The following is a 72,089-nucleotide window of genomic DNA, read 5'->3' as shown; positions in this document are numbered from 1 at the left end:
CTGCTGACCCCCAAAGCAGACCAGGAGCTGCTCAGAGCTTCTGAAGCTCTGGGTGCAGTCCACGTATATGCGAAGTGTCAGTGGGGAAGTGGGTAACGTCGACGCACCCACTAGCTGCCCCACCATCTAGGGTAGTGAGGACGGAGGAAGGAGACAAGTGGCTTCTGGCCGTAAAAGGGGACATCCACGACTATGTCACTTCCCCATGCACATCAAGGAAGAAAGGAACCAGAGCAAAACGCAGTTGTGAGCCGCGCTCTACATCGAAAACCAATCGACTAGCCACGAGCACTCAGGGCTGGGAGGTGTATTCACCTCCAACCTGATGCTCACAGCTGCCTAGGCAAGCACGGCTGTCAACTCTGGGTCTGATTCGGCATTGGCGACAACACCCGAGGAGGGCAGCCCCACCAAATCTTCATCCACAGAGAACAACAACCCATCCCCGATGCTGCAATCGACATCTGATCCTCTGGCGGCACACCGAATGACATGCTGGTACTGCCATATGACCGCCCAGCAGAATCACCCAGCAGCCGCACAGGACAAGTGCTGCGGAAGGGGTGAGAGGTCTGTGGGGCATGGCCCGGCGGAGAAGCTCTCACATTTTTACCCCTCAAATCTCCCAGAGCACTAGCCGGCAGTCCTCTGCTCGTGGCAGAGAAACCGGAATGGGTAGTGACAGAGGGGTCTGCTCCTTTCCCTTTAAGAAAGAAGAGACGCGATCGCAGCATTGCCATGATCACGCACGCAGTGAGGGCATGAACGGTCCACGAACGCATCTTGAGCATGCTGAGTGCCCAGACACGGAAGACAACACTCGTGGCCATTGTCAGATGACAGGAAATGACCACATCCAGAAGGACACGGACGAAACGGCATGACGCGAATTGTCCGTGATTTCCTCTTTTAGAAAATCTGCTCTTTTAGTTGAAGCGCCCAGGGGAATCGCTGAAAGGGACACCACTGTTCGCTCCGTACCGCCAACCAGAACAGCTTCCCGACAAACACAGGAGATGAATGGCTTTGTGGAGTATAACAGCTTTTCATACAACCACTCGGCTCCGAAGCAAAAATCTGAATGAGTGGATTCACGCTGTCGCCTTATATACCCGTAGACACGGGGAGTGGCTCAGCATGCAAAATCCACTAGCCAATTTTCATTGGCGTTTTTTCTTAAACTCAGAGAAGATTGGCCTCCCAATTGAGACTCTCATCATTCGACATAACTTGTAGTGACCGACAGATAGGGAACCAAGATTCATGCACTCATGCCTGACATTTCAATGTGAAACTAAAGACCTTTTCACACGGGATTAGTATTACATGGTGACCTCCAGTCATTATTGCGGAGGTTGTCTGTGATCTTAATCCCATGTGAATCGGTCTCCCGTGTGAAACTATGTTATTGAAACTATTTTTTTTTTTTTTTATTATTATTTTAATTAGTATGGACAATATAAAAGGATTGTCATAGGGGTTTACGTGAGGTTATTCAGTAGATTAGAGTAAAATCACAGGCTTCGCTTATCCCGTGCGAATGCACCACACGAAATTCAGATGTGGGAGGGTAATTTCAAAATCACACAAGGTCCCTAGATAATACTAATCCCGTGCAAATAGGGCTTAAGAGAACTATACAATCTGAATTAACAGCAGGGCTCCAAGTGTTTGAGTGCTTTTAGTATGTCTTGCCATGTGCCAGTTTGAGGAAACTACATTTTTTTTCATGTTCAGTCCAAGTTCCATGTTGAGATTTGAAAAAAGCTCAAATTGTTCATGGATTGTTGAAGTTGTTCATACATGAGTCTTGGAAGCGTAGCCATTTGGTTCCCTTCATCTGAAACTTTGACCCTCGTTCAGGATTTCTCCACAGGAAGACTGGAAATGACAAGAAATTAGATGAATAAAACTGAAGTACAGAGTAACACGCAGAACAGGTTGAAATTGAATCATCAACTGCTATTCCAAATACTTTCCAGTTCAAACATTGTTTATGAAATGCTAGACTAACATTTCCAGTGGTCTCCAATTGCATCCGTCATGTGATCTTGTCAACAATGTTTTATGATATACTTAAAGAGATAGTTCACCCAAAAATGAAATTATAAAATGAAAACAAAAATATCTTAATTCGTCTTCTGAAGATGAACAGAGGTCTTACGGGTTTGGAACAACATGAGGGTGAGTAATTCATGACAGAATTTTCATTTTTGGGTGAACTAACCCTTCGATTATTTTCAACTAAACAGCAACACAACAAAATGCTTTATACACAGTTTCATTACATATGTTCCTTACTTGTGTATGAATTCCAGCATAGGTGCCATCTCCTCTAGATGTTTTATGTTTAAAATAAAACGAAGAGAATGTATAGCTCAGCCACAATGGGGGAGGAAATTATAACTTATTGAATGACAGCAATCTGGAATCACCAATAACTTTTTACAAATAAGAAATTATATATATAAAAAAACACACTGTAAATTCAGAAAACCACTCCAAACATGGATTGAAATCTTTCCTACATAAAAACTTCAATAACAAAGTCAACTGAATAAACGACTTCATGACTAATTTTTTTGTCAAAATGAGAACATCCCCAATGGTAAATGAATATGGAAGCATATGGGTAGAAACATTCTATTTGAAATGTTCAATCTGAAATATGCAAAATGGCAATGCAATACATAAAATGGCAATGTAGTTCTGTATTTTAATTTACATTTTACCACATTTAGTGCTTAATGAAAATTCAGTTACATACTTTATATTTTCCATTTTCTACACTGGTTTTAATATGCAAATTAAAAAAATATTTTAACATTTTATAAGTTGCAAAATTAAAATTACAATGTGTTAGCCAATTTGATTAGATATGTTTAACATGTCCAAGCAAAAACTGTAGCAAAATTATCATTTAAATGCTGTTTTTTACTAAATGCATTTAGACTTAGGGGTAGGACACTTGCAGTTCCATTTTTATCGTTATACCGCATGATAATTGTAGCAAAATACAGTAAGAATTTCAGAATGCATTCTGGGCCAAAGGTGCAGCGAAAGGGTAGCAAAACTATGATTTAAATGTCTTTAATTTTTCTTAAATTGGTTTGCACGTTTATCTAATCCATTTTTTTAGTATTTTCATTTAATACCCTACGATGAATATAGTTTAAGTCAGTGTGGTAAGCGTTTGGTTGATGGTGAATATTGACTTATTGCGCATCCTGTTGCCAAGCCCCAACTTGATGTAGCCTAACGGTCAGTGGCGGGTTGCATTTTCAAATGCATTTCAAATCCACATTGAATTTATATCCATCATAGGGTATTAAATGAAAATGCAATTGAAACAGCTTATATGTAAGTGTCAATGCATTTAAGAAAAATAAAAGACATTTAAATAATAGATTTGCTACCCTTTTGCTGCACCTTTGGCTCAGAATGCATTCTGAAATTCTCACTGCATTTTGCTACAATTATTACACGGTATCACTATGAAAATGCAGTCCCAAGTGTCCTACACCTAAGTCTAAATGCATTTAGGAAAAACAGCAATTAAATTGTTAATTTTGCTACAGTTTTTGCTTGGACATGTTAAACATATCTTATCAATTTGGGTAATACATTTTCATTTTAATTTTGCATAATTATTTTGCATATTAAAACTAATGTAGGAAATGGCAAATGTAAATTATATAATTGAATTTTCATTTTGCACTAAATATTGTATATATGTATGGGAAAATGTAAATTTAAATACAGGAATACATTGCCATTTTGCATATTTCATTTCAAATTGAAATTTACTACCCATATGATTCCATAAATACAAACTGTTAATAAAAAAACAGAATACAAACCCATGATAAGAATTCAGGGGGTGCTTGGGATGTACAGCACAACTATTGTCCCTTTAAAACATGACGCACATCAACTCTTTAAATCAGTCAAGACTTTTTAACTTAAGACCGTCACTTGCAAAAAATTGTCATTTTGACATAATTTTGTGTGATTTTGTCTGTGTACGTGCGAGAGAGCCCGATCTGCTCCTGGCGCACTGTCTGAAGCAGCATTCTCTGTGCGTGCATGTAATGTGTGCGTTCACAGATAGCTTGCCAGTAAAGTTACCGAATTAACTTCATGTGTGTGTGTGTGTTTAACACAAACAAGACAATAAAAAGTTTAAACCTACCTCGTTTGGCAGAAAAGTTGTATTATCCTTGAAGAATTCTGTGATGTGAGATCTTCACCTAGTCGTACCTTAATCTCTTTTAAATAAAAAATCTCTTTTCTTGACAGCTCCCGTTGAAGGCATACAATGCTCTGAATGTGTTTTGCTCTAAATGAATTTTGACCGAGACTATCTCCAAGAACAATGCTGCCTGCTCTAGTACTGTTTTCGTGCCGATAATCGACTGAGCTTCTTGTTCATATACATTCATAAATGATTAATAAGTAATAAGTTAACATTTTAGTAGTGTTTTATTAATTCAGTTATAAGTAACTTATAAGTTATTAATTAATGACAAACGAATCATTTACAAAACATGACTATACATTCATAAATGATTAATAAGTAATAAGTTAACATTTTAGTAATGTTTTATTAATTCAGTTATAAGTCACTTATAAGTTATTAGTTAATGATGAATGAATAATTTACAAAACATGACTATATGTTCATAAATGATTAATGAGTGGTATGCTAATGATTTACAAATATGTTTTGTAAGTTATCTAAAAAAAATGTTAATCATGAAATAAATCAAACTGATCATTAGTAGATGGTTTATAAGTTATTAGTTGATACAGTATTTATCACTTATAAATCATTGAAGTATTTCTGTCAAAATTGTTTTGTATAATTATCTCAATAAACAATTGTTAATCATGAACAAATGATGAATAAACCATTAGTAAATGATCAGTATATGATTTATTGGCAAATTTGTTAGCTTGTCTGTGTTCATAAGCACAAACATGCAGGTATGCTAAAGCACTATTTTTAAGAAGAGTAATTCATTTGTTTTGAAGTGGATAAACATTTATAAATGCCTTAGTCAGGTGATTCCAGTGGCTTGTGTTAAATCCTTTCACTCATCAGCACAGACTTGTGTTCTGTGTGGAGTGTGTGGATCTAGTGATGAAGTGAACCTCTCAACTGCTTTTACCTTCCACTGAAGCTCACATCAGGTGCACGTGAGGTGTGTCAGAGAAGACAGCTGTCTATACCCTCACCAGTCAGTACTTAGTACACACTACAAAGTGTTCAACACCTGTTATAGATGATGTGTAAACGCATGAATAAATCATTTACAACGCTTTCTGCATCCCCTAATCTAAAGTGTAAACTATTCATCACTTGTAAATGTGTTATATATCACTTGTAGACCTTTCTTACCTGTTACAAATTATTTGTATATGTATACAAGTCATTTATAACACTTTCTGCATCCCCTAATCTAAAGTGTAAACTATTCATCACTTGTAAATGTGTTACATATCACTTGCAGGCCTTTCTTACCTGTTACAAATTATTTGTATATGTATACAAGTCATTTATAACACTTTCTGCATCCCCTAATCTAAAGTGTAAACTATTCATCACTTGTAAATGTGTTACATATCACTTGCAGATCTTTATAAATTATGTACAAACTGCAGTTGGTAAATTTACCATGTATTTGCCATATGCAAAGGTTCTGGTATACCTTTTAGTTACAGGATATACAAATCTATACAAATCCCTTATATGATATTTAAATTATATTTATTTATGCAAATATATTTTACAATTATATAAATATCTTTGAGCCTCTAACTCACTCCTTATACACGACGTTTTAGCCACTTCCCAAAAATAAAAACGCAATATAGATATATTGACAGTATATTAGTTAATATACTATTGTATACAAAATATAATTTTAAGCTCCATACTCCACCCTATAATCTTAAACATAACGATTTTGACAATATACAAAGTGTAACAGCCAGATAAATGTATGTTAGTCACAATAATTTATTTAAAACATTACAAAAAGCAGTATAAAGAACAGATAAAATGACGCGTGTGCTACATTACCAGTGTTCTGACAGCAAAACAATTTTGTGTGAGTTACAGTATGAAATTAAAATGTTTAATCGTTGCCAACATTCTCCTGATCTGCAATTCCATCCTTCAAAGCGTCGCGCAGCATCTCACGAACACAATTTGGCATGTCGCAAACAATCTATGGTGGTCGCAAATCACAAGTGACAGCCAATAAGGAGCGAGGTTTGACGTCACTGCCGCAAACCAGTGTCGTTGTGTTGAAGCGCCAATTTGGTTTTAACGGATGAGACGGCCGCTAGATACTGTTATTAATGTATAATGATTATATTACGGAAAACAAATCTTTTTCTCACACGGTGGTATCGTACGACTTCTGAAGACTTGGAATAAAATGCACAAAATAATGGACTACGTTTATGGTGCGTTTTCATGTTATGGTGAGCAGCTGTCCCCTGGGAAACAAAATAAAAAATACACAATTAAGTGCTGATTAAATGGTGGCAGAGTGTTAATTTATTTATTAAAAAAAAAATAAGTTCAAGCTTGGGTAAAGTGATGGAATGAGATGGATCATGTAACAGGAAGATCTGCAAGTGATATCTAACACATTTACAAGTGATGAATAGTTTACACTTTAGATTAGGGGATGCAGAAAGTGTTATAAATGACTTGTATACATATACAAATAATTTGTAACAGGTAAGAAAGGTCTACAGTGGAAGGTAAAAGAAGTTGAAAGGTTCACTTCATCACTAGATCCACACACTCCACACAGAACACAAGTCTGTGCTGATGAGTGAAAGGATTTAACACAAGCCACTGGAATCACCTGACTAAGGCATTTATAAATGTTTATTAACTTCAAAACAAATGAATTACTCTTCTTAAAAATAGTGCTTTAGCATACCTGCATGTTTGTGCTTATGAACACAGACAAGCTAACAAATTTGCCAATAAATCATATACTAATCAATTACTAATGGTTAATCATTTGTTCATGATTAACAATTGTTTATTGAGATAATTATACAAAACAATTTTGACAGAAATACTTCAATGATTTATAAGTGATAAATAATGTATCAACTAATAACTTATAAACCATCTACTAATGATCAGTTTGATTTATTTCATGATTTGAACTTTTTTTAAGATAACTTAAAACACATTTGTAAATCATTAGCATACCACTCATTAATCATTTATGAACATATAGTCATGTTTTGTAAAATGATTTGTTCATCATTAACCAATAACTTATAAGTGACTTATAACTGAATTAATAAAACATTACTAAAATGTTAACTTATTACTTATTATTCATTTATGAATGTATAGTCATGTTTTGTAAATGATTAGTTCATCATTAACTAATAATTTATAAATGACTTATAACAGAACATTATTATAAAGTGTTACCGTTTTTTTAGTTATTTGTTGGTGGGAACGGAGACATTATTTAGTGTGTTATATGGGGTCTTTATTATGAGGCTAATCATCTCTGAGTTTAAGAGAAAACGGCAAAGAAAATTGGCTAGTGGATCTTAGATATTATGTCGAATCGCCAATGGTATTTGTCTTAGTAGGTTACAGGTGCATCCACTCATTCAGGTTTTATGCTGAGGAGCCGAGAACGTGTCCCGGCAACAGCGAATGGTTCAAGGTTGTGGCATGGGGACATAACGTGTCTGTTCCCTCCATCAGGGAACGAGGGTTACGTACGTAACCGAGACGTTCCCTATCTGTCGGTCACTACGAGTTATGTTGAACGACATATGGGGTCCTATGGAAAATGCCACAACCTGAACACCATCACAACCCTGCGGCGCTGCAATTGTCGACAAGCTGCGGCGTGTCACAAAGCTACACTAAAGGGGACCAAAAGGGTGAGTACATCGCTGCTGAAGAAGGCCATGCTGCTGTTTCGTCCACAAAAAGTTTTTGGAAGGGATTTCAAACCGTCTGGGGATGGAGTCACCATTCCCCAAGGAAAGTGAGCTGTCGTGAGAGCGCGTCGGCTGCACGATTGAGCTCCCCCGGGATGTGGATAGCGCACAGTGACTTGATCCGCGTCTGACTCCAGAGGAGGAGATGGCAGGCGAGTTGAGACATGCGACGTGATCGTAGACTGCCCTGTCGGTTGTTGTACGAAACAGCCTCAGTGTTGTCCATGCGGACCAACATGTGCTTGTCTAGCCCAGTCGAGGTCCTGTCCAGGACCCTGAAGCTGCCTGCCCATTGCACGTCACGCCCCAGCCCGTGTTGAAGGCATCTGTCGTGACAACAACATGCCGGGACACTTGTTCTAAGGGCACGCCGGCCCGTAGAAAGGCAAGGTCCGACCAGGGGCTGAAGGGGAGGACTTTGTACTGCCATGCCCGACCCTCGAACGCAAACCGTAGAAACGGTCTGTGGCGAGGGAGGATCGAGACATGAAAGAACTTGTCTTTCAGGTCGATCGCTGCAAACCAATCCTGGGCTTGGACGCATTTGATAATACATTTCTGTGTCAACATCTTGAACGGGAGCTTGTGCAGGGCCCGATTCAAGACTCGCAGATCCAGGATAGGTCGAAGGCCACCGCTTTTCTTGGGTACGATGAAGTAAGGGCTGTAAAACCCACTCCTCATCTCGGCTGGAGGGACCGGCTCGATTTCATCCTTCGCCAGCAGGACAGCAATCTCCTTGCGCAAGACAGAGGCGTCCCGGACTGCCACCAAAGTCTTGAGAACGCCATTGAACTTGGGAGGTCGCCGGGCGAACTGAATCACATAAACGAGTCGAACTGTCCGAATGAGACAGCGAGATGGGTTGGGCAGCACAAGCCACGCCCCCAAACTCCATACAAGTGGCACTAAAGGGACAGCTAACATACCTGCAGCGATATAGGGAGTGGTGTCGGATGGCCCAAAGGGCATCGCGTTCTGAGTCATCACAGCAAAACTCCCCGTGTTCCCGGAGAAACTGGCCAGAGACGCGTGGAGAGGCGTTGCGTCTCCGAACCGCAACCTCTTGACCACTGGCGAAAGGGGGCGTCGTGGGTGAGAATGAGGAGGCAGTGCGTCGCTCATTGTCGATCCACGAGCCTTGCAACTTGGAGGAAAGGGAAATTGGTCTTTTATTGAAAATGTGGGTACCGCTGGCCATTGGACCAAAAGGAACAAAAAGAAAACTGAAGATTCTCCACCCGGCCCTCCTCCGGGGGAAGGAGTGGCACTGTCCGCCAGCTCCTGAAGAGCAGTCTCCCACATCTCCGAGTTGCCCGTGTCAGAGCCGCTTTGTCGTCTTCCTAGAGGATTTGGCAGCCGGATGTGACACGGGGGGCACCGCTCTCCTTGGCTGAGGCGCTGCCCGTGACGGAATGGTGACAACCGGAGGATCACGTCAGGGTAAGATGTGTTGAATGGCCTCAGTCTGCTTTTGCACCACCAAGAACTGCTGGGCAAAGTCCTCGACAGTGTCGCCGAACAGGCCTGTCTGGGAGATGGGACCATCGAGAAAGCGAGCTTTGTCGATGTCTCTCATCTCAGTCAGGTTTAGCCAGAGATGGGGCTCCTGGACCACTAACGTGGACATCGCCTTCCCGAGGGACCGCGCCGTGACTTTCGTCGCCCGTAAGGCGAAGTCAGTCGCCGTGCCCAGCTCCTGCATCAACCTCGGGTTGGTACCACCCTTGTGCATTGCTTTTAGCGTCTTGGCTTGATGTACCTGCAGGATATGGCATGCAGGGCAGAGGCAGCTTGGCCTGCAGCACTGTAAGCCTTGGCAGCAAGAGCTGCAGACAGCTTACAGGACTTGGACGGGAGACACAGACGATTCCTCCAAGTGGCGGCGTTTTGCGGGCACAGGTGCACCGCAACCACTCTCTTCACCTGGGGAATGTCCATATACCCCCTGGCTGCCCCACCATCGATGGTGGTGAGGATGGAAGAGGGAGACGAACGGCTTCTGGCTGTAAAAGGGGCCGTCTACGACTTCGTCACCTCTTCATGGAGCTCCGGGAAGAAAGGAACCGGAGCAGAATGTGGTTGTGAGCTGATCTCCGCACCGAGAAACCAATCATCCAGCCATGAGCGCTCAGGGCTGGGCAGTGTAGTCACCAGGGCAGCTGAATCCTCATCCTCAGAGGTCAATAGCCCATCCCCCGATGCTGCAATCGACATCTGATCCGAAAGACACGCTGGGGCCACCGTAAGATGGCCCAGCAGAATCAATCGGCAGCCGCACGGGACATGTGCTGCGGGAGGAGTGAGATGTCCGTGGGGTGTGGCCCGGCAGAGAAGCTCTCACTGTCACCCTCAGATCTCCCAGAGCGCCAGCCGGCGATCCCCTGCTCGAGCCAGAGAAACCGGGACGGGTGGCGACAGAGGGGTCTGCTGCACTCCCCTTGAGGATTTAGAGACGCGATCGCAGCGATGCCATGCTCATACACCCACAATAGACGCATGAGTCATCCACGAGCGCTGCCTCAGCGTTTTGGATGCCCAGACACTGCAGACATTGCTCGTGACCGCCAACCGAAGACAGGAAACGACCGCATCCAAAAGGACATGGATGAAACGGCATCTTGAAAAAGACGCAAATCGTCCGTGATTTGCTCTTTTAGGAAAGAAACTGCTCTTTTAGCCGAAACGCCCAGGGGACTCACCGCTGCCGGGATACTGCTGTACTGCGCCGTCACACTGACCAGGAACAGTTCCACGAGATGAAATGGCTTTGTAGCGAATAATGACATGGACTACTCGGCTCCGAAGCAAAAATCTGAATGAGTGGATGCACCTGTCACCTATTTATACCCGTAGGCACGGGGAGTGGCTCAGGTATGTAAAATCCACTAGCCAATTTTCATTGGCGTTTTCTCTTAAACTCAGAGATGATTGGCCTCCCAAGTGAGACCCCATATGTCGTTTGACATAACTCGTAGTGACCGACAGATAGGGAAACAGGTTTACTGAAACAGCCCAAAAGAAGAACTAATTACAATGTCTTTCTTTGTGACTGAACATAACTCAGCTCCACTTTCTGTCTAACTCACGAGTGTGAGCATGAGTGTGTAAATTACTCTACTAGAACTTGCTTAACGGCATTTATTTTTAATGGACATTCAACTCCAGTGTATCTGTTTAAATAAATAAACACTGTCATGTCTGAATGTTTGTGTATCTATGTCTGAATTCTCAATCAGAGTCACAATGGTGACAAATGAATTTTGTTAATCTTGGAGTACAAGATTGGTGGGCCCAGAGACTGCATAGAGCACTGAATTTTTTAACATGTAAAGAAAAAAACGAATGTCTGTATATGTACCATTATTCACTTCATTGTCATTGCAAACAACTAATTGCGCTTCGTGAACTGGGTAAATAAAATGATAACGAATGTTATTATTATTATTAGACAGTAAGCAGTTAATAGAAAAAGAGAAAAGACTTCCATATCTCTTCAAGGATCTGTTCCAAACCTTTGTCAAATTCAAGATTCTTAAAAGTACCTAGAGATAATAAACACATCGTGTTAAACAAACATTCACATTAAAATATATTTAAATATCATCGATGGGGATTTTAACCACCAAAAAATCAAAGCTCAGACATCTGTTTATCGATCTCACATGATGTAAACCATTCTCTCAGATGCGTGTTTGAAGTAGGTCTGATATAAGTCTTAGGTTGGTGTGACAAGTGGGGCAGGGCCGAGAGCCGTGGGAACGGAGCGAGGCCGGTGGAGTGATTGGGAAATGAGCGACACCTGCTCCACTCACCGTCTCAAGTCCCATGAAGGAGATTGGGAGGATACAAAAGAGGAGCGACGACAGTGAAGGACGAGAGACCGGTGAGTGGAGCACATGTAGCTCATTTCCCAATCACTCCACCGGCCTCGCTCTGTTCCCATGGCTTTCGGCCCCGCCCCACTCGTCACAGTTGGAAAATCAAAGAGATTTATTCTCTTGTTTGTATTACTCGTATTACGTATACCACATTGTGTATATGTTTTAACCATGACAACAATCAAAGAGTGGAAAAAGAAAATAACAAAACTAAGTAAAATAAGCTAAATTAAACAACATTTTCCTATAGCATAAACATTTTTGTTAAACAATCACCTTGACCCCCCCTCCCTATTTATTTAAGTTTGTTGTTATCGAGTTCTTCTTTATCTATCCTGAATAGGGTACACATCCTTTGACCAGTCGCTGAACTTTAGTTTGCACTTTTGGTAAAGTTCACACTCGCAGGTGCATGCCATAAAATAGATGCAATGGAGCTCCTTTGATCGCTGAACACCTTAGAAAAACGATCTGTTTTGATCAGTGAACTTTACCTGACACAACACCAACATTTACAATGCCAGATCCCTCAAAACTCATTAGATCGCAAATGAGTTGTGACTACAGCGGCAGCTTTAGATGTTTTACAAACTTTTGAAATACATTAAACTGATATGGTCACATCAGTAATCATTCAACCCAGACACCCATAGCCATTCTCATTTCGTTGCACTGTGCGAGACGAAATATTCGCATTTTGTGTGATATTGTAAAAGTTTAGATGTCAAATTACGTAGACTACGTCTGTTTTAATTGATAGATAACACACAGCAACTGTTATGGGCGGAAAATTAAAGACAAATATTGATTTTATTACTCAGTATACATTTGCTTTCATTCTAGTGAGATATTTGTATATGCATACGTGTGTATGCGTTCAAACTATTCAAATTACTAAATTAAGTGTGAATAACTAAATAAAATAAAATAAAACAAACAACATTTGTCCTGTGGCTTAGAGGCTATTGTTTAGAACAAAACATCTCGGTTACGTATGTAACCCTCGTTCCCTGAAGGAGGGAATGGAACATTACGTCAGTGACTGACAAATCGGGGATCTCGCTAGAGAGACGAATTGCCTTTGAGTGTTAACAAAACAAGCCAATGAATGTTGGCGTGCGAGATTTGCATCGTGCACCCCGCCCTGTAGCTCGGGTATATAAGGAGAGCACGTGCAGTTGCACATTCAGTTTTTCGCTGAGGAGCCGAGACGGTGTGCCTCGGCCATACAGCGGTGGTACACCAACTGCGGCGACCGAACATAACGTCTCCGTTTCCTCCTTCAGCGAACGAGGGTTACATACGTAACCGAGACATTCCCTTTCAGTCAGTCATGTTCAACGTTACGTCAGTCACTGACGAATCGGGGATCCGTATGGAAAGCGCCACTATTGCTGACCCCCTCCAGTGCCCTGCGAAAGCCGGCAAGTCCCCCCACACCAGTTGGGGCAGAAGATAGGACAGGGCTTAGGCAGAGGAACCAGCCACTGCTGTTCTGTACAGTGGGATTGGATAACACTGGGAAAGCGTACCCAAGTAGGGGAATGCTACGGAACCACATCCTGTGCATAGGAGGTTACATGTGGAAATTACACATGGACTGGCCATAGGGCAGTGCTACATATGGAAAAAACCCTGCGGTAGACTAAGCCCGCCTGGGTTGAAATCACTACGTAGCAGAGACGGCAGAGAAATCTCTGCCAGGGAAAGACATGGGCTTACTGTGAGGGAAGCCATACCGTGGAAGAATACACATGTGGAAGAAAAGTGCCAAAGCCCAGGAGGAAACCACAGCTCTTGTAGAGTGTGTTCTTACTCCAAGGGGGCACGGTAAGCGATGGGCCTGATATGCTAAGCCTATAGCCTCCACTATCCAGTGGGCAAGTCTTTGTCTGGAGACAGCCTTTCCCTTCTGCCGTCCTCCGAAGCAAACAAAGAGCTGGTCTGAGGGGAGATCCAAAGAGGGTACCTGGTGAGGGCGCGGAGGGTTCAGCCTCCTTGCCCCCCTAAGGAACCTGATGGCCAGGTCATGTTTCCCAACGGACTTGCCATCTACTGCATCGTGATGTGCGGCAATAGAGGCAACATACACTTTGAGAGTGGAGGAAGACAGCCTTCGCTCCAACCCATCTTGCAGAAAGGAAAGCACAACCGCGATCGGGCATCTACGGGGTCTTCCCGGCGGGAAGAACACCAATCGACGAACAGGTTCCACTTCAGCGCCTAGGCGTGCCTCGTAGAGGGCGCTCTAGCTGAAGTGATGGTGTTTACTGCCGCTGGAGGTAAACTACGAAGAACCTCCGCGTCCCGTCCAGAGACCACACGTGGAGATTCCACAGGTCTGGGCGTGGGTGCCAGAGGGTGCCCCCTCTCTGAGAAAGGAGATCCTTCCTCAGAGGAATACGCCAAGGAAGGGGTGTGACGGTGGGTATCAGTTTTGGGAACCAAGTCTGACTGGGCCAGTATGGCGCTACTAAGAGGACCTGCTCCTCGTCCTCCCTGACCTTGCACAGCATCTGTGCGAGAAGGCTCACTGGGGGAAACGCATACTTGCGTAGACCCCAAGGCCAGCTGTGTGCCAGTGCATCCGTGCCGAGGGTCCCCTCGGACAGGGAGTAGAACAGCTGGCAGTGGGACGTGTCCAGAGAGGCAAACAGGTCTACCTGAGCATCCCAGAAGCGTCTCCAGATCAGCTGGACTGTCTCGGGGTGGAGTCGCCATTCTCCTGGAAGGGCGGGCTGACGTGAGAGCTCGTCGGCTGCACGATTGAGCTCGCCTGGGATGTGAACTAGCGATGTCAACGATTAATCGACGATCGATTAATTGTCGATAAGAGTTGCAATCGATTAAGGCTGTCGATGGTCGGTTAACCGCTTTAATGTTGGGCTGCGTGCGGCTCATGCGCAAAACACCTGCGAGCGCTGTGAGTGACGGTGAAGGTAGCAGTAAAAGCATCATCATTCATTCACAATGTACAAATTAAGCTTTTAACGTGATTTAAACTTTAAAGTAGCCTACATTAAAATAGAAACAACATAAAAGTTCTTCAACATAAAAAGCATATCATGCGCTTTGCAGGGCTGCGGGACACAGGACAGAAGGCTATCCTATTACTTGTTAATTCGTTCCTACGACTTATAAATTTGTGGCAATTGTCCATGTTTCATTAATTTTTGTTCCCTAAATAACCCATGATTTAACTAAATAAGGGAACAAACTAATAACTCGAACGAATTCCTAATTCATGAAATCTTTAATTTCCCTTCCCATGTTTACCACAGTAAGAGATGCGAAAACAGTGATTAAAAGTGAAAGATAATAAAATAAACTTGCGAAATTAGAGGACTGTGAAGATTTAGGAAAAGAAACAATGCCTATATGTTATTGAATTTGTGGAAATTCGTGACTAACCGCGGCAAACCAGAACAAAGCTGCGTAAATGAAGGCTATGGGCTCGAGCGCATCCAGAGCATGGTCACGATCTAACATTTTCCTATTATTCCTCTAATAAACAAAACTTTTATACCACACTTGTCATAATCAGAGCGTATAATTTGTAAATAAATAATTGCTGGATTCAAAACAGAGATTAATAGGCGCTGTGACCGACACTGACAATACGTTTTCCCGGAACATTCAGTGATGTCACTAAAGTTTCTGCATGGACCTCACTAGTGCACAGGTTCTCATGCCCTGGGACAAAATATGATGCTTTAAGGCAAATGTATAGCCTATATAAGTAATAGGCCCAACATAAAAATACCTTCTTTTTTTTTAAAATATGCGAAATAAATCTGACTTAAATAATTAAGATAACGGATTTAAAACAGAAGTGCGGCGGCGCTCCATAAGTTCACGGGAAAAAAAGGATGGACAACGCATTCTGTTTGTTTGCTTTATTTTACAAGAGCACAAATCTTCTGTTTTTAGTGTGTGTGCGCACAAATGAAAGTAAACACTTTTGCGGAAAAGTTTTTATTTATTTATTTTTTTTATTAATGTCTCCGCTGTTTCGATCGCGCCGGAGCCTGCTGCACACATATATTCTAGCGATTCAAACTTACATCGCAGTCTGTTCATTATCAAAATAAAATAGTCAACTAAACATTTAAAAGGTTACACTGGTCAGTTTAAATAGACCTTATACCGGTTCACTCTGCTGTTATGCCAAGGACGTTTTTGCTCATATGAAGAGGATGATCTTTTCCGTCTATATGCGAATGCGTACAAGCCTAGTTAACATTATAAATAATAGTTTAATATTCAAATACATTGCAAATATGGAAACATTTGGATTTGTGCCGAATGAGACATGAGCAATAACCTCCAAAAAATCTAGCCAAAGCCACGCTCGCTCGTCCTCGTCTGCACACATGCACTGTCACTATCTAATGCACTATGTGCCGGATTTTTAAAAACAAATAGGCCTACCGGAATGCAAAAATTAAAAATCTGACATTTTCTAGGACAGAATCCAGCAGGATCAAATTAATGTGAGCAACAGTGTTTTGCTGCAGCAGCGCCGATGTAGTTCACTTAATGTGCAGTGCAGTCACACGCGCACCACAGTTCCGTTTGGGATAATTTTATTTTAAATACCATAATGTCAGTTGAAAACATTGGAATTGTGTTTTAAAATACAACAACGAGCACCACAAAATCATTTAAAGAGGCGCGTTCAGCGGTCTCCGTGCGGGATAGAAAACAGTCAACAAACTAAAATTACCTCAAAAGTATGGCGCGCTCTCTTCATTTTATCAAATGGTCTTAATCACATCTATTCATTTTATAATCCTGCTACTAGCATTTTATTCAGACTAAAACCCCTTTAATTCAAGTGAGAAAGCGTTGTGTGTGTGGGGCTTTGGCACATCTTGTCATGCCGGTGACTGCGTGCATGCAATAGAGCATTTTGCAGCATTATGGTTAACGATTAATCGATTAATTGATCGTTAATTTAAACGACGATCGATCATGGAAATAATCGAAATTTGACATCCCTAATGTGAACGGCACAAAGCGACCTCAGATGCTTCTGACTCCAAAGGAGGAGATGGCGGGCAAGTTGTGACATGCGACGGGAGTGTAGACCACCCTGGTGGTTGATGTACGCAACGGTTGCAGTATTGTCCGTCCGGACCAGTACGTGCCTGTCGCGAAGTCTCGGTTTGAAGCGGCGGAGAGCAAGCCATACTGCCAGCAACTCTAGGCAATTGATATGCCACTGCAGATGAGGCCCTGTCCAGGTGCCTGAAGCTGCATGCCCGTTGCACATGGTGCCCCAGCCGATGGCAGAGGCATCTGTTGAAACAACAACATGCCTGGACACTTGCACTTGGGGACCCCCTGCCCGTAGAAAAGCATGGTCCAAACCACGGGCTGAAGGTTTGGTGGCAGGACGGGGTAACCAAGACCCGGTGCGTGCCGCGTTGCCATGCCCATCTCGGGACTTGATCGTGAAGCCAATGCTGAAGCGGTCTCATATGAAGCAATCCGAGCGGCGTGACAGCGGCAGCGAACGCCATATGCCCCAGGAGCCTCTGAAACTGTTTCAGTGGAACCGCCTTCCTACCCCGAAATGACTCCAGGCAGTTCAGCAACAATTGAGCGCGCTCTGACAAAAGACACGCTGTCAGGTCGACCAAGTCCAACTCAACACCGAGAAAAGAGATCCTCTGCACAGGGGAGAGTTTGCTCTTTTCCCAGTTGACCCGAAGCCCCAACCGGCTGAGGTGGCTGAGTACCACGTCCCTGTGTTCGCACAACTGAGCTCGGGACAGGGCCAGTATGAGCCAGTCATCGAGGTAGTTGAGAATGCGAATGCCTGCTACCCTCAAGGGAACGAGGGCTGCCTCCACGACCTTGGTGAAGACACGAGGTGACAGGGATAGCCCGAAGGGGAGGACCTTGTACTGATATGCTTGCCCCTCAAATGCAAAGCGGAGAAATGGCCTGTGTCGGGGGAGAATCGAGACATGAAAGTATGCTTTGTCCGGCACAGAGGTGAACCGGATGCCCCTGAACTTGGGAGGACGCTGGGTGAACTGAATCGCATAGCCAAGTCTGATGGTTCTCGTGAGCCAGTGAGACGGTCTGGGGAGTGCTAGCCGGGCCCGCAGAGACCGAACAAGCGGAACTAGGGGAACCACTGACGTACCTGTGGTGGGGCAGCGAGGCGGAGCACAGGGACCAGACCCGGAAGGCACAGCGTCCTGGAGTGGGGTCTGAGTGAGTGGTGCGACTCTAACCGGGCCCTGCTGCCTGCTGGCGAAAGGAGAGGGGGATGGGAGTGTAGAGGCTGTGCCTCGTACACCACCATCCTGGCCCTCTTAAGACCCAGAGAAACAGGAAACTGCTCTTTTACTGAATGTTTGGGTACCTCAGAACTACCCTCATGCAGCTGCTTTAATGCCTTGGCCTGGTAGACCTGCAGGAGGGCCATGGCGTGCAGGGCAGAGGTGGCCTGTCCAGCAGCTCCGTCAGCCTTGGCCGTCAGTGTGGACGAGAACTTACAGGCCCTGGACGGGAGGCGTGGATTACCCCGCCAGGCAGCAGCGCTTTGCAGGCAAAGCTGCATCGCAATAGTGCGCTCAACTGGGGGGATCTCCACATACCCCTTAGCCGCCCCACCGTCGAGGGTAGTGAGGACGGAGGAGGCACTAGATCTGTTTCGGACAGAAAAAGGTGCCCTCCAGGACCTAGTGACCTCCTCATGCACTTCCGGGAAGATGGAAACTGGAGGTGGCTGCCGACAATCGGCGTGCAGCACCCCCAAGAACCAATCGTCCAACCTTGAGCGTTCGGGAGATGGAGGGGCCTTCCATGGCAGGCCGACGCTCTCGGGGGCCCGGGCAAGTATAGCAGTCAGCTCTGGATCTGACTCGGGCAACGCCGCTCTCCCAGAAGGAGGCAACGCAGCCAAATCTTCATCTCCAGAGCCTAGCTTGTCCCCTGATGCAGTAATCAACATCCGGTCATCTGCTGGTGGTCCGGATGAAGTGCTGGGCCCATCTCTTTAGGGTAGCTTGTCCCCTGATGCGGTACGCAGTAGCCCTCCTTCTGAAGGAGGAACTAGAACGGGGAATGGGGAGGGGGACTCCTCCCCGTTTGAAGAAGAGGAGCCTCGATCGCAACATCGCGATGGTCATGTTCCCACAAGGAGAGCATGACTCATCCACGAAACGCTGCCTCAGCGTGCTCGAGGCCCAGGCACGAGATGCAGCGATAGTGACCATCAGATGGAGCCAGGAAGCGACCACATCCAGAAACGCACGAGTGGAAAGACATCTTTAAAAAGATGCCCTGTCACTTGTGGAGCTCTCTTAGGAATTGCTCTTTTAGATTGAGAAAACACCAAAGTGATGAAGTGCCCAGGAGGAGTTGCAGTGTGACTGCATAATGGGAAGCTGCAGCACGCTGAGAAAAATGCCCGTGAGGCCAACACTCGTCAAACTTGTCTTGACGACGCTTTTCTCAGAAGCTGAAGGCTCGGCTCCGAATCGAAAAGCTGAATGTGCAACTGCACGCACTCTCCTTATATACCCGCAAAAAACAACTCTTTTTAATTTAAAAACATTATTTTGTTTCAATCTTTGCTCTCCTCCAGTGTTAGGGTTTGGTTGTAGGTGTGGCCTGACTGATGCGCTCCTGAGCTCATTTTGAGATTTGACAGGGCCAAGTAAGGATGTATCTGATGGAAACAATGTAATTTTTGTGGGTCTTTTTATTTTAACTTGTGACAAACTCTAACTTGTTTTAAATTGTATCTAATGGTAGAGTACAACACAGATTTTGACAAGTATCTTATCCTGTTGCTTAATGGTCTGATATTTTTTTGTTTTAGATCTCGGTAAGATGATCAGGTTTTTTTATTTTATTTTCTAACTGATAACAAACTCTAACTTTAAAAAATTGTAAGATAGAAAAGATAGTTTAACAAACGTATCTGGAAGGGTACTTTTTGTTTTAGATCATGGTAAGATGGTCAGCATTTTTATTTTATTTTCTAACTGGTAACAAACTTTGACTTTGTTTTTAAATTGTTTAACAACACTTAAATACTTGTCTTGATGCATTTTTTACTCTTTTCTGAAAAACAAAAACAAAAAAATCAGTCATTATATTGTTTATATACTGTGTATGTTTTTCTTGAAATGTGTGTGAATTTTTTTTTTAAATAAAAAACATCCCTTAACAGTTTCAACAGTCCCATGCGCACAAACACACACACACACACACACACACACACACACAAACAAAACACATTCCCAAACAATCATAAATTCCTTTCGATTTTTGGGGTGGATAAACAGATGGCCAGTTAGACGGGTGGTGGGGTGTACAAAACTAGTGTCCAAACAGCTGTCCAGTTATGATGGGAAGGAGGGAGAGGGGGTGGGGGTGGAATTTTTATGATCCTCATAAATACATTTTTTGACACATAGTTGACTATTATCTCTCTCTGGTCACCCCTAAATAAAAATGACCTTGACCTTGATGTGTTGTCTAAAAAACAGAGTATATTAAATAATAATAATAAAAAAAAGCCACTTGTGAAATGGAAACATTTGGTTTCTATACCTTCCATTGATAAAATATGTTTAACCATTAACAAGTTTGTTGCCAAATAAAGTAAAATGAATTCATTTTAAAATTGCATAGTTGTTATTCCTGTAATGCTTTTCTTAATAAGTTTAAAGAAGACATCTCACCACAATGTTCTTTTTGTAATTCTGAACCTGAAACTCTAACGTTTATTCTGTAACTGTATTTATTCTGTGATTAGCTAAGAAATAATTTATAGAGGAAACCTTGTAGATTGTACTCATGTACACATTCTGTTTAGCCTCTGTTTTGGATAACAAATCTTTTAAAGATGTAATAACGTCACCTACATTTGTATGTTTGTTACTGAAATTATTTACACAGCTATAGTAGATGGCCAACCAAACTGCCTAATATTGCCATGTGTATCCTGCTGCAGGGCCATAGCGTTAACTTGCACTCAGTCGCGTGTTAAAGTCGTTCACGAAACTACCATCAGGTGGTGCAAAGGGACAGTTTGCAAACTGACTGCAATTAGATTTTGTTTTGTTAACGGAGATCAAATAACAAAATAAAACAGAAATAACTTTATAATATAACATTATAACATCCTTAAAAATCATTAGAATATTCATTTAAAATTTATTTTTAGAAAGTTAATTTTAAAACATGAGATAGTTGTACAGGCTGCAGCCTACTGCATCAAAAAAAAAAGTAATTTACACAAAGGCTCTTATTGCATGTTATGGTTATTAAACATTCATTATGAAACCATTAAAACTATACAATTTCCTTATGTTGTATTAAGTCTCTTTATTTTAGATTTAAAGGTTTATGATTTCCTTATGTTGTATTAATCCTGACCTTGGCCGTTGGTCCACTGTACAAGCATACATATCAATATGTATAAGGCTGCATGTTCATGAGACTTTATTCTTGTCGTAATTTTCTCTTGACTCACACCATAAAAATAAATAAATAAATAATAAAAAAAAAAATAATGATTAAAAAAAACTTGAACAAAATAAGTTATAGGCTATACCTGCAACATGAAAAACTAGAAATTGTACAAAAAATGGGATATTAACTTGGAATATATAGATTACATTTAAGGATGTGCACATTATGTTAATATCATCGTGCTTTGAACAGGCTGAAACCAGGCTGATTACATCAGATATTGCAGAGAGAAAGAAAGAATTAATTATTATTACAGCAAAAATGTGTTTTTGTTCCATCAATCATTTTTATGTGAGGTTGAAAAATAAACGGTGCCATTACCATCGGTCCTGTAAGTCAGTTTTATATGCTATTCATCAAAAGCAGCATCAAAAAGCAGCTTGCTCACTGGCAGTCCAGTTAATATATATATATATAGTTTTTTTTATTATTATTTATTAGGTGTATCAGATTTGTGTTTGATCACTGTAATTAAAGTTATAATTATCTGCTTGATGACACTGTTATTTGTATTATTGTGAAGTGAGATGAATGAAGAGGGCATCTGTCTTGAGCAAACACGCAATGGAAAAGGGAAATTTGGTTTATCAAGTTAATCCATGGTCCAGTGGTAGAAGTGATTTCAGAAATAATATATAAAATGATTAATACAGATGTTTGTATTCTGCAGTTCACTGTTTTTTTATTTATTTATTTATTTTTATTTTAGATAGAGTGTGTCCATTTTACACTTAGCATCCAGTAGTGTGACTGAATTAAGTCCAGCTCGAGAGGGTTGGGGTTTGGGGTTAGTTCTGTATAGCTTGTGGGGGTTGAAATAAAGGTGTTAATCTCTTGCTCTTTCATATGGAGAGTGTCTGATCAGCATTTTAAACTTATAGAACAGGTGTAGGCAAAGTGTCTGTTTTAAGACAAATGCCTCGTTTGGTTTGGATTTTGCTATTTTTGCAACGGCATACAGAGTTTTACATACACCATAATATTTTTTTTTTTTCTCAGGAGACAAGAGGCACCTCTGAGAGAGAGAGAGACAAAGAAACTGGCCAAAAGAAACGCGCATCTGCCAAAGAGAAAAACTTTGTTCTTAATGTTTTAATTGTACGCGGCAACGCTGCAGTCGTTTTGGCAATACAAATGTAAAAATATATTGCAGTAATAAGAAAGTCCTGAGACATTAGGCCTAATCATTTTTAGTTTCATTATTGGGCAATTCCAGCATTAAGTGAAAATGACGTGACATACAGCCAAGTATGGTGACCCATACTCAGAATTCATGCTCTGCATTTAACCCATCCAAAGTGCACACACACAGCAGTAAACACACACCCGGAGCAGATTACATAATCACGGAGTATTTGTTTTTGTTTTGAATTGGTTCATTTCAAAATTGGTTCAAAAGTAAGCCTTTCAAGCTTTCTGTTGATATATTTCTCATGTATGTGAGGCACCCCAATTTTAAGTTATTTCATTATCAAGAAAAATTTCAAGTGATCACGAGGGCGCCTCCCTGTAATGCATTTGTATTAATTTTAACACTTAAATATGAATAGTAATAGAGCACATTTCTTTTACGTTACAGTATGGGATTCGCATTAAAAATAAATCTTCACTAGTTTACAACCGAGACAGGTGCATTTATAACCTATAAACTGAAGGCTATTTGACATTTTGAAATGATCTAACGGCCGATGTCGCTCCAAATGTTGACCATTAGTTGTTCTTGATCAAGATTAAATGGATGCATGTCTCTCAGAAACTTCTTTTAATAAATCTATTTTGCATTAAATAATAAAGATACAAAGCAGGTTAAGTTAAATATTATTGTACAAATAATTATAAAATGCTATAGACTGCGAATAAGATTGCAGTTACATTTTGCATATGCATTACAAAGTTTTTTTTTTTTTTTTTTTTTTTACATGCAATTATACAAAATAAAACCAAACAAGATTTTTAATGAAGATAAAATATGTAGAAAATAATAAATGTTGCGCCACTCAAATCCTAAGTCCTAAGACAAATTTATCTGTTAACAAATATAGGCCTAATATGTGAGTATATTGACATTTTGCATATAGATCCATGTATGTAGTCTAGCTCACTAAAATAGACAACCCACTTTTAATGCTTCGATGAAAAGTAAACCACCATTTTTCTTTAGGATAATATAACAATGTTAAAAGTTAAATGTTTCAAATCTAAAATATGGTGTAGCCTAATACTGTGCAGCTTAGAGAAAATATAAGCACAGGCTCATTTGGCTTGATATTTGTTCTGCTTGAATTCGTTCTAAGAAACGCACATAACTTCTTAAGTAGGCCTACTAAATTTTCATCTGTGAATATTAAATAATTTAACTACAGTGTTTTTCTTTCATTTTTCTCGACTGCAGCCGTCAAATCTAACTAATCGGTGAAACGAAGCTGATTGCTATTTGCGAAAATGTGCTTTGATGCCTTTGTTTGATAACCTGTGGTTAAAGTGCCACTCAGCGGTCAAAAGCTGCAAATGCACTTTGCAGATGCGGTGGCGGCGGCAGCGCTTGCGGCAGTAGAAAGCACACTCTGGTTGGCCACCTACTGTATAAAAGTATAATGGTTGATTGATTTTTAAGCAATTTATTTGTAAATGTTCTAACATTGTTATTGGAAAAAAATCAACGACAACAACAAAATGATCCAATGCTAATATAGACATTGCTCTCTCAGTAGGACTTGGATGGAACCTTTCCCATCATATGTTGTTTTGTATTTTGTTCAGGTTTTAACAGCATAATATAACATTTGGGTGAAAATATGCAAAATAGTAAACCGAAGCTTGAAGCTAAAATGGCAAATATCTCCACAGCTACAGTAAATTTTCCAGGAGAACTGACATAAGCTGGGATAAAAGTGATCCATACAGCACAGAATATGAACATACTGAATGTGATGAATTTAGCTTCATTGAAATTATCAGGCAGAGTACGAGCCAGAAAAGCTAAAATGAAGCACAAAACAGCCAGTAGGCCAATATAACCCAGCACAGCAGAGAAACCTGTAGTAGAACCCAGACTGCATTCAAGAATTATCTTTTCATGATAATATTTCATATTTTTGTAGGGAAAAGGAGGAGATATTGTAAGCCAAAGCACACAGATAAGAACCTGTATAAGTGTAAAGGCAAGAACACTGAGTCGTTGTTGTGCAGGCCCAAACCATTTCATGATATTATTTCCTGGAAGTGTAGCCTTAAAGGCCATTAACACCACTATTGTTTTCCCCAGAACACAAGAGATACAGAGGACAAAAGTGATCCCAAATGCTGTGTGACGCAACATACAGGACCACTCAGTGGGACGACCAATGAAAGTAAGTGAACAGAGAAAACACAGAGTCAATGAGAAGAGCAGCAGGAAGCTTAGCTCTGAGTTGTTGGCTTTTACTATGGGGGTGTCCTTCTTACTGTAAAACATGATGGCCATCAGGATAGTTAATCCTGCTCCAATCACTGAGAAAAAGACTAGCACTATACCCATAACTTCTGTGAATGAGAGAAACTCCACAGCCTTTAACACACATTTATTTTTCTCAACATTAGACCAGTATTCCACTGGACACTGCTTGCAGTCATTTGAATCTGTAAAGGAAAATGTGATCATTATAGTATAAACAAAAATATATTGGTTTTATTTGTGAACTCCTTTGCTAAGTCAATGCATGCAGAAACTGTAGAAGCTGGGAGATGGACTGAAGATTACCTGTCTCATTACTGATTTCTCCTTCTGCACATGGAATACAGTCATAACAGCAGACAGGTCTTCCTTTTTGTGTAGCCTTCCTAGTACCTGGAGGACAGCTCTCACTGCATACAGACCTCGGCCTCTACATATAAAAAGACAGTATATATTTTTAAATAGCATACATAGTGCTATTTAACTGGCTCTTAAGAACAAAAATACATCCACCAGTATTATTGATAAAAGAGTATTTCATAATTTAGGAAATAAACCATGACAGTGATTTTTTTTTCCTGAATTTAAACAGATAGAGTGCCAAATATTTTTTTTTCCTGTTAAAATTACACTTGCATTATGCTTTATTTTCTTTTTATTGGTAAGTATACATTTTCTTTTTATTGGTAAGTATACATTTTACCCCACAAGTAAAAAAAAAAAAAAAAACCTCTTTAGATTAAACAAGTTAGTGCTATTTACCTCCAGCTGTCCTCCAACCCAGATTATGTTTTCAGCATTAAGCAAAAAGCGCTGGTCAGGGGGCAGTGAGGCATCATAGTATCCCACTGGTTTAAACTGGATTGATCCATCAGAGTCCTGCTGCCAGTTTATGACTTCATATTGGGCTATTACGCCACCAGTGCTGTCAAACCACACACTTTCTCCCATCTTTACAGTGAAATTTACTTGTTTTAGAGCCTCAGCTACCTATTGAGGGAAAAAAGGCATTTTAACACATTTAAACAGAAAAGGTTTATTCTCCTGCTCTTATGTTCCATCTTTCTAACATTCTCTTCTTAAAATTATATTACCTGCTGTGGTTGTATTAACAGATCTTTTTCACAACCTTCCTTGCAATTGAGTAGACTGTGTAATGAATGAGCAACAGCATAAACTGAGTTGTAGACGTTACTTGCATATCTTTGTTCAGGCAAATCATCACTGAAGCTTTTTAGCACAAGCAGATCTCGATATATGTTGCAATTTATTGCATATTGAGATGAATTTCCTTCAGTGTGTAAGCATGGAAATGCTGTTTCCCAGAATACTTTTGTAACATAATTTTCAAAACCTTCAATATCAATGTTTCTCACTGCAAAACCCAGTGACCCTCCCAGTACATGAAAACTGTTTGGAGTGATCAAACGCTTTGCTGTTATCCATGCTTCCACACCAATCATCTGATGGCCTGTAATGTTTTGAATACTTAGATGTTCAAGTAGGTTGTACATCTCGTAACTGGTAAGAAATGCAACAATCACTTTTGCTGTGCTTTTTTTAATTGTCTCTACCACTTTTTGGAGTTTGTCAGGCTCTGTTCGGTAGAATTTTACAGAGTACTCCACACAAATCCCCTCCTCCTGGGCTGTTTTGAGAAATATGCTCATGCCATTGTTTCCATAGTCATTATCAGTATTCACAGTTCCAACCCAAGACCAGCCTAAGTGCTTGACTATGTATGCAAGTGCTCTGCTCTGGTGGTAGTCACTAGCAATAGTCCTGAAGAAAAAGGGGTAATCTTTCCTATTACTGAGGCATTCACATGTGGCTGAGTGACTTATCTGAAAAAGAGAGCACAGGAAACAGTGATACAGTAATGTGCATGGAGATAGTGGAAATATATTTAGTGTTATTGCCCCTTACAACTGGAATTTTAAAAGGTCCTGTAGTTCTGGACAGAATCACTGTTGTAGAAGACTCTGTTTCTCCAATGATAGCATGTATCGGATACTGTTTGCATGTGTATGTGTCCCCTGCTGCAACATTATGATTATTCATCAATGCCATAGTTGCACTCATAGAAGAGAGTCTTGAACCACAGGTATCATAGATTCTGTAGCCAATAGAAACATTTGGAAGCAAACTTTCACTTCGGTTAATCTCCTCAATGGCAAAAATCATGGTCTGTGCCCTTCTGAAATCTCTCAGATTCACACTGTAAAAACATTAAACAAGTAGGAAAAATACATAATAATAATAATAATAATAATAATAATAATAATAAATACAATTATTATTTTGCTGCAGTGTGTGTGTCTGTGTAAAATTATAGCTGTATTAAATTCATTATTTTTGAAATGTAACAAACCTGGAGCATGACAGAGGCTGAGGTTTTTTTGTAAACACAAATGAAGGTACTGTCTCTATGCTTCTGATTGGAAAAAGTGCTCCAATAGTTATGTCTCCATCCTTGGATAACAGCGGGTACTTCGGGTCTCCAATCATGTGGCATAAATACTCTTCTGCTTTTGTATGAAATTGATGGAAAAGAAGGATTGTGTAAAGAAAGACAAGCATCCCAAAGATTGAGCTCAACTGCATATGTCAGATGCATTTGACCTGATAAATCATTTTCATTTTTATAAGCATAATTAATATGGATGATTGTTTGTGAACGTAGACAGTGACTTCATAGGGCAGTACAGGAGGCAGGTCAAGTAGGAGTGGAATAGAGTAAAGGTAATTTCAAAGCATCTGTGTCAAAGAATGGACAAGTGGATCAATGCTGCACTATTAAATAGACATTAACACCATCATATTTTCTGCTTTTCAAGAAGTGATGTGACGTGTGGCCAAGAATTGTGTCCCATACACATAGTTTGTGCTTTGTAGGAGTGAACACACACACATACACACACACACACACATGTAGTGCTTGGGTGTGTGCAAGGGGCTCTATAGCCCCACCCAATGCAGGCTGTGGTCGGGATGAAGTTTCTCTGATCTGCACGAAATTCGGTATTGGCCTTTGATGACTTATATGACAAGGTTCTGGATTGTCAGGGTGTTCATGAAGATTGTTTGAAGGGCTTACCATGGCTAAAACCTTATGAAAGTTAACAGATAAATTTGTCTTAGGACATATTTTGTTTGGATAATGCTATTCAGGAGAGACTTGTCTCATTGGCTCCAAAGTGCATCCTTGTTCAAAAATGCATATTTCATCACTTTGGAATACGGAAAAAAAAAAATAATAATAATAATTTTATATATATATATATAATTTTTTTTTTGGTCAGTGGAGTTCATAGCCTCCCAGACACTTCCAAATTTATTTTATCACTGTGGTTGCCACTGATTTTGTTTGATATTCACAAATTTTGGTTTTCCTCAACATGACAAACATATTTCAGCCATTTTGGATTGTTTGCAAATGGGCATGCTGTGGATTTTGAAACACTTCTCTTAGGAAATTTATTTAAGTGGCACCAAGATTCAGTAAGGTCATGTCAAGACAGAAAATGCTAAATTGTGAAGGGATTTTTGTTATCTCTCAATGGTTTTGCCATGGCAAAATATATATATATATTTTTTTATAAATAAAAATTTTATTGCAATAAAAACATTGGAAACAGGAAATGTCCCCCATCTTCCACGTGCATCCTATGATTTACATCAAACTTTACACATATGTTCCCTTTCAGTCAGTCACTCCCATCATCATTTCGGTGACCGACGAACTGGGATCTCATTTAGAGGGACCAATCTACATCGAGTGTAACTAAACGAGCCAATGTACATTGGCATGCGATGATTGCATCCAGCTGCCGCTGATCACAGCGTGAACATAAATAGGCAGCAGGTACAACACATACCAGCTCTTTGCTTCGGAGCCGAGCGACAACATCGTGCTTCAACTACAACTGCTTCATGTGTGACGAGCTTCTTGTGTTGGTGGACGGCGGTTCAGCGGTGGCCGTTTCTGTGTCGAATGGGTTGTGCACTTCGGGCTGCACTACCCCCTGTCATGCTGCAAACGTCCATTTACCCTGTGCGTCTCAGCACCTAAAAGAGCATTTCCCTGAAATGTGCTATTTATGTTGAAGTGCTTACTGTGGTGCTTCTTTGTTAAGTTTATGGTTTGTCTTTTTAAAGATGCCATTTCACCAGTGCGTTTCTGGATGCAGTCGTTACCTGGCGACGGGTGATGGTCACGATCACTACCTCAAGTGTCTAGGCATTAAACACGCTGAGGTGGCTTTCGCGGATTGGTCATGTTAATTGAAATAAAATAGATTTTTTTTTTTTTTTTTTTTTTTTGAGAATGGCCAACCTTTCTCTGCAGATATTGTTGCTTCTGGTTTGTGCATTGTAAATAGGCTACAAAAAAATTAATAATAATAATAATAATGTCTCCAAAAACTCCAAAATGTTTTTTGTCATGTCTGTAACGCATGTGTATTCCCAAATCTAAAAAAGCCTATAAAACATCATAGACAGATCATACTGATGTCTGGACTGGTCTGGATGTCGTTTGCGAATTTATTTTTTTGAGTTAAGGCAACTTCCTCTGAAGTTATAATAACTAATAAACTATATTGCGCTATACATTAGTTAACATTTGAAGTGGATCAAAACCTTTCTTCAAAGTTGCCCTAAAACCCAAAATGACGAGTCCTATCTAAACCTGTTCTGCAAGTTTGATACCCTCATAAGACACTGTCCATATGAAAGACCAAGAGATTCACACATTTATATCAACCCCCACAAGCTATACAGAGCTACCCCCCAACCCCCTCCAGCTGAACTGAATTCGGTCTGTTTTTGGGCTGTGAGGAACGCTGTGTTGTCATGTTACTGGGTTGAAACATGTCTGCACTCACAGCAGCCCTACTCTTTTTATTCATTATTTTCCCGCAGCCCATATTATTGTTTTCACAAGTCCATAATAATAACAAATTATCAATTGAAAATTAATCATTATTTTACGAAAATCATTGTTATTTGTGAACGTAGCGTTTGCGGAAGACTTTAAGACCAAGCGGAGTCCTTCATCAGCTGCTCCCGCTTCACAGCGCGCGGGACTCTCGCAAACTGTTCCCAGCTTCAAAGTCCGCAAGTTTTGATTTTACTAAATCAATTTGAGCAAATACAACTTACTGATCATGATCCCAACATTTAGCAAGGCAGGAAAACATTCAGTCTACCTGGAGGAAGACGTATTTCATTGTAAGTTAATGCTGTTAAATAGAGAGTTAAATAGAGAGAGAGAGAGAGAAATAATAATAATAAAAAAAAACGTGTTGGCTATTCATAAACTTGGAGCTCATTATTGAAGTACAAATCCAAACACCAGAAGCAAACTCTCAGTGTTCTTTCATTGAAAAGTATGCATTTTGTTTATTCACAGGCTATATGGTTGAAATAATATTTTAGTTCAAAACTTTAAGTCCCATTGTTTAAAAAAAACTTTATTGCTTTATTGGCTAACGTTTCATAGACCTTCAGTTGTTATGCTTTTAAATCCAATAACATTTGTAATTTCACAGTATTTTCACCTCCTAAATCACTAACCTTTAAAGTCACAATTCTATAATGGTAAAATTTACTCAGGCCGATGGCACTTTTAATTACATTATGTTTCTTTTATTTATTTATTTATTTTAGAATAATTGTAGCTTACATAAATAGGTGAAGCAAAACAAATATGAATAATATTTGGATCGTCCCTTATTTTTTCCCAGACTCTGTTCCTAAGTATATAATAATTATAATTACCCCACAGTAACAAATTTTAACCGATTAATCGCCTATTTTCGTTTGCTGCATGTTATTTTATTTATTTATTTATTAAAATAGGCTAAAATAAATTACGTTTGTGAGAGGAAAAAAAATATATAGGTCATGTATAAGTTGCATTTTATTACATTCAGAAATAATAACGGCTGGCCTAATAATGTTATAATGTGCCAACAGGATATTTTTAGTTCTCTTCACTTTACAGCAAATCCTTTAAATTTAACAAATTTATCAGAACAGAACAATAATTACAAATAAATAATTCTAATGGATAAATAAAATTGCAGTATATAATAATATAGGCTTAGCTATAAACAAACAAAAAAAATAAATTAATAATCATTTAAAGCGAACCATAAGGTAAGGTTGGGCTCTCATTCGGGAGAAATCTAAACGTTTCCATATTCGTGATGTTGCCTAGTTCAAGCTTAACTATTATTCATTAGGAAAAATAGGCTTTGTAGTTCATGCGTGTTTCAGTATCGACAAAAAAAAATAATAAGTAGCAAAATTATGCCAAAGTGGACCGCTGCTGGCGCCGAATGGCACAGTGAACGGCTACTGTTTCCAATGAATGTGCGCGAGGCACCAGCGCGATCAAACAGCTGAAACAGAAAATACAAAATTTTTGGTCACACAGTAAAGGCATAATTCAAAAATGCAAAGTGTTAGCAGTTTGAAAAATCAAGAATAATAACAGAATTAATCATAATTATTGCTAAATGCTGGACCGTTCTCATTTCTATATTGGTTTAAAAAAAATCCTTTATGAACCGAAATGAAAACATTTAGCTTTTTATCCGTATATATAGGCCTTATATTTAATGACTGTTTAATAACAATAGCAAGCATAAGATCCTTTGTGTAAAGGTCTTTCTTTTAATTTTTGATGAGTAGACTGCAGCCTAAGACTATCCTACATTTCGAAATTAACTCACTGTACATTTTTTAATGGTTTTTTAAAGATGATACAATGTTATATCATAATGTTATTGTTGTTTTACCTTCTCATTTTATCTCATTTTACAATTTCATTCAGTTTGCAATCCGTCCCTTTGCGCCACCTGGCGGTAGTTTCGCGAATGAATTTAACACGCGACTGACTTGCAGTTAACGCCGCGGCCCTGCGGCGGCGGTACGCGCGGCGGTAGTACCCATTTTGGTTGTCTACCATCTGTGTGTGTGTGTGTGTGTGTGATGCAATATGGGAAAACCCGTCAGATGTCGCGCTGGAATGTTTTTTAGGAAATTCGGGAAAAAAAATCAAAATTAGGTTTTCATTAAATTATTATTCTATAACATCTCGTCTATCATCTCTGAAAATATCTTGGCAAAATTAACTTGATTAGTGCAGAAAAACAGCGATTTATTGCAGCAAGCAGAAAAGACTGTCTTTCTCTTATGTTAAGAATGTGCTGCGGAGGTCTGAGGTGCTTTCTCTACAGAAACAGTACACCTATCAAAATAAACCATTAAAGGCACTTTTCCACCAGTCCTGTGGCTCATTTAAAATGGACTGTGGCAAAGTGGAAAACTGTTCTGTGGACAGACAAATAAAAATTTGAAGTTCTTTTTGGAAAACTGGGACACCATGTCATCCGGACTAAAGAGGACAAGGACAACCCAAGTTGTTATCAGCGCTCAGTTCAGAAGCCTGCATCTCTGATGGTATGGGGTTGCATGAGTGCGTGTGGCATGGGCAGCTTACACATCTGGAAAGGCACCATCAATGCTGAAAGGTATATCCAAGTTCTAGAACAACATATGTTCCCATCCAGATGTCGTCTCTTTCAGGGAAGTCCTTGCATTTTTCAACATGACAATGGCAGACCACATACTGCATCAATTACAACATCATGGCTGCGTAGAAGAAGGATCTGGGTACTGAAATGGTCAGCCTGCAGTCCAGATCTTTCACCCATAGAAAACATTTGGAGCATCATAAAGAGGAAGATGCGACAAAGGAGACCTACGACAGTTGAGCAACTAGAAGCCTGTATTAGACAAGAATGGGACAACATTCCTATTCCTAAACTTGAGCTAGAGCCCTGTGCGGGACTGTTTTCTTAAACCTGCACCCGCCTGCTCCCGCTGAATGTAGGCCAATGACCAGCCCCGCCCGCTCCCGCAACCTATGTGTTCCACCCGCCCGCACCCGTAATGTTTGTGTCCACTCCTGCCCGCTCCCGGGGACTTTATTTCAGAGCTTGTGAAAAATGTACACAAATAGGTACTCAGACTAAATATTTGTTTAAGTTAACACCCAGAATAACAGATTATAAACATGATTGCATTTAAATAATAAGAAGTAACCGATGCTAAACCAAAGCACCACACATGACAAAAACATTGCTGATTTTTTATTAGTGTTATAAAACATTAGGCCTAACCGTTAAAACAAAACCACAACTAGCGGCACCTCAATTTTTAAACGCAGACTAGGCCTACTGCATACATGCACCAAACGATTAACTAAATAACTTTACCATTAAATAAAAAAAACACAGACAACTTTGAAAATACGCTAGATATAATTTTAACAAAATAAATACAAAACGAAATAAATAAAACAAAATAGAATGCTTTAAAAAAAATCTCACATTTCACATTCACAATAGCATGCTTAACAGGCTATTGCAAAAAAGAAAATAAATAATTAAAAAAACCTGTGTGTGTGTGTGTGTGTATATATATATATATATATATATATATATATATATATATATATATATATATATAACTATATAAAACTTAGAGTCTAGTCGTAGACTACTTAACAAACACATGAATTTGATCACTGGGCCTTATTGCTTTGCTTACTCCATATTACTATGAAGGAAAAATATATTGCTGACTGACTGCAGTCCCAGACTTGTGCATCTTTCTTCCAAGATCCGCCCATACACCTCTCTGCGCACTAGATGTGGAATGCTCAAAATAAAACGTGAATTTTGAGAGGACAGGAAATCGCTCTTTCCCATTTTTTCCGGTAACAAATGAGAATTGTTTCCAGATGTCTGACTTGCCTTGCTTTGCTTTTGTCATGTAAACAGCAGCTTTAATTTTCTTCTCTACTTATTGTGTTGACTCCCTTTCTACTACACACCACCGTTCCCCGCGGGTCTCCCGCGAAATGTTCTGACCGCCCACACCCGCCCGCAGCAAAGGTAAAACCGCCCGCTCCCGCTACATTTGCGTTAATGCAGCCCTCTAACTTGAGCAACTTGTCTCCTCAGTCCCCAGACGTTTGCAGACTGTTATAAAAAGAAGAGGGGATGCCACACAGTGGTAAACATGGCCTTGTCCCAACTTTTTTGAGATGTGTTGATGCCATAAAATTTTAAATCAACTTATTTTTCCCTTAAAATTATAAATTTTCCCAGTTTAAACATTTGATATGTCATCTATGTTGTATTCTGAATAAAATATTTAAATTTGAAACTTCCACATCATTGCATTCTGTTTTTATTCACAATTTGTACAGTGTCCCAACTTTTTTGGAATTGGGTTTGTACAAAAAAAAAAATAAAATAAAAAAATAACCAAAAAATAACCATGCCTTGAGGTAAAGCACTTTACCATTTACCTTTGATGAACTTCAAAAAGGAACAAAGCATATTATATCATATCACTTAACAATGTATAACCTTGCTCATACACATAAAAAAAAAAAAAAAAACAATAACGCCATCAAAACACTAAATGTTTTGTGCCTGTCTCTTTCTCTTTTCTGTCAAACCTCTATTCTTAACAAAGTCTCTGATATTTTGTAAAGAGCGATTAGCCAGTGCAGGATGCTAAGCATTCTTGCACTGCTGGCAGTCAATTTTAGTGGCAAGTTTTCCCTGTGTAATGTGGTTTTTAAAGTGTCTCATTACTGCTGTGATTTCAGTTGGAGGCCATTGCTGTTTTTGTTTCCTTCTGGCATCCTTCTTTTCAGCAGGATTTTCAGAAACGACTACAAAAGAGAAAAACAGATTCCTAGGATAAAAACAGAGATGACTAGATCTCATCTTTCTATTCTTCCAACCAGTCTAATAATTATCTTTAGTCTAGCCCATAGATATATATAACTATATGCCGCCTTCAAGCGCTCCAGGCACGTAGATGTGTCCGCCATCTTGGAACGCTCCACATGTCAGCTGCTGCTGACGTTACTTACTGTTTGGTAAATATGCCACAACACTGTGCAGTAAAATCCATCGCGATATAAATACCCCCCCAAAATGGTATAACCTTTCAGAGGTATGTATTATTTATTTTGAGTGTTTATATCTATCAACTGATTATTAGTTGTTATTATAAGTTTTTAAAATGATTGTATTTTATGTCCTGTTTGCTAACATTCCTGTTTAGCAAAAAAAAAAAAAAAAAAAAAAAAGTCAACCAAAAATATTTAAAAGGGTTTTTTACCACTATTTTTAAACACTATAATCTTACATTTTTATTTTAAATTTTGATTACGTTTAAGCCAGCTGGCGAAAAAAATTCTTTAACTTTTAAGCCTCGGAAGAATAATACACTGCAATAGTTTATAAGTAGTGTAGTTTAGCGGGATATCATGTACTTGGCATCCCCAACCGCTTGGACCGTTCCAATATGGCGAATGACCTACATATAGCGGCTCATAGAAACAGATACTAAAGCGGCTTGATCTACACAATTGTCGAATAACGTGTTCATTGTGCATTTTTGTTGGTGTTTTTTTTACCAGTTTGTTCATGCTCTTCCCTACTGCTGGACTACTTCTTTTTACTTTTTTGGTAAACTGCTTGAAAACAAAACAGAATCACATGTACATCTAATTTAATTCAATCAAGCAAATGCAAAAAGTAAAGATTATATATGCCACTGATTTTTAGCTTTGACTAACATTTATATATCCTTAAAATGAATTAGTTAAAAACTTCCACCTTGTCTTACCTGCAGATGGGCTTTCTAAGGCAGGATCATCATCTATGAAAGGAATAATAAAATACTGTAACATACATTAGGCACTGCTTGGTCTACATGAACTAAATCAAACCTTGCTAAACATGCTAGTCAAATTAGGTAAATGCCCATACCATCTGAGGTGCCTGGAAGATCCTCGACAGGTCGCCTAACTCGCTTTAGTGCTGTGGTATGAATAATATAGTTTACTATTAAGGTTTTGGTGTCACATGTTTATTTATATACAAGCATAAACTAGAGTAAACACCATGATGACTAGATCTCATCTCACTATTTTTTTAACCAGTCTAACAATTATCTTTGGTCTAGCCTTGTTAGAATGATTGCTAGTCTTGACTTAAGTGTTGAGTGGCTGTTTTGGCCTGCTTTTTAATAGGGAAGCAGGTTTTTACCATTCAAAGTTTTTACCATTCCTGTAAGATTAATGTTAAATTGCTTTCCCACCTTGGGATGTTAATACTTCATGTACAGTATATACACCGATCAGGTATATACATAATACCACTGCAGACCGGGAATACCCCCCAAGAGCTGCAGTTTTGGAGATGCTCTGACCCAGTCATCTACCCATCACAATTTGGCCCTTGTCAAACTCACTCTTTATACTTACTAATTTTTCACAATTCTAACACATTAACTTTCAGGACAAAATGTTCACTTCCTGACTAATATATCACACCCACTAATATGTGCCATAAAGAGATAATCAGTGTTTTTCGCTTCACCTGTCAGTGGTCATATTGTTATGCCTGATCGGTGTACATAGTGGTGCATCATATGGTAAACTTAACTTTAATGATTTGCCATTGTATGTTTATGCACTTTTACCAATTTCACTTTGGGTTAGTTGAACTGTCTCCTCAGCATCACTGTCATCAATTGGATTAGAATTGGTTAAGTCTAGGTTTTCTAATAAAACAAACAAACAATTTGAGTCTTAAGTATAGCAAATGTTAGGAGCAAATAAAATTATCAAATAATAACCATTCAGAAAACTATTACTTTGGTAAAGATATATTGTCTGTATGTACCTTAGCTTATACACTTGATAACCTTTACAATAAAATATACTATAAACCATACACCAAACAAAAATCAAATTTTAACTTTAATAGACTTACCTTCAATGTCAATTTCTTCAAGTGATTTGCCTTGAAGACTTCTAAGAGAACCTTTCTCCATGGCAAGTAGAAGTTTAGAAATTTTGGCCAGCTGGGTTGTAGCCTCTGGAAGCCTGTAATATTCTCTGTGGACACATATATCATGGCCCAAGAAGCCTGCCACTTGATCCAACTCATGGTTTTTTAGGTTCAGGACCTTTGACAAAGTTGCAACGGTCTTGCGCAACTGTGTTGACTGGAGGAGCTCAGGGTTCTGGGCACCACACTCATCTGCGTAAATCCGTAGACAGTCTTGACCTCGATACGGAGTCAAACAGCTGGGTCTTGCAAAAAGAAATGTATTGTCTTGTGTAACTCCACACTCTTGTCTTTTGCTTATGAGAAGTGTTAAAGCATCAAGCATGTCTGGTGATAGCAAAACTGCTACTTTACGCCCGCTTTTCCCCCTAATTTCTACTCGACTAAAATGTGCACAAAGTTTCTGCTCAGAAGCTGTAAGGCCAACAGCAACATCTTTGTGAAGAGGAGGAAACTTTTTAAGTGCATCCTTGCAACTTCTCCTCCATGCCTTCGATTGAACAGAATAATTTTGGCAAGAGTCGATCTGCACAGTTCTCCATAGACTTTTGTTGATTTAGTCTTTTTCGCTGAACATCTTCAGTAAACGGGAGTGTGGATGGTTTATTAAAATGTCCTTCATGTAAAGTGGTTAAAGCTCCATGAGACACAAGTTCTGACCACTTAGAATTATACAACTTTTTGAAAGTCTTTGTTGACTTAATCCTTGCATAATCTTCAGCCATTAACGCTCAACTGTTTATGATGTCACATAACTTGTTCAAAGAGTGACCCAGCTTAAGAGCAAGGCTTGGAGTGTGGTAAGTGTGTTTTGCTGCATCATACCCAGATACTCTTTTGACAGCCTGTATAACCATACCAAAATGTGCAGGTTTAACAGCATCCTCAATCGTATGCAATGAGAATTGCTTTCTCAGGATCAACAAAATTCTTCCAACCTCTCTTAGTTTCTGTCGGATGTAATCATGTTTAGACGGATTTTGGCCATGTTTATTTAAAAATGATTGTGCCAGCTGTAGGATGGTGAAATCACTCCACACAGCAGCAGAGATGTCATCATCTTTCATTGGTGTTTGGAACACTCTGTGACATTTGCTGACACAGAACTGAATCAGACATTGTCGCTAAAGCCAGTACCTTATTTCTTCCTGGTTGTTCCTGATCCACTGACTTAGAAGGACAGTTCCGTACATGTTTCTACAGATCTTTGCTTAGGAACACTGCATGGCAATACATGCAATTCACATAATCATTTGGATTGTAATTTTTCTTCGGTTTACGTTTGAGTTTTAATGACCCAGATCCACTGGCTAAAACACTTGCATTATGTTCATAATTTCATTTATTTCGTAGTTTGTCCAGCAGTTTCTTACGTTCCTTGGAATGCTTCGGCAAGGCCAGAGCCCTAGCAACATCCACATTTGTGTTTTCATGAATTTTTAAGTGTCTTGTGAATTTCGATTGGGGCTTTCCACAAATATAACAGTACTTCTTATGTTCTGAAGTGGATATTTCAGAGGATAGTACTGATGGACCTTCCCCACATTCTGTGGTATCCTCAGCCCCTATATTTTCAACCCCTACTTTGTTGTAAACTTTGAATACCTGCTCGCCTTTTCTGCATGACTTTTTCAGCTGTGCTGTGCATACTGCATCTTCAGGTAGTGAATCTTTAACTAAGATGCTTTCTTGGCAGTCTACATTGGAGAGTGGTTTAGGGCACTCTGGTTCTGAAGACATCATGTCCGATTCCGAATTCTCTGAAAAACCACTGGGAACATAGTCCTTATCTGAGTCCTCACTAATTCTTCTTCAGAATTCTATAATAGAAAACAAAAATTTATTAATTAAAAATATAGATATTTACAAGCTTAAAGTATTATTAGTGAACTTTATTTACAAGCTTAAAGTATTATTAGTGAACTATTCTTTTAAAGATTATTTGATAAAATTCACTTACTGATTTAAATGAGTCCGGGTAAGGCATCACATTCTTCTTGTAGCAAGATTTATGCCAGAAACATGAGCAAACTAGACAGAATAATAAATATAAATTTTGGTTCCTGAGATTTGCTCTAAATTAGATGGTATCTACCAAAAGGGTTGGGAAATTAATAAATGAATAGAGACTGGTAACACATTACCATACACATTACAGTATCTTTTACTAGTCAAAACATAGTACTTACTCTTACACTTTACACCAGGGGTCGCCAACTGGCGGACCCCGGTCCGAATCCGGACTGCGAGATGCATCCATCCGGACCGCAAAGCCTTTTGATACAATTAAATAAATAAATGGCAAACGCTATTTAACGTTATTATAAAATCCAATTTATATCAGGCACATAAAGGTCAGCTCAGTAGCGCTATTTGGGTCCTACATCGACACAGGTTTCGAGTGCGGCGCCGGCGCAAACAGTCACAGACATTGAAGAGAGCAGAGAGTGGTGCGCGGAGTCACAGACAGACGTGCAGTGAAGAGAGCAGAGAGCGGGTAGTAGGCAGGGGGCAAGGAAGTCGACCGGAAGTTGAAGTCGGCAGCGTGCCGCCATCTTGTAGCAGAACTTCACTTGCGTTAGCATCCCATTGACTCCCATTCATTTTTGCGTCACTTTGACAGCGAATAACTTTACATCTGAGGCGTTTAAAGACTCCATTTGTCCGTTATTTATTTCTAAAGATACACGACAATGTATAAAGGGCTCCATTACCTTCTATGTTACATTATGGCCCCGTAGAAACAGTTTTTTTGTAAAAATAGGCTAACGATTGCGTCATAACCACTCGACTCTCTGTCGCACAGTAGAGAAATTACCGTACAGACAGGAGAAGAAGCTCGCAGGCAATCGGGGAGACGTCAAGAGATATGGCGTACTGGCGTTACATTTTAAAATACTATACAAAATAATTAATCAGAATACTTACTCCTGCTCACTCAGGCCAAAGAACTCCCCGCTCAAGCTCGCCGTCTCTGCAAGATTAACGATGGCAGTTTGCACGCACAGCTACTAGAAGATTTACATCTGTCAGACAGGTTGCTGACGTCATCAAGCTTAGTTTGAGCCTGCCCGTCAGAAACGGAAGTGCTAAAAATCGCTAAAAATGGGCTTCACTTGTCTCAATTGAGTTCCAATTGGGTCGCTGTGTCCATTTCTTTTACTGTCTATGGTAGTAGGCCAGCGTGCAGTCTGGACGATGGGGCGGAGCGACACGTTGGTGTCACCTAAACGGTTATTGGTTTATGATTAAGATGATCTTATTGGTGTAGAGATGTGTGACGCTTTTACAGCTTATTGGTATAGATAATTAGGACGCTGTGAGCAGGCTTGAAACGCGGAAGTAGACATTAGGATGAATAAACATTTAATATAAATTGAAAAGCGATTATAAATTATGCGTGTTTGCGTTTATTGTTGCGTTTCAACAACATTCCATGAAAGTAGAAATACAAAAAGTGGTGGATTACGACGAACAGAATATAAATAAATTGTCTAATTTACAAGAACTCCCTCAACGGCTGTTATCAGACACTAACGTTCCTCTGCATTACTCGCTGGTACACGGCCATATAATGCGAAGTATGGTTACGTAGATGTACAGTTATATATATATATATATATATATATATATATATATATGTGTGTGTGTGTGTGTGTGTGTGTGTGTGTGTAGCAAACTGTCACCAGTCTCTGAACGCCACCAATATAGTAAACATTCCCTTAGCCCCTACGAAAATTAACCATGGTTTTGCTACAAAAACTATACTTAACTATGGTGTATGTATGGTTACAAAACATGGTAATCAAATATTTTTACAATAAAACCATGGTTACAAGTTTGGAAAGAAGGAACTATAGGTTCTAAAGAACTTCAACCCAAAAACTGCACTACTGAAAACTTCATTAATCCTGAATTTATGTAGTTACCCACGTCAACATAAACATAATACATTTAATCACCCCTTTAAACACTTTATAAAATCATTGAAAATTTAAATATTGCACTGAATGGTCACAACTAAATTAAGAATTCATTAATTAGATGGACTTCATGCCTGCTTAAAGCAATACATAGCAAATGATGTTACCATCAAATATGAGAAACCACGATAGACTGATGTAAATGACTGAAACCTGTTGTCATGCAAGTGTTTGCCATAGCTTTTTTTATTAAAACACTACACACTGCAAAGTTTAATTTTAAATGACATCAATCAATACATCAAATCCAGTTGATCTCAGTTCATTCTTTCTTCCCCTTCTATGAACTTAAAACTCCAATGTGTTTCCTGCAGCCAAAAAACAGTCCTGGGAGCAAAATCCTGTACAAACATCCAAGTAAAAGCCCAGAAGTTCACCACAGGAACCCTGTACCCTGGTGGGTATGACTTAAAAAGGGCTCTGCACTGCAAGCATTCCCTGATGATGTACATCTGTCGGAACTTGTTCCGGTAGACGGGAGAGAAATTCTTCCAGTTGACTACACCTTAGAGTGTAAAGACAAAATACAGGAAAGAGAAATAAAAAAAATTTAACTGCCTCATACTACAAAATTCAATTGGAGAATGTGCATTGAACAGGGCGAAAAAAAAATCTTACTGTCTAGCCAGGCAAAGTGTGCCGCTTTCTGAAAAACTTCTCGAGTGACCACATCCCTAAAACATCTGCACACCAGAGAAAGTGTCAAATATGCAGAGTCACCCGTTGACAAAATAACTTCACTAAGGATTTCGGAAAGGATTTCCAGGGGAAGCTGTTAAAACAAAAACATATATTTATACTTGTATATAAAAGTTATTAAACATTATATAAACACTGACTACAGACAACCATGGTTTAGACAAACCTGATAGATTGTTGTCACAACTGCATACTCTGAATAAGAAGAAAAAAAAAGAATTATATTCTTTTATAATACTAATAATAAAATATTAATATATACAGTACTTTGCATAAGTCTTAGGCATGTTAGTATTTTCAAAATGGTTCTAAGCCAATTATTTATATCTTTTGCTGTACTGTGTCAGTAGGAAATATCGATTTTACATTTCCAAACATTCATTTTGCCATTAATTTTAATAATCCAGTGATATTTTTGTATATACAAGGAGTCTGTATACAGGTGCTGGTCATATAATTAGAATATCATCAAAAAGTTGATTTATTTCATTAATTCCATTCAAAAAGTGAAACTTGTATATTATATTCATTCATTACACAGATACTGAATTTGGGATTTTCCTTAGTTGTCAGTTATAAACATCAAAATGAAAAGAAATAAACATTTGAAATATATCAGTCTGTGTGTAATGAATGAATATAATATACTAGTTTCACTTTTTGAATGGAATTAGTGAAATAAATAATCTTTTTGATGATATTCTAATTATATGACCAGCACCTGTATATAAATATTTCTGTCTTATTTGGTGAACAGAATCCACATTAGAAAATCAATTAAGCTCAAATGTTTTTAAATGTCTTTGATGCTGATGTTAACTGATAGCTATATATGAAATGATCCGCGATGCTAACCAATATAGTATTTGTACATAATCCCTTCAATTTCATATCTGAACAACTATGTAGCTGTAACAACTAGAAAAAAACACCTCTGCATGTACACACATATGTAATTATTAGTTCTTAATGAATGTATGTGCACAAATAACCTGGTTCGCTGGACTCTGCCTGAAGACATTGTCTTTTAAATGCTGAAGCTCCTCCCCTCAGTGGTTGAGCGCTAAAAGAACAAATGACAAGAGGTAGGTATATTGGAAGATATAGTACAGAGTAATGTTTCATGTAAGAACATTCAAACAGCTACATACATTTGTGGAGTGAAGTTATCCAGGAGAACAGCACACCACCACCTCCTGATCAGAGGCATGTCATCCTGAAAAAAAATAAAAATAAAATAATAATAATAATATTATTATACACACAATAATCATGTATGTCTGTTCAAATAACTTGAAAAATGTAATGACATACCTCTGTAAAATCAAATCCAAGACCCAAAGCCATGTACAGAGTGTACTGTTAGAATCCACAAAGAACAATAAAAAACTTACAAAACTTACAATTATTAACAATAACTATTCAAATGTAACCTACCATCAGTATGTAAATCCCACAGTTGCTCCCACCCATCTGCTTCGGGATTCCCTGTAAGGTTTGGATTAAAACAAGCACATACTTTTAGCTTCACAGATTACTATCATATCAATTATTGTAAATGTTATAATTTATGTAATGAAATAGATTTTTGTTTGCATTTAAATAAAACGTTTCACTTCAAATGTATTGGCAGTTTTCTCCGTCCACTCTCTGCTGTCGATGAGTTTGGCAATGCTCCTGTAAAGAAAAAGGATGTCCAACATTTTAGGGATATAGTCCTAAATGTCAATTAACCTATTTATATCTCATTTTCAAAGAATGTCAACTGTGGTTTGTTGATACATAACTGTTCATGCACATTAGGGATATGCCGGTATCTAATTTTCATGTTGCGATTAATTGCTAATGCTTTTAGCACGGTATATGGTATTATCACGGTATTGAAATTTTGTTTTTAAAAAAGTGGTCATAATACAGTATAACAGGTTTAAAAACTTTTTTCTTATAACAAAAATAACTGAACATTTAAACAAGTTAAAAGTTTTACACAGATTAAAGACCAATAGGTATCACTTTACAGTAAGACCTCATTAGTTAACCTTAGTTAATGCATTAACATTCACAATGTCCAATAGCTACATTTGCTACAGAAGTTATTAATCTTTGATAAAAAAAAATATAATTATTAGTTCATGTTAGCTCATTAAATAACACATTTGCAACTTTTGATTTTAACAACGTGTTATTAAATATTGGAATAATAATGAATGGTCAGAAGAATTTTTATTTGGTAGTTTATGTTAACTAAAGAATTAACTAATGTTAACTAATGAAGCCCTAATGTAAAGTGTGAATGAACAATAAAGAATCAAAAAAATTTCAAGCAATATCTAGGGCATGTTTTAGTCCAGATTAAAATCTAAAAAAAAAAAAAAGTTTGCAAATAAATAGCCTATTAAGTGTAAATATTTAAGTATTTGGCGCTGTGCTGAACACAATAGCAAATCCACAAATCCGAATGGCTATTTAAATCTATTTAAATACGATTTAGAAAGTAGAGCAGCTGCTTTATTTATGGGGTTTCCAGGGTAAGGGCTGCATTTTCTGCAGTTTAGCGCCATCTGCTGTCAGAGAGTGAATATGCTTTCATTCAGCTCACGTGTTCCTCATGTGCTTCTCATGCGTGCTTATTTACGTCAGAGTGGCACATGTGTCTTTCAAGCAGCATACAGCGGTGTTGTGCATTTTGACCAGTTGATGGTAAAAGTATTCTTAAAATGCATTCCAAATTCTGAATAATTTGTAATATATAATTATTCATGGTATTTAGAAGTGCTCACGATAACAATATCATGCATATTCATTACCGTGATATATCGCATTACCGAATACCTGCACATGTCTAATGCACATCACTGAAATTTTCAATGAACAAAATAAAAGTTCATGAACAATAATGAAAAAAAAAAAAAAAAAAAAAAATATTACAGTTTAAAACAGAACCACTGTAATCTCTGAACACATTCTGAACGTTTCTATAACCTGAATGTGTCAATGTACGGTCCAAATCCTGCTTGTTGCATAGAGTCGAGAAAATAAAATTTCTTATGTCTTTGGTTTCATTATCTGTAAAACGCACATGCAATGCTCTACATAAACATCTCTGTAATAGTTTATGTAATTTAATGCCAATGTGCAACTAAACTTAATTCAACAGCACATTGTTTAGTATTGGATAAAGGTAAAATTACAATACTGTTTACCTAGTTCTCATATGAATTCTATTACTTACACACAGTAGCCAGTGGCCAGGTACCCAAGCTGGCAGAACCACAAGGTCTGTCTGTCTGACATAAGGCTAAAATATTTAGAAACATATCAGAGCCTAGGAAATATAATGTTGTTTATATGCAGTGATAGTACAATCATTCACAAGATAAAACATTCCAGAACTCACCGGAAGGGACAACTCAGGGAAACAAGAATGTGGTGGAAGCCAGGTCACTACCACGTAGGAATTAGCAACAAACACACTGACATCCTTTAACAAAGAAACAATTATCAGATAAATACAAATGTATCCTATTTTCAATAAAATCTTTTAGACTGCTACCTTACCATTTTAAAAGCGATGTGCTCTACGATTCTTAGGCATCAGTTCAAAATCTGTTTAAATAAAACAAATAAAATGAGTTCCTTTGATATTTTTCCATCTCATTTTACTGATAAAAATGTATTTTACCGTTGCTTCAACTTCTTCTGACAGTCCTAAAGACAACAAATCGGAACGCAAGAGCACAGTTGATCCCACAGAAACAATATGTTCCTCCGGGTCACGGTTTGGGTCCAAAACATGTGCAACCTGAAAAATATTAAGAAAAAAAAGCATAAACTATGATAATGTTTTAATATTTTAAGTGTAGCCACAAACAAATCACTACCATTTTCTGAAGATGTTCTGGTAATGGTTTGCCCCAAGCTGCTTTATTTGGAAGTATGTCCTCCACTACCCAGAAGGGCTTGTGGCTTGTAATCACACTGTGACGTGTGCTTTTCACATGATGGCTGGACAGCAGCTATAAAATAAAAATAAATAAAAAATAATTGAAAAACAACATGAATTACCACCTCATCTCAATCAAATATTTCAAAATATTTTTCTACCACAACAGTGCCTTCATACCTGAAATTTGACTGCATACTCCAGCAGTATCAATAGTGTTGGAGGATTGAGGATTCACAGCCATTGCTGCACCTAAAACACAAAAACATACATCCTCACTCTCATAAAAACACATTTATGCATACACATATACATATAAAAATATAATGTGAAGATCAAAATTAGAGAACAACCTACAATTTCCTAAATTTTAAGGTCACTGCTTAGTCCTATTTGAAGTTATCCTAACAGGAGTAACAGTGCCTTCATACCTGAAATTTGACCGCATAATCCAGACTCAATATTTTTGGAGGATCAAGGACTCTCTGCCATGGCTGCACTTAGAACACATAAGCATATACATTTAGATTCATATATATCTTTATATATTTATATATCTAGCTATACACTTTATATATCTATAAACATATATACAGTGATAATACATTACCCAAAATGATCTTTCCATTGCAATCAAACTGTAATTCAGTGTTCTCGTCAGTAAGTTTTCTTAACTGCTTCACAACCTTATTGTTTCGTGCAACATTTTTATGGTGCAAAATATTTCTAGCCAGGAAAATGTGGGATGATGGTTTCATCATGTTCAGGAAGTAGTTATTTTTCTTCATATCTGAAAAGAGTTGCTCTGCTGTCTGACTGTTTATCTTTCCTGCAAGTTCTGGGACCAAGCCAGTCTTTCTCAAGGAATCCTTAAGATCCTTACTATTGTTCTGATGGAACACATCACATAAAACATAATGGTCACATGAACCAGTAACAGGGTGACCATCTTGATCAGCTGATCTTTTCGGTGGTTAAGCCATGGCAAACTGACTTCCAAGTCATTTTCAGATGCCTTCTTGATATTTTCCTCAGATGGATGCAGTAATCGACCTTCAAAAGGATGAAATAATTTTTTTGAACGATGGTTTGCATGTGAGGCCAGACCCCTTGGGTAGTCGTACACAGTAACATTTGGTACATGTTTCCATGAAAGCAGGAGGTCAGCATAATCGCGAGGGCTCTCTGCTCTGATGTTAAATTTCACAGAGTACACAACTCCACACGGGCAGGTTATAACAGCCCAGCCACCTAAAGTGAAAGACATGTCAACTCAAAAATCCATGAATACTCAATAAGTTTGTATCTATACATTTCTATCACATTTTAAAATCGACAAAATCACTTCACCTAAATTTGAAGAAATTTAAACAGCAAAATGATTATGTAAACAATAACTTTTATCAATATTTTTATGCCACCCTAATTCACAATTGTTCAGTTCAACTTACCAGATGCACCCCACACTTTGTTGTAGGTGACTCTATTTGACATCCTTTCTTTTAGTCGGATGATTAAATCCATCTTAGATCCTTTGTTATCTATTCCACACCCCTTACATAGGGCCCTTATTTCCTCAGTCTAGCCAAAAAGAAAAATGGCAACAAAATTATTATACATGACAGAACAAAACATCTTAATTACTATATTAGCAAGATGAAACCATACCCGGAGATTCAGCAGCTCATCAGCAAGCCTTTCTTCTGTAAGTGGTATGTCATCCTCAGTTGAGTCTTGTGAAACATGAAGCTTAGCATACTCTGTATGGAGAACCATGTTGGATGACCTAGTATGAATGCCAATCCATGGAGCCCAAAAGCTGTAGCTTGGGTGCACAATGAAGGGGTTCTTTATCCCACCTAATAATGAAAGGGAAAGAAGCTAAACTGCAGTAAAGAAATAAGTAAAAGTCTGTATATCTGAAAAGTGATGCTAGACATAGCCTACTTGTATAAAAACCCCGGCTTATCATCTCTACTGTCACTGCCTCCCAAAACTTCTCACTATCCACATGGCCATCATAATTTGGTGGAGGGGGGTCAATTTCACTCACTACAATCAATCAATAAAATAAAAATATAGAACATAATATTTAAAAGTAGGATACATTTAGATTAGATTCAGTTACATTGCAATTTATGAATTAATGCAATATATGTCCATGAAATATAAGGTTTATGTAAATATTTCTTAAAATATATATATAAAACAATATGTTCTTGATTGGATAGAAATATTTTGTAAATAAATCTAAGAAAATAGTTATAAATATACATTTTTATATATAAACTAATCTATAATGTATAAATTTCAATTAAACGGTATACATACGAGGCATGCCGAAGGCTCCCTTCTTGTGCAGATCCATTATGACTACACTAGGGTAGTGCCCACAGGTAACACAATTGTAACTGTAATCTAGTTCTGTCATGGCCTCAAAGTGCAAATAAGCTTGTAGGACAAGTTCATGTTTAGGGAAAGGTCCACCTTCAGTTGCATGTATTATTTCCATTACCCTACTTACAGCAGTACTATTCTGAAATTAAACAAGTTAAAAAAATAGAACATTGAATGAATGAAATCAATAAAAGTGACTTGAAAAGTTCATGTAAAATTCATAGGAAAACAATGCATTGGGGTTATGACATACCTGTATTGAGTTTCTAAGGAACATGCACAAGTGCAATGATAAAAGAATGTGATCATTGAAATTATGTATCCCATCTGACCACTCTTGGTACCTATATGTCATTCCACAGTTTGGGCACTGTCTGTAGTAAGTAGATATTCCTAATAAAGTAAATAAATGCATGAATCTAAAATATCCATAACATATCCAAGCACATTAATGTAACATAACAATAATCATACATACCTTGGATTACACCAGAAAACGTCAGTATCTTGGCATCTTTAGTGATGAGTCTTAGCTCACATAAGCTTTGGGTTCTGCACTTCGTACATTTCAATTCTGTGGGCACCAGATGTCTTGGAAAGGACTGGTTGGACTTTACATCTCTTGAATGATCTAGTAAGGTCTTGGAAAGCTCACCAGGAAGTTTTTTGTGTGCCATCATGTAGTGGATCATTTCTTTGATGTTAGAGTCAGATGGTGGATAGCTGTCGTCATCTTTTTTTCCTTCAGGTGATTCAGGAGGAACTTCCTCCACACTTTTCACCTTCTTGAACAACTCTTTGTGATGGTGAAAGAGATGCCACTTTGAAACAGCCTTGTGAATACAGGATTTCCTTGGCATTGAGCAAGGGCAGTGCCAGGAGTTTTTCTTAACATCATAGGAGACCATTACTCGGCCATGTCTGCTGTAATATGAGTGTTTTTTTTTCCAAACACAGACATGCACAATTTGTTAAGCTGGTCTCCTAGTTGTACAGAAACTGACAATGGAACTCCTTCTGCCTGAGATTCCTTCTTCAGATTAATTAACTGATGCTTCCTTGCTTCTCCAAACCACTTCTGGTCAACCATCATACACAATGTTTCTTCTGCAAGATCAGTCTGTATTTGACCAACACGTGGACAATAGGATAAAGACTGCAAGTGGTCACACTCAAATGGCTTAATGCCACTTCTGTGGGCAAAGTCTCTGGTAATGCAGCACTCATCCAATTCACACTCAGACCTTTGTAATTGTCCCCAGGTATTTTTCAGGACATGGATTGGAGTAGATACACCATGGAAAGACTTTTCAACAGCAAAAATTCCATTTTTGCCGTCAACACACTGGCATCTTAAATACCTTGTGGATGATACAGTCTCTCTGCATTCAGTGTGTCGTCTCTGGATGTGCTTTCTTAAGTTGTTTTTTAATAGTGTCAAATTGCAGTGCACACACACAACTGTTTTAGGCTTCACAGCAGAAGTCCTCTGACCTTTTCTTTCTTTTACTGGACAAGTTGCTTGAAACAACAACATAGTTTAAGTTCAGTCTTTACTTCTGCACACTAATGATCACTGTGCATACTGCCTACAGCAGGATTAGGATTGCAGCAGTATAACAGTTTCATGGTTAAAAGTGAGTTATCATATCTTGTACATTTGCTTATTTGCAGTACTGTAATCTACCATTGCTCTTAAATGCTAAAATCAATATTTTAGCCAATATTTTCAGTAGCTGCCCGACTACAAATTCACTAAACACTATTTATATTACATGCCTTCCATCCAGCAACTGTGATGAGCGTTTGTTTCTAATCTGAAAAAGCACAAAGACTCAAATTCTGTAAATTTTAATCACAAATTTAAGCAATAAATGCAGTTTTGACTATATTTAATGTGGTATGACAGCAGAGGTGCGTAGAATTTCCAAAAACTGTACTCAAGTCAAAGTACTTATAGAAATAATTACTCAAGGCAAAGTAATAATCTTTATAGATACTGGAATAAGAGTAAAAATATACATTGAAAGAACTAGAAATAGTATTTTTTTTCCCCTGAAGAAAAATGTGCATGTACCAAAAATATTTGTAAATGCCTCAATACCATATTTCATTGTGCACCATTAAACCATGATATTTTCCGACACTGAAAATCTCATACCACTGCAACCCGGAGTAGTACAAGTTTACTTACTCTTGACATTTCCACACTGAAGTTCTGATTCAGCTGTAACTGCTGGCTTGTTCATATCATCCATCAGGTTTACAATCTCCATGTTTGGAAGAGACCCTTAAAGCAATAAATGTAATTACCAGATAGAAAAGATCACTCCACATGCAGAGGATTAACAAATATGTGATATTTTATTTTTGTTAAGAAGTCTGACCTCTGTTTGAAGAAGCTGAAGATATCGATGTGGGATCTTTTCTTTTTGCTGTGTCACAAATCCTCTCCGCTTTCAAGGCAGGGCTCTCTGGAATGCAGGATTCAGTTCCAAACCTCTTTGCTCCAGAGTTGTAGACACTGTACTTGTGCTGTTCGCTCAGACCCACTAGATACACAATCAACAAATATTCATAAAAATTCTTGAAAAATTATCAATTGATTCAAACATTGACAATTCAGCAATTTATTGCTCAAATCTCTAATTGAAATATTTAAACATAGCTTTAAGATATAAAAAGACATTGTTATTGTCTAACAGAAATGGGTCAAGATTCAATTACCTGCGGTTTCTTTATTCATGACATTCTCAATATGTTTGTCGGATGTAGTGACTGTAGTAACCAACATCACGAGGCTCAGGTTGGGTTAATATGTGAGTCATTAATTGGGACCTATTAATAACAGTCTTCTCACAAAAGCAGCAGTGAAAATGCGGCCTTTCTCGGCACTGGCCGCTGCATTTGACAATGAGGAAATCTGAAAATGTATGAAATAAGCACATTACCATGCCAACTTAATTTAATATAACGTTAGTTATAGCAATTATTTAATACAAATCATACCTTCATACTAAATACATACAAATAATACAAACCTTTGTATTTTACTGCGGCTTCAAAATGTCTACGAACATGGATCTGTACCATGTGCGAAATAAAGTTCGTAAAGTCACAAAATGGACACAGTTTAAGAGTGAACTTCATATAAACCTCGTGTTCTGCTCTGGTTACGATGGTGCGGTGCTTCATGTTTGTTGGAAAATATAAAATCTCACATTTTCTACAATAGGAAAATAAAAGAACAGTTAATTTTATCACCTGAAAGAAACTGGGATATGCTTAAGCCATTATTCCACATTCGATTCTCGAACATCGCGTAAAATGTTAACATATACAGGTCCTTCTCAAAAAATTAGCATATTGTGAAAAAGTTCATCATTTTCCATAATGTAATGATAAAAATTAAAATTTCATATATTTTAGATTCATTGCACACCAACTGAAATATTTCAGGTCTTTTATTGTTTTAATACTGATGATTTTGGCATACAGCTCATGAAAACCCCAAATTCCTGTCTCAAAAAATTAGCATATCATGAAAAGGTTCTCTAAACGAGCTATTAACCTAATCATCTGAATCAACTAATTAACTCTAAAACACCTGCAAAAGATTCCTGAGGCTTTTAAAAACTCCCAGCCTGGTTCATTTAAACCGCAATATCGGTAAGACTGCCGACCTGACTGCTGTCCAGAAGGCCATCATTGACACCATCAAGCGAGAGGGTAAGACACAGAAAGAAATTTCTGAACGAATAGGCTGTTCCCAGAGTGCTGTATCAAGGCACCTCAGTGGGAAGTCTGTGGGAAGGAAAAAGTGTGGCAAAAAACGCTGCACAACGAGAAGAGGTGACCGGACCCTGAGGAAGATTGTGGAGAAGGAACGATTCTAGATCTTGGGGGACCTGCGGAAGCAGTGGACTGAGTCTGGAGTAGAAACATCCAGAGCCACCGTGCACAGGCGTGTGCTTTTGAACCAGAAACAGCGGCAGAAGCGCCTGACCTGGGCTACAGAGAAGCAGCACTGGACTGTTGCTCAGTGGTCCAAAGTACTTTTTTCGGATGAAAGCAAATTTTGCATGTCATTCGGAAATCAAGGTGCCAGAGTCTGGAGGAAGACTGGGGAGAAGGAAATGCCAAAATGCCTGAAGTCCAGTGTCAAGTACCCACAGTCAGTGATGGTCTGGGGTGCCATGTCAGCTGCTGGTGTTGGTCCACTGTGTTTTATCAAGGGCAGGGTCAATGCAGCTAGCTATCAGGAGATTTTGGAGCACTTCATGCTTCCATCTGCTGAAAAGCTTTATGGAGATGAAGATTTCGTTTTTCAGCACGACCTGGCACCTGCTCACAGTGCCAAAAACCACTGGTAAATGGTTTACTGACCATGGTATTACTGTGCTCAATTGGCCTGGCCAACTCTCCTGACCTGAACCCCATAGAGAATCTGTGGGATATTGTGAAGAGAAAGTTGAGAGACGCAAGACCCAACACTCTGGATGAGCTTAAGGCCACTATCGAAGCATCCTGGGCCTCCATAACACCTCAGCAGTGCCACAGGCTGATTGCCCCCATGCCACGCCGCTTTGAAGCAGTCATTTCTGCAAAAGGATTCCCGACCAAGTATTGATTGCATAACTGAACATAATTATTTGAAGGTTGACTTTTTTTGAATAAAAAAAAACACTTTTCTTTTATTGGTCGGATGAAATATGCTAATTTTTTGAGATAGGAATTTTGGGTTTTCCTGAGCTGTATGCCAAAATCATCAGTATTAAAACAATAAAAGACCTGAAATATATCAGTTGGTGTGCAATGAATCTAAAATATATGAAAGTTTAATTTTTATCATTACATTATGGAAAATAATGAACTTTTTCACAATATGCTAATTTTTTGAGAATGACCTGTATGTACATTATTAAATCACTTTTACTCACCTCATGCAATCAACGTGGTATTGTTATTACTCTGCTGTTGCAGTTGCCACCGTTCTGTTTGTTTCAATTCAAACTGCCCCCTGCTGGCTCGGAGCAAAATGTCAAACGCGGGGAAAACAAATATGGGCGGGGCGACATGTGTCGCTCCGCCTCGAAGTGTCGCCCCGCCCCATCGTCCAGACTGCACTCTGGGGTTACTCGAGAGCGGCGCACATCGATACAACTTTTGATGACTGAAAACCAATGGCATTCTCAAAAATTAGGAAAGTTGACGCTGAAAACCGAGTTTTTCGAGATGAATGGGTGGAAAAATACGCATTTATTCTTCCTTCATCAAAATGTACGTGGCCTGTGTACCTCATTTGCTCGGAGTCTGTGGCAGTTGACAAAAGTGGGAACATTAAACGCCATTACGAAACTAAACATAGACACTTTGAAGAAACTTACCCTCAGCAGTCCGAGGTAAGGGTGCGAAAAATAAATGAACTAAAAGCCCAGTATGAGCGATCCACACGGGTCAGCTCTCACTCACTCACCGCCCAACAACAAGCATATGAGTGTTCATTGAAAATACAGTGGATTTTAGGAAAGCATAACAAGCCCTTTACAGATGGGGAAATGGTAAAGGAGTGCATGGATGCTGCATCTGAAACATTTTTAGATGGAAAAGAAAGACATGAACTGAGAGAAAAAATTAAACAAACCCCCCTTTCTGCTGCAACAGCCACAAGAAGAGCTGAAATGTTAGCACAGGATATGCAGTCACAACTTGATGCTGCTATTCATACTGCACCTTGCGTAGCTTTGGCAGTTAATGAATCGACTGGTATTAAAGGTGCCATGTATCATGTCTGGCAAAAAAATCAAGTCATACTCCACATTCCATACCAGATGGGGGCAGTATGCCTCAATAAAGTGAATTGGTCTACTCTAGAGTAACAAACGAGAAATGGCATAGTCTCTATGCTCCGCCCCTACCTTCACAACAACCCTAGAGCCATAGCCGAAGCCTAAGAGGACGTCGTTTTGCCTCCAGATCGGGTGATGTCAAGTGATTTTGAAACATGACATCTTCAAGCTACTCCCCTTCACCTTTACCAGTGAATATGTTCATATTCGTTTTGTTCATATTACATTTTGAGTTGTATATACACATTATTTGAATTAAATTAAATTTGACAGACAGCATTCTGTCAACATCATTGGTCAACATCAGACAGCTGATGTTGACCAAGCTAGCGCCAACCAACGTAACCAGAGCTGCCAACTCTCAAGCATTCACCGTGAGACACACGCAATTGACTCTTTTCACACGCTTTCACGCCACACATCAATTTTCTCACGCACAGAAAAACCACGAAACAAAGAGGACACGGAGACTGCCCGCGGATATGCTGCCCGCCTGATGCTAATTTAGCAGCATATATCAAGTTTGATTTTCATTAGCAAAAAACTTGACCGCTCTGAATATAGTGAGTGAGTGCGCGCGCGCGGCCGGGGGCGCGCGCTCTCTCTCTCTCGGGTTCATTATCATCGAAGACATTTCAAGCTTCTTAGGTAATGTTTACATTTTAGCATCAGCTTGGTAGAGAGGGGCTTTGGTAGATAACAGGTGAAAACCGGACCGGATCTGTGGGTAAGTTATAGCTAGCTAATTATCAAACGCAGCTACGGTTAGCCATTGCTAACATTAGCACGTTTATTGAACAGCCTTCGATACATTTCTATGTTATAACTTCCTGAAAAAAATACGCAAACATATAAAACAAACTTCTAGCGAAATACTAACAGCATCTTACTTACCAATCCAAAAGAAATGTTGCAAGTTCGGAGTCGAACCTCATTTCTTTCAAGTCCATCAGTTGTCTCCAGCGATGGAAAGCAGTGCCGATGTTTACTCTGGTTCGGCTCCTTTTCTTATCGGATTTGATTTGTGATTCCAAGAGCGGTTGTTTCCCTGTAGCGGGTGGTGGTGGTAGGTGTCTCTTGCCAAGGGCTTTAGCCATCCTTCTGCTCTCTTCCCTGAACTGAAATGAAGTAGTGGGCTGTACTTTCCACACGATTGACAACAGGTTCAAGTACGCCCACAAGCCGTGCAAGTTATTCGTGTATTGCAGGTTGGCTGGTGGTTATGTTGCCCGCATACCGCCTCCCATGGCCGAAACTGGTATTACGACACCTGTCGGGCCGTGGCTAGTAATGCTAATGCTAATTAAGGTTGATATCTCTGCAGCACTATAACTTGACATTTTTTTAATGACATCATCGCCCTTCTTCTCATTCTTTTGATGCGTGTAGGTCATTTTTTGGATATTTTTACCTCAATTTTTACACATGGCACCTTTAATGACAATGCTCAGCTTGTGGTGTACATCAGATTTTACCATGCTGAGAAGAAAGATTTCATTGAGGACATCTTAGGTGTCACAGCACTTACAACACACACCAGAGGAGAATACATTTACTTGGCAATAAAAAAGATGTTAATGCAAAGAGGGATCAGCCTGAAACATGTTGTGTCAATCACCACTGATGGAGCACCCTCCATGATAGGAAAAGAAAAAGGTGCCGTGAATTGGATGAAAGAGGACAATCCAGACCTCTGCTCATATCACTGTATTATCCACCAATCTGTTCTGTGCTCCACTCTATCAGAAGAGTATGCAGAACTTATGGATACAGTGATGAAATTTATTAACTTTCTCAGGGCATCCTCATCACTTCAGCATCGCCTTCTTCGAGAATTCCTAGCAGAAGTTGATGTGAATGCAAATTACCTACTGCTTCACTGCAATGTTAGATGGTTGAGCAAAGGAAGGGTGCTAGCATGCGTCTGGCCAGTTAGAAATGAAATAAAAAATGTTCTTGGCACAACTAAAGAACAACAAGGCCAGGTGGTTTTCTCAGTTTTTAGAAGATGAGAGGAAAATTAATATTATGGCCTTCCTTGTTGACATAACTTCATATCTAAATGATCTCAACTTAAAACTACAAGGCAAGAAAAACTCTGTGTGTGATTTGGTAGCAGCTATCCAGTCTTTCCAGAGAAAGCTTGACATTTTCAAAGAGGATCTCAAAGAGGACTGCACACATTTTCCTTCACTGAAACAAGTCAGTGAGAGAGTTGCTTCCTCTCATGTGGAGTTCATACAGAAACGGATTGGAAACTTCAGAGATTGTTTTGTGAACTTCAGCCTTGGAGACCAGCTTCTCCTTTTCATTTAGAATCCATTTCTGGTAGAAAATTTAACCACATTTTCACAGGAGGCTAAACAGTTATGCAAGTGGGCAGATGTGGGATTGCTACAAATGGAGTTTGTTGATCTTCAAGCAAATGTGGCATTAAAAGAGCAGTGTGAAGGTTGTGACCCTGCCACCTTCTGGATAAAGACTGTGCCGGAGACTGTTTTCCCTGGACTTAGAAAAGAGGCACTACACACCTTAAGCATGTTTGGCTCAACGTGTAGCTGCGAGTCAGCATTCTCAACACTTAACATTATCAAAAGTAAATATTAATATTAATGAATTAAATTAATAGTATGAATTAATGAATTAATAGAATATTAAATATATTTATTTGTGTTCCAAAAATTAGAATTATGAGTATTAAATTATGAGTTTGTATGGGGCTTGAACAACATGGGGGAGAGTAAATTATGACCATTTTTATTTCTTGGTGAACTAACCCTTTTATATAGCAGCCCTCCACATACATGAACAATTGTGAGGTATGTGAATGTCACGTCTGTTTTAATGTTTCAGTAAAGAAGTAGCTTTCTGAAAGCAATATATTTATTCAAAAAATATTACATGCCCTCACACTAGTGCTGCCATTATAGCATTCTGGAGCACTGTGGTAGACAGACATTAAACAACCACACAAAGTGTTTAAATTATAAAACTGATTATTTACCTATCCTTACTGATGTGAATACACCTCTATCTGAAAATGGAGTTTAATTTAATGTTTTCTTTTTTCAAATGTTTTTCTTTTTTTAGGCCACTGATGAAGAACAGGCGGTGACTGGGATGAATGCTGGTCAAAGAAGAGAATGTCCTTTCCCCTGAACTGATGCAAGTGTTTTTAAAGGAGGACACTGCCCTGGATGATGTAAAAGATGTCACATGCTGTGCTGATGGGGCTTCTTCATGACTACATCAATTATGCTAAAGAGATCATGAAAATTGACAGTGATGCATGATCTGTATTCATGGACTATGCACTATTACGTACTAATTCATTAATCAGAGTTTCTTGTTACTTACCAGTAGTTACTAGAGTGCTAATATTGTGTAGTTATTCATTAATGACGGTACATTATTCTAAAGTGTTACCGACAGTTCAAATGATTTCAAACATGACTGTTAATATCACTTGCATTCATGTAGAACATTATATTATGCTGTTGACCATTCTGAGTGAGGTGAGTGAGGGGAGATGGGTGAGGAAAGGAAGTGGATGAAAAGGATAGGTGAGAAGTGACTGTTCTCGTATCCTCTCTCAGTGAGATGCTGAAATAGATGCCTGTATGTAAATACACTGTGTATGTATTGTCCTTATCTCAGAAGATCAAAGTGTCTGAGGTTCTTCAAGTCTTGCACTGGTTTCTCAGTGGTTGTATCACTGAGTGGGGAGAACCTGCTTAATGTTTTGATCTCTTCCTCCCTTCATCACTTCCTTTCAAATTATGTTTCCGGTCCCATTTTTGTTGGTGGAATCAACAGAGGCTGGTTTGTTCTGGCTTCACTTTTTAGCTCTGCCTCAATGGCATGAGTCATGACACAATTAATAACAAAAGCATACAGGTGCCAAATAAGTGTTTAATACCACGGATGTAAAACCTTTTTCATAAACGTTCTTGAGGTGGCACATTCTGAATTTATAATGAGTGTGAGATTTAACTGTGACAATCACTATTGAGGATAAAGATAAGAAAACTGTCCTCTGGCAAACAAATATGTCAGTATTACACATTTTCTATGCAAAAAAGGGCAAATGTATGAATGATAGAACCACATTTTAAGTAAAATACATAAGAAGACTACTAGAACATTACTTTGATTTGTCCTCTTGTTCTTGAAATAGCACACACACACACACACACATATGTATGTATACATTTTTTTTCCAGTGTTAAATTTTGAGGGTTTATTTTTAATCAATTTGATTGTACGTTTTAACATTAAGTTATTGAATAAACACCACAAAACTCTGTTGATATAGACAATTCAGTTTATTTTTGACTATGATTTATATGGAACCTTTTCCCATCAGATGTTGCTTTGTATTTTGTTCAGGCTTACACAGAATTATGTAACATTTAGGTACAAATATGCAGCATAGTAAACCAAAGCTTGAGGCTAAAATGGCAAATATCTCCACAGCTACAGTGAACTTCCCTGGAGGACTGACATAAGATGGAATGAATGTGATCCATACAGCACAGAATATAAGCATACTGAATGTGATGAATTTGGCCTCATTGAACTTATCAGGTAGCTTGCGAGCCAGAAAAGCTAGAATAAAACACAAGACAGCCAGAAGGCCAATATAGCCCAACACAGCCCAGAAACCTACAGTAGAACCCAGACTGCAATCAAGAACAATTTTTTCATTATAATATTTCAAATTTTTGTATGGAAATGGAGGTGATATTTTTAGCCAAAGCACACAGATAAGAACCTGTATTAGTGTAAATGCAAGAACACTGAGTCTTTGTTGTGCAGGCCCAAACCATTTCATGATATTACTTCCTGGAAGTGTAGCCTTGAATGCCATTAACACCACTATTGTTTTCCCCAGAACACAGGAGATACAAAGGACAAAAGTGATCCCAAACGCTGAGTGACGCAGCATGCAGGACCACTCTGTGGGACGACCGATGAAAGTAAGTGAACAGAGAAAACAAAGAACCAATGAGAAGAGCAGCAGAAAGCTCAGCTCTGAGTTGTTGGCTTTTACTATGGGGGTGTCCTTCTTACTGTAAAACAGGATGGCTATCAGGACAGTTAATCCTGCTCCAAACAGTGAGAAAAAGACTAGCACTATACCCATAATTTCTGTGAATGAGAGAAATTCTACAGCCTTTAAGACACATTTATTTTTCTCAGCATTAGACCAGTATTCACCTGGACACTGCCTGCAGTTATTTGAATCTGGAAAGAAAGTAATGATCATTATAGTTAGAGATAAAATAATTTTATTTAAGTCCTTTGCTAGGAAACTGCATCCAGAACTGCAACGTAAGAGGGACAATACAAAAAGCAGCAATTTTCCTTGAAACTGTGAGATGGCCTGAAGATTACCTGTCTCATTGCTGATTTCTCCTTCTGCACATGGAATACAGTCATAACAGCAGACAGGTCTTCCTTTCTGTGCAGCCTTCCTAGTGCCTGGAGGACAGCTTTCACTGCACACAGACCTTGGTTTCTGCACAAAAAATAAATACAAATAGATATTAAAAAAAAAAAAAAAAAATCATTTTGAGAATGAAGATACATTGGCTAAAATTACTTTTATCAGACTATTGCATATTTGAATTTTTAAATTATGCAAATAAGTAATTGGACCAAAGTCATTTTAAAGGGTTTTACAGAACTTACCAACAGAGTAGCCTTTTTACTTAAAACTGACTTATTACCGCCCTCTGCTGTTGCTGTTGACCATATTACAGAGGAACCAATTTATTTATTTTTCAGCTAATCCTTCTAATGTGTTATCCTACAAATGTAATTTGTATAGGACGGTGCAAGTATTTTAAGAATTTGTTCTTCCAGTTTCAAGCAACCCTTTAGGTCAGACATATTACTGGCATTTACCTGAGTTTGTCCCCCAACCCAGGTTATGTTTTCAGTGTTGAGCACAAAGCGCTGGTCTGGGGGCAGTGAGGCATCATAGTATCCCACTGCTTTAAATTTGATTGATCCATTTGAGTCCTTCTGCCAGTTCACAACTTCATACTGGGCTACTGTGGCACCAGTGCTGTCAAACCACACATGATCTCCCATTTTTAGAATGAAATTGACCTTTTTCAGAGCCTCAACAACCTGTTGAGAAAAAAGACATTTACATACAGAAATTCAATTATTTGTTTGTTTGTTTGTTTGTTTACCTGCTGTGGTTGTATTGTCAGGCCTTTCTCACAACCTGCTTGTTCCTTGCACTTGAGTAGGCTGTGCAATGAATGAACCACAGCATAAACTGCTTTATAGACATTACTTGAATATCTTTGTTCAGGAACATCTTCATTATAGTTTTTCAGCAATAATAGATCCTGATATGTGTTGCAGTTTACTGCATATTGAGAAGAATTCCCCTCAGTCTGTGAGCATGGAACAACTGTCTTCCAGAATGCTTTTATAACATAATCTGCAAAACCTTCAATGTCATTTTTTCTTACTGCAAACCCCAGTGACCCTCCCAGCACATGAAAACTGTTTGGGGTGATCAAATTCTTTGCAGTTATCCATCCCTCCACTCCAATCATTTGGAGGCCTGTAATGTTCTGAATACTTAGCTGCTCAAGTAGATTGTACATTTCTGAACTAGTAAGAAATGCAACAATCACTTTTGCAGTGCTTTTTTTAATTGTCTCTACCACTTTTTGGAGTTTGTCAGGCTCTGTTCGGTAGAATTTCACAGAGTACTCCACACAAATTCCCTCCTCCTGGGCTGTATTCAAAAATATTGTCATACCATTGTTTCCATAGTCATTGTCACTGTTCACAGCTCCCACCCAAGACCATCCAAAGTGCTTGACTATATATGCAAGTGCTCTGCTCTGGTGGTAATCACTAGCAATAGTCCTGAAGAAAGAGGGATAATCTTTCCTATTACTGAGACATTCACATGAGGCTGAGGGACTTATCTGAAAGAGAGAAAGAAAAAAAGAAAAACCCTCCAAAAAATGTTAAACAGTCATCAGAAGGGGGATTATGTCCAAGTGTTTAGTGTTATTGCTTCTTACCACAGGAATTTTAAAAGGTCCTGTTGTTCTGGACAAAATGACTGTTGCAGAAGACTCTGTTTCTCCTATGATAGCATGTATCGGAGACTGTCCATTGCATCTATCTCCAGCTGTAAACTCTGGACCATTCATCAATGCCATGGTTGCACTCATAGAAGACAGTCTTGAACCACAGGTATCATAAATTCGGTAGCCAACAGAAACATTAGGTAACAATCTTTGACTTCTGTTAATCTCCTCAATGGCAAAAATCATGGTCTGAGCCATTCGAAAATCTCTTAGACTCACACTATAAAAACATTAAGCCAGTGTGTTAAATACAGACCAAAAACATAGACAGATAAATACAGTCAAAAAACATTCTTATATGTATTATTTCACAATATGTATGTGGCTCACACCTGAAACACATTAACATTCCAGATGTTATATTTATAAATATCCTGCACTTTATATTCATTAAAACAACTGAACTTGAATAGTTCAATAATAGTTTACAATGTAACAAACCTTGAACATGATAGAACCTGAGGTTTTTGTGTGTACTTAAATGAAGGTAATATCTCTATGCTGTGGACTGAAAACAGTGCTCCAATATTTACGTCTCCATCCTTGGATAATAGCGGGTACTTAGGGTCTCCCATCATTCGGCAGACAGGCTTTTCTGCCTTTGCATGTAGTTGAAAGATAAGCAATGTGTAAAGAAAGACAGACATCACAAAGATTGTTTTTACTGTGGCCAAATGTAACTGACTTGATACAATGTTTGCACTTTTATAGGCATAATTAATATGGATGATTGATTGTGAATGTAGCGAATGACCTCATAGGGCAGGACATGTGTCAGGTCAAGCAGGGACAGACTAGAGTCAAGCTAATATGACTAATTTTTTCACAAGTTATTACATTGTAAAATCTGAATATGAGTTTGTATTTTGTATTCTATTAGTATTTGACAAATACCATTTGTATCACTCTGCTTGGAGATTTTCTCTCAACGAGAGTCATGGCAGACCCCCAGATCCACTATAATTTAATAAATAATACTGTTTCTGTGTCTGTTTTTGTTTCTGTTTAGGTGAGAATTTAGTTGTTTATAATTTAAATATCCAGTTAGTTAATAAAGATAACACCAGTTTTATAATTTGCTCCGATGTATTCAGATATGTGAGCTCCAGGGCATCACCAGCACTCATGAAACCACCAAAAGCAGCCTCACCTCATTCAGTTCTTCGGGAATTTGCCACTGGATCTGATGTCTCTATAGCGGATAAACATGAGCTAGAATTCGTTTTGGGTATATATATATATATATATATATATGTATATATATATATATATATATATATATGTGTGTGTGTGTGTGTGTGTGTGTGTGCTATCAATTGATTAAACAAATATATAAAAAAAAAACAAATTTTCTTTCTGAAATTAATTGCGCTTAATCCCACCTAACATTAAAGTTTTTAAATATACTTTTATATTGCAATAATTTCACATTCAGTCTTCAAATTAATGTAGAAACAACATAAAGACAGTAGATTTTTAATATCTGTTTAATGAGATCTTTGTTTATGACTGAAGGCAAGTTTCACTGATACAATTCACTACTGATGTCTCTATGATTTTTCCCCCTTAATATTTAACCATTGACTATAGCCATTCATCATTACAGTATAATTGAGAGGTATCAATTTTAACATTTATTAGACTTTTAAAAATAACAATGAACGGGACTTATAGATCGGTAGGGGTGTTGATGCTAATCCACCACGGGACTCCGGTAAGAAGCGTGACAGGAGACAGGGCACTGTTCAACTCTTTATCTGAAGTATTTTAGGGTTCACAGCAGATGGCACAACATTGCTTCAATTAGAGTGGATATTCTACAAATTATGGCCACAAAGTGTTAAATGTGGTCTTTCTGAAATAAACAGAATAAACAAACATCAGTTTGCATCTGCTAAATGTAAATTACAGATGTGTAATGGAACTAACAACTTGCTTCTGTCACATTATACATTAATCAACATGAGAGGATTAACAGTAGCGAGCATACACATTTGAATCATGATGTATCTTAAATATAACAACATTATAAACAATGTAAGGTTCGATTGCACAAGCAGAATTTTTAAACACACCAACGAAATAAACATAGCTGATGAAATGGTGGAGCAAGCCGCTAGTGAAAGTAAATTCGGAATATCGGAACTCGCATCAACTAGCGGCACACATTCATAATAAAACTCCTTCCACTATGAACATACATAGGGAATTTAGAACAGCCTCCCCCAGATTAGCATAGCTAATATGTATAATGATAAATTCCCTAGTCATTGGAGTCTGTTTCACCTCCGTCCGGAAGTGCCGAAAGTTTGACAAGTTTGGCCACAGGTCATAGGTATAGGTGATCATTGGACAAGGGCTCAGGGCTGTAGATCACCTGGGGAAGTGAGGCAATTTGTCGCCCCATGAGAAGCATATTCGGGGTAACCGGATCCAAGTCTGCCACGTCAGATGAAACGTATCCCAAGGGCTTGCTGTTCAGGATACCCTCTACTTCGATCAGTACAGTCTGCAGGACATCTTCAGGCACAGACCAACTCCCGATGACTACTCACAGTGCAGACTTTACCGATCGGATCTCCCTTTCCCATGCGCCTCCGAAGTGGGGTGCGGCGGGAGGATTCATCCTAAAAGTGATCTGATAGCTAGCCAGCTGCTCCTGCAGTCTGGGCTCCATCTCCTTGAAAGCTTCTCTCTGTTCGGTCTCGGCTCCCCGGAAGTTAGTTCCCTGATCTGATAGGATATCAGATGGGGTTCCTCTACATGCTATGAAGCGCCTCAATGCCAGTAAAAATGCATCAGTGTCGATGCTGCTGAGCAGGTCAAGGTGAATGCATCTGGTCGTCAGGCACTTGAAGATGATGCCCCATCGCTTCTCCGTGCGACCGCCAATCTTGACCATGAAGGGCCAGAAGCAGTCGACTCCAATGGAGAAGAATGGGGGTTGGTATAATCACAGACGAGCAGAGGGTAAATCAGCCATAATAGGTAGAGTCGGCTTAGCTCTCCACTTCTGACACTCCACGCACTCTCTCTGGTGTCGTTTGATGGCTTGCCTGCCCCTAAGGATCCAGAAATGGTGACGTAGCTCTGCAAAGACCCTATCAGGTCCTGGATGGAGTAGACACTCATCAAAGTGCTTAACGATGAGTTTAGTCGCCTGATTGTGGGGATCTAGAACCACTGGGTGTATCTCGGCTTTGCTGAATCCATCAAATCGCCGTAGCCAACCTACCACACGAATTAGACATAACTCGGGGTCAAACTCGGGTGCAAGCGTGTTCAGACGGCTGGCTGCGGGCACCTGGTTCCCTGATCTTAAAGCCTTGAACTCCTCTGGGAAGGATTCCTCCTGATATTGATTCAAGATGAGAGCTTCTGCATGCCTGTATTCTAAGGATGCTTTACTAGTACCTTGGGTGGCCGCCCCATGGAGGGACCGGTAGGTCGTGTCGACTAAGGCACTCCAAGAAGTATACTGAGATGCATCAAGCATGTCTGGTTTTTGATGGTCTGTGACTAATCCACAGAATACGGCTTTCCTTGTTTCTGAGGTATCCTCTCGGGGCTCTACAAGGGGCTTGACTGGCCAATGGTCTGGTGGTTCATGGAAGAATTCTGGGCCTCGACTCCACATGTCAGAGTTCGCCAGCTCCATGAGCATCCTCCCTCTGGTAATATCGTCCGCCAGGTTATTCGAGGAATCAACGTATCACCAAGAGTGGAGCTCAGTCAACGCTTGTATTTCTGCCACCCTTGTCCCGACGAACACCTTGTATCTACTATAGACTGGATCCAGGTGAGCACTGTAGTCGAGTCGGTCCATAATGTCACTGTCTCCAAGGCAATGGTTAGTTCCTGTCTGAGAAACTGTGCAAGCTGAGCGCTAGTCAATGCTGCACACAACATGAGATGTGGCATCGACAGCTGACGCTTAGGGGCTACCCTAGAACGAGACATGATGAAGGTGGTGTGGATCTTACTGTGCAGCTCGGCACAGAGATAATACACCGATCCATAAGCAACCTCGGATGCATCGCCAAACACATGAAGGCTTAATCTTGATTTCTCCACATCAAAGTCGGCAGGAAGATAGCACCTCGGAAGCTTGAGCTTACAGAGATCAGGCAACTCCTTCTCCCACACGTTCCACTTCTCCAGCAGGTCTGCAGGAAGATTTGGATCGTCCCAATCCCTCAGTTTGGTCCAGAGTCTCTGAACGAGTACCTTGGCTCGGGTGGTGAAGGCAATGGAGAATCCTAGAGGGTCATATTGCATTGCCAAGACCTTATAGATATACCTCATGGTCGGGTGATCCTCTGCTAGTGCACGATGCCTGTAACCCAGGCTGTCTTCTAGGCAGTGCCACATTAACCCTCTGGAGTCTAAGGGTATTTTTGGGGCCTGGAGAATTTTTGTCATGCCCTGACATTTGTGCTTTTTTCAGTTTCTTATAAATATCTAAATGGCTAAAGTCTAATCTCACTGTAATCAGCACAAACTGGGCTATAATAATATGTGAGCAGCATGTATGTACATTATTGTGGTTTTAAAAATGATCAAATAACAATAAAACACATACAGAACATTGGTTCCCGGGACTTTTGAGAACTGGAGCTTGTAGCCTAGAATTTTTCTTTCTAAATGATGTGTAAATCATCTTGTTTACTAACTTACAGAAAACAATACATTGATTTAAATTTTCTAAGACACTTCTTGTTGGTAAAAGTCATATGCGAGTAGGCGTCAACTATCATGAATTCACACCTGAGAAGACAAAGGCCTGCATAATGAGCTGCATAATGAGCCATTCAGTCAGCTGTGTCACTGAGAGGGATGAGTTTCAAGAAAGAATGTGAGGACAAAATAAATGTATATAATTTTATGTTTGTAGTTTATTTAGAATATATTTATTTATCCCACAACATAATTTAATATTCACTTGTGAGTGCAGTTAAACAGTTTATTAGGAACAATCAAAGCTGACTTTCAAACTGAATTTTTTGCATCATTACTCCAGTCACACAATCCTTCAGAAATCCTTTTAACAATCTGATTTTCTACAAAAAAACATTTATTGTTATTATTATCATTATTATTATTATTATTAATATTAATGTTGAAAAGAGCTGAGAATATTTTTTTCAAGTTTTTTAGGGGGGATAAATTGAAAGAACAGCATTGTTTGTTAAATTTGTTACAGTTACATTTATTGGTACATTTATATTATTTACATCAAGCTTTTGAATGGTATAGTAGTGTATATTGTTATTGAAACTTCATAATATTTCACTTGATTATACATTTAGTCAGGAATTATAGTTTGGAAAAAGTCTTTGGAAAAAGTCTAACTAGTAAAATGTTTACACGTTATGTGAAAACTAGTACAAGTATATAAATAAATAAAAAGAGACTTTCTCATGTTTATGATCTCAAATCCTCAACCACATCACATCTTTTTGGGGTGAATTATGTCTTATTCCTCTCATTGCGAAGCAAACAGTAAAATAAAAAAAACTTGAAGAACAATCTCGCTGCGTTGTCTTCTGTTGTGTGGGCGTATTCAAGCCGCGCGCTTCAGTGAAACATTATCATCTCAAAAGCGCGTTCAGTGCGGGGACGTGGTCGCATTAGAAGATAATGAAGGGAGACGTGAAAAACGGACATTGCGTTGTTTTCATATGGATTAGCTTATCACAGAATATTTGTTTTCGGCAGCACTTGTTTAGTTTAAAAGTAGACATGTCAGGCTTTCTATAGATATCTCTCTCATGTCTCTGTGTTTAGTATTCACTGAGCTACAGTTCATTTTAATGACGTGTTTGTAAATGAAGGTCAGCGCAGACAAAGGCTGCAGACAGCACTCCTTGTTTGTTATCTTTATTTTATAAGTGCACAAAGTTTTCTTATTATGTCTGTATACAAAAAAGTAGACCCTTTACAGATTCGATTGATGTATTGCTCTTGTCTGTATGATCAAAACTGAAAGTCTAATTTAAGTTCTTTTCTGGGTTATCAGGAGAAAATAAGAGGGTTAAACCAAGAGCCGGCTCCAATGGGTCTGAATGATTTTGCTGTAACCACAATTCGATGCTCTCTGAACAAGCCTTGGTTGGGAGGTGCTGGACAACAGAAGGGACATTAGTGGCCCACTGCCTAATCTCAAAGCCCCCAGAGGCTAAGAGAGGCCTCATCTTGTCAATTAGTCGCTTGGCTTCCTCAGCAGTGAGAAGGCTCTGTAGGCAGTTGTCCACGTAGAAGCTCCGCTCTGTGGACTGCAAAACTTCTTCATTCCCGAACTGCTGACAGCGAACGTGCATCTGCAGTGCAAAGGTGGCGCAGCAGGGGCTGCAGGTCGTCCCAAAAGGCAAGACTTGCCATTCATAGATGTCCAGCGGGTCCTTTCTGCCCATGTTCCTCCAAATGAACCTCAGAAGGGGTCCTCTTCTGAACCTCTGGTAGAAGTCTCACTTGGTGGAACATACCACGTATATCCCCACTGATGGCTACTGCGTACTGCCGGAACCACAGAAGGACTCCTAGCAGTGAGGCACCGAGGGTAGGACCTGGAAGCAACTGCTGGTTAAGAGAGACACCTTGATATGCAAAGGAACAATTGAAGACCAACCTGTATTTGCCGTTATGCTGCACGAGGTGGTGTGGTATGAACCACGACTGCTCGTCTACCTGCTGGCCTTCTGGTGGTACCCTGACGACATACCCTGAGTCAAGGAGCTTCTGTATCTCATCTTCGTACACCTTAGCCCTCTTAGGGCCTCTACTCGGGTGTTTCTCAGTGTTCCTGAGGCTTGGGCAAAACGGATTCTGTAGTCCCCTTCAGCGCTGGAGCATTTGGCGCACGAAGGAGTGGAGTAGCGTAGCGCCAGACTCCGTCAACTTCTACTCATCACGTCCTGGTCTCCAACATGTTTGCAGCCATCTGATCCTGTTTAGACCGAGTTTTCACTTTCTCACTGCAAGACGGAAGGACATCGAGCTGCCAGAGTTGCTCAACATGCTGATAGACAGGGTCTCTCAGTGGTGTAAGAGAAGTGAACAAACACTGTGAGGAAGGTACCTGATGTGGGAGCAATCCGTCTGGTCCCTGGAGGACCCAACCGAGCTGCATGCGTACAGCAACTGGTCCACCCGCTGGTCCCAATCTGATGGGCTCCTTTGGGGTAATCAATGTAGGATAATCGGACCCGATTAAAATTAGGGGTTGGACCCTATCAAAAGATGGAATGGGGATCTGTCTGAGATGGTGATAACATCGCTGGAGCCTCTTGAAAGGGTAGGTTTGCTCGGTAAGCGTGAGGAGAGGTGCGGTGAAGATACCTGTAAGGCTGTGCTTCTCCTCTGGCCTTGACTGCGGGGAAAGCAGCAAGTCAATTGACTGCCCCTTCAATTCTGTGATGCCATTTCGGATGGTGCGTAGGGCCATAATCTCTTCCCTTTCCTCAATTCCTAGCTGCTGGACTGCTGCAGGAAGGATGATACTCCGCTGAGCCGCATCGTCCAGGATAGCGTAGGTCGAAATAGACCTCTTGCCTCTTCACAGAAGCAATGCAACTACTTTCAGGTACACACGCCCCGTCAAACTAGGAGAAGTAAGATATGCTCGCTCATGAGAGGTTGTCAGCAGCACACTGTTAGGACCATCCTGGGCAATGGAATGCAGGACTCCGAGATGTATATTACCACAGTCCCTGAAGGGCTTCTTCGAAGTACATTCCTCTCATTTATGACTCGTGCGCCCACATTTCCAGCATCTTTTCCCATCCTTTATCCACTTTAGAACCTGATCAGGGGAGCACTCAGTGATTTTGTTACACTGTGACAGGTAATGCTCCTGACTCTTACAGAACAAACGCTTCAGTCTCCTGGATGATGACTGAGCATTAGCACCATTGGTATGGACAGACTGCCCTGTGATAGCATCCATGGGCTGTTCACTTCCATGATAGACTGCAGTGGATCGAGTATGGGACTTAGGAACAGACTGGCGGTCCTTACATGCAACCTGTACTCTTTCTGTCTGGTAGCGCTGCACCATCTTGGTAGATAAATGCTGCGCTTCTGCCTTGACCTTCAATCAGTCAGGAAGGTCTTGCAGGTTATATGGATTGAGGCTGTCAGTGTGCAGTCGGCCTCGCAACTGTAAATGCTCTATAAAGCTGTCTCGGTAGTGTTTGGGCAACTTACTGAGTAGTCTGTCGACATCCCCCATACAAGAGAGCTCTTGCCCATGTGGCCCCTCGAGTGACATCAGCATACCAACTAGCAAGTCAACATTGAGTGCAAAACTCTGAAAGGCCTTTGCATCCCCAACTCTGATATCAGGTGAATTCATCAGGGGTGTGATCTTGCTTTGTGCCAGTTGATGAGGCTGGCCATACTGTCGTTGCAATGCTATCATCGCTGCCTTATAGGGCGCAGGATGATGCCGGCATGCTTGGGAAATCAATCTAGCTTCCTCCAGAACAAACTGCTCCATCAGTACCCTATACTTATAGTGCTCGGTAAGCTCTGTGTGAGGATTGAGAAGATTATCCAAGGCCATCTTCAGGTCGGTGGACTCCCTCTCACTATAGTTCACAAGCTTAGGCAAGGCTGGAATGGGAACTGGTTGTAGCTGGGGTGTAACTGGCATAGGCTGGTAAACCAGAAAAGGAGGTGGTGGCTGGCGAACCACTGAAGGGTATCCAGGGCTGCACAGGAGTGTGGACAGGAGGCTGAGCAGGGTGATACCCAGCAGTCTGTAGTGGAGGGAGATACGGGTTGGACACAGGGAACGACTGCCGTGTGGCTTGGCTCGGCATGTGAGCCTGTAACTGATATAGAGGGGGCACTAGGGGCCTATATGTTGTAGTGCTCAAAGGCAGCTTCACTGAGGTAACAGTATGTGGTAGTGATGAGGTAAGCTGACATGCAGAATCTGCTGTGCCGAACAGAACCGCCTGCTGTCGCGTTACATGTGGAACAGATAAGGGGGGAGCACCATGGTATGTCGAAGTAGTACCATGTGCAGCAGGAAGGGTGCCTTGTGTTACGTGCCACAAAACTGACTGCTGTGAAATCTCAATGTGGGGTGTCTGAGCTTGAAATGACTGGCCTAAATGCGGAAGCGGGACAGATGAAACTGCAGTAGCCTTCGGTCTGACTACAGGTGGTGAAATAGTTTGGGCTTGTACATCTACCTGGAACGTGGGCGATGCAGCACCACTGCTGAATGAATCACACTCGGATGGGCTGTGATACCCTGGAGGAGCTACTGAAGAGCTAGGATGACCGACAGATCTCTCAACATCCAACTGATGACTCATAGCGGAAACTTCTCCATACTGCACCAGTGATAGATCACCCATGGGCAGCTGCTCCACAGTCGAGACTGGCTCGCCCTGTCCACTGAGGTTGAACTGCGCTGCTGGAGAATCCATCCTTGGGAGGTGGTATGAACTGTCGTGAAGAACAGGGTCTAGTATGAGAGACTTCGGCAAGGCTACATTATAAGCTTGCAGACGTGTGGAAAGCTGACGTTCTCTTGTCTGTGTGCGAACACCGTGTGTCGTATCAGGGGAATGAAGCAGGCTCTGTTGCTCCATATCACCGCAGTGAATATAGCATCTGGCTCGAAGAACCAAAATAAACGGGACATATAGATCGGTAGGGGTGTTGATGCTAATCCACCACGGGACTCCGGTAACAAGCGTGACAGGAGACAGGGCACTGTTCAACTATTTATCTGAAGTATTTTAGGATTCACAGCAGATGGTACAACATTGTTCCAATTAAATTGGTTATTGAACAACTTATGGCCAGAAAGTGTTAATTGTGGTCTTTCTGAAATAAACAGAATAAACAAACATCAGTTTGCATCTGCTAAATGTAAATTACAGACGTGTAACAGAACTAACAACTTGCTACTGTCACATTATACATTAATCAACATGAGAGGATTAACAGTAGCGAGCATACACATTTGAATCACGGTATATCTTAAATATAACAACATTATAAACAATGTAAGGTTCGATTACACAAGCTGAATATTTAAACACACCAACAAAATAAACATAGCTGATTTATAATCAGGAATGATTAAATAAACTTACATTCAATCACGCACATTAACACCTGATGAAATGGCGGAGCAAGCGGCTAGTGAAAGTGAAAGTAAAAGAGGAATAGCGGAACTCGCATCAACTAGCGTCACACATTCATAATAAAAGTCCTTCCACTATAAACATACATAGTGAATTTAGAACAAACAACTTATAATTTAAGTGAACTTAAATGGGTCCTATTATGCATTTTCACTTTTTGCATTTTAGTCAGTGTGTATGTTTGGCCATAAAATAGATCTAGTCAAGTCAAGTCAAGTCACCTTTATTTATATAGCACTTCAAACAAAAAAGATTGTGTCAAAGCAACTGAACAACATTAATTAGGAAAACAGTGTGTCAATAATGTAAAATGACAGTTAAAGGCATTTCATCATTGAATTCAGTGATGTCATCATGCAGTTCAGTTCAGTTTGAATAGTATCTGTGCAATAATTTGCAATGAAGTCAACGATATTGATGTAAATGAAGTGTCCCCAACTAAGCAAGCCAGAGGTAACAGCGGTAAGGAACCAAAACTCCATCGGTGACAGAATGGAGAAAAACCTTGGGAGAAACCAGGCTCAGTCGGGGGGCCAGTTCTCCTCTGACCAGACGAAACCAGCAGTTCAGTTCAAAGTCAGATTGTGCAGAAGAATCATCTGTTTCCTATGGTCTTGTCCCGGTGGTCGTCTGAGACAAGGTCTTTACAGGGGATCTGTATCTGGGGCTCTAGTTGTCCTGGTCTCTGCTGTCTTTCAGGGCTGTAGAGGTCCTTTCTAGGTGCTGATCCACCATCTGGACTGGATACATACTGGTTCCGGGTGACTGCAGTGACCCTCTGACTTGGATACAGACTGGATCTGGTGGCTACGGTGACCTCGGAATAAGAGAGAAACAGACTAATATGAGTGTAGATGCCATTCTTCTAACGATGTAACAAGTACATCAGGTTTACCTAATTAATGCAGCCTAAAAATCCTTTAACGGATTTGGATATTAGAAGTGTATTAGTATGTTATGTGTAAGCCAGGTTAAAGAGATGGGTCTTTAATCTAGATTTAAACTGCAAGAGTGTGTCTGCCTCCCGAACAATGTTAGGTAGGTTATTCCAGAGTTTGGGCGCTAAATAGGAGAAGGATCTGCCACCCGCAGTTGACTTTGATATTCTGGGTATTATCAAATTGCCAGAGTTTTGAGAACGCAGCGGACGTG

At 39.5% G+C, this 72,089-nt stretch overlaps 3 protein-coding genes and 1 pseudogene across 3 annotated transcripts; all 4 read right to left on the bottom strand.

Moving 5' to 3' along the window:
• Positions 1-24,445: 24,445 nt before the first annotated feature.
• Positions 24,446-25,052, bottom strand: LOC122148669 (annotated as a pseudogene).
• An 11-nt stretch (positions 25,053-25,063) lies between these two features.
• On the bottom strand, positions 25,064-37,966 carry LOC109081783 (extracellular calcium-sensing receptor-like). Its single transcript, XM_042775802.1, has 7 exons — positions 37,911-37,966; positions 36,696-37,018; positions 34,500-34,579; positions 34,208-34,217; positions 25,914-26,740; positions 25,582-25,809; positions 25,064-25,249 (listed from the first exon to the last, which is right to left on the bottom strand). Exons 1-7 carry the CDS (start codon positions 37,964-37,966, stop codon positions 25,073-25,075), a joined length of 1,701 nt encoding a protein of 566 aa, XP_042631736.1. The 3' UTR covers positions 25,064-25,072.
• A 7,666-nt stretch (positions 37,967-45,632) lies between these two features.
• On the bottom strand, positions 45,633-50,990 carry LOC109081782. Its single transcript, XM_042775801.1, is given in 14 exon segments — positions 45,633-45,650; positions 45,830-45,897; positions 46,009-46,359; positions 46,362-46,649; positions 46,850-46,979; positions 47,067-47,257; positions 47,346-47,450; positions 47,730-47,934; positions 48,049-48,188; positions 48,274-48,765; positions 48,768-49,316; positions 49,990-50,085; positions 50,183-50,347; positions 50,837-50,990. Coding segments are annotated over 14 exon segments (2,952 nt in total).
• Positions 50,991-57,749: 6,759 nt separating this feature from the next.
• On the bottom strand, positions 57,750-61,433 carry LOC109109333 (extracellular calcium-sensing receptor-like). Its single transcript, XM_042775869.1, has 6 exons — positions 61,213-61,433; positions 60,703-60,991; positions 59,848-60,603; positions 59,555-59,782; positions 59,042-59,165; positions 57,750-58,891 (listed from the first exon to the last, which is right to left on the bottom strand). Exons 1-6 carry the CDS (start codon positions 61,416-61,418, stop codon positions 57,987-57,989), a joined length of 2,508 nt encoding a protein of 835 aa, XP_042631803.1. The 5' UTR covers positions 61,419-61,433; the 3' UTR covers positions 57,750-57,986.
• Positions 61,434-72,089: the final 10,656 nt, after the last annotated feature.

Source organism: Cyprinus carpio, chromosome A18 (assembly GCF_018340385.1).
Source record: "Cyprinus carpio isolate SPL01 chromosome A18, ASM1834038v1, whole genome shotgun sequence".
NCBI lineage: Eukaryota > Metazoa > Chordata > Actinopteri > Cypriniformes > Cyprinidae > Cyprinus > Cyprinus carpio.
This window is presented reverse-complemented; position numbering and strand designations above follow the sequence as displayed.

Excerpts from the sequence above, each read along its gene's own strand:
- LOC109109333 (XM_042775869.1), bottom strand. The coding sequence starts at position 61,418 with ATGTCTGTCTTTCTTTACACATTGCTTATCTTTCAACTACATGCAAAG. Across the intron at positions 59,166-59,554 it reads GGGTTGGGGGACAAACTCAG|AAACCAAGGTCTGTGTGCAG; the intron begins GTAAATGCCAGT and ends TTTTTTGTGCAG. Across the intron at positions 58,892-59,041 it reads AGAAATCAGCAATGAGACAG|ATTCAAATAACTGCAGGCAG; the intron begins GTAATCTTCAGG and ends CTTTCTTTCCAG.
- LOC109081783 (XM_042775802.1), bottom strand. The coding sequence starts at position 37,966 with ATGTACGGAACTGTCCTTCTAAGTCAGTGGATCAGGAACAACCAGGAA. Across the intron at positions 25,810-25,913 it reads TGTTAATACAACCACAGCAG|GTAGCTGAGGCTCTAAAACA; the intron begins GTAATATAATTT and ends TTCCCTCAATAG. Across the intron at positions 25,250-25,581 it reads GGGTTGGAGGACAGCTGGAG|AGGCCGAGGTCTGTATGCAG; the intron begins GTAAATAGCACT and ends TTTTATATGTAG.